Source organism: Molothrus ater, chromosome 13 (assembly GCF_012460135.2).
Source record: "Molothrus ater isolate BHLD 08-10-18 breed brown headed cowbird chromosome 13, BPBGC_Mater_1.1, whole genome shotgun sequence".
NCBI classification, from domain to species: Eukaryota; Metazoa; Chordata; class Aves; order Passeriformes; family Icteridae; genus Molothrus; species Molothrus ater.
The window spans coordinates 8702014-8755924 of record NC_050490.2 but is presented as its reverse complement, the minus strand read 5'-3'; the positions used below and the strand labels follow the sequence as shown (position 1 = coordinate 8755924).

At 43.0% G+C, this 53911-nt stretch overlaps 1 protein-coding gene across 2 annotated transcripts; it reads right to left on the bottom strand.

Moving 5' to 3' along the window:
* Positions 1-13871: 13871 nt before the first annotated feature.
* On the bottom strand, positions 13872-48565 carry LOC118690627 (tropomodulin-2). Of its 2 annotated transcripts, none has more exons than XM_036389462.2 (10): positions 48502-48565; positions 38570-38773; positions 36156-36312; positions 25120-25242; positions 24004-24090; positions 21211-21341; positions 20505-20612; positions 20084-20227; positions 19634-19778; positions 13872-17600 (listed from the first exon to the last, which is right to left on the bottom strand). In XM_036389462.2, exons 2-10 carry the CDS (start codon positions 38693-38695, stop codon positions 17566-17568), a joined length of 1056 nt encoding a protein of 351 aa, XP_036245355.1. In that variant the 5' UTR covers positions 38696-38773; positions 48502-48565; the 3' UTR covers positions 13872-17565. The 2 variants fall into 2 exon arrangements, with proteins under 2 accessions (XP_036245355.1, XP_036245354.1); XM_036389461.2 differs by having other exon boundaries at positions 38570-38776; positions 48502-48560.
* Between the last annotated feature and the right edge of the window lie 5346 nt (positions 48566-53911).

Here is a 53911-nt window from a genome sequence, read left to right as displayed (position 1 = left end):
AGGAGACATTGGCAATGCACCTTTTATCTCCTGAGCTGCCCCAGAGATTTGCTGGGGGAATTGCCTTATGTTACTAATCTGTTGCTGTCTGTGCAAACCCTGCTGCAGGATGATGGCAACACATCATGCTCGTTTTGGAAGGGGAGGAGGGCAAAAATAGTGCTGAAAACATGGAGTTAAGTGTATGTGAATAACAGTGAACCTTCTGAGCCATTCCATTATCATTGGACCTCATGATGGGATATTTGATTTCAGTTTCTGGAGTGAAATGAATGTCAAATTGCCCATTAGCCATTGCCGAATGCTTCCAAGTTCCAACATGTTTTTAATTGAGCTTCTGTGTGTTTCTATTCACATGGCCTGAGCTGTCCATGCTAACTGCTGCTTCCCATAAGCCTCCTCTGTTCACATGCACCTACAACACAGGTACAGCTGGATATGCAGGATCCTCACCCTGATCCCACTCTGCCATGACTGCTGAGCCTGCTGGTGCCCAGTGAGCAACAGCATCTTCCTTTTTCCTGCTGAATTCAGGTTCAGTGCAATTAACCCTACTTTAGCCTCTTTTGACTAAAAAACAACAAACGCACTAAATCTGGACGTAATGTGGATATTAATGGCAGCTTCACTGATGTGCTGTGAGTCACTTCTGAAATCACCTGCATTTATTGAGTGCAGAGCATGCCTCAGCTTACAGCACCCCAGGCCTGAAGGTGGTGACCCTTGTGACACTCCTCTGAGAGCAGCCTGTCCTTGTGTGAAAGGAAGCTGCTCTGGAATAAGAAGGCAAAACAATTACATGAGTGCATATGAAGCTGTGTAGCAAGTTTCTATTCCAAGAGCTCTCTTTGCCTTCCAGCCAAAGTTTGCCAGTGTTTATTTTCTTTCTGTTGGTATATTTTATTTGACCTAATTGGCCTCTTAGCCCATGTTGTCATTCAGTATCCAAAACTGGAGTATGTTTTTGGCCTGACTATTTTTAGCTGGTGTAAGTGGAGCACTAAACCAGCAGCATTCATGCCTGTTTTTTACAGGCTTCTGGCCCTAGAAGTGCCATGGCATTATTGGAAGTGAAAAGGTGATGATGGTCCAAGTGGGTCATTGTTTTGTATGCTGACTGTACTGGGTGCTGCTCCTTAGCTTTTAAATCACTATTGTAAAAGAACCTGTACCTTTCTCAGGTCTGGTCAAAAGAGAGTTGGCTGCTCTGAGTGAAAGCTTTTTCCCTTTCTTGTATAAAATATTTCTGTTGGAGAAGGGTGGGAGACTTGGGTGTGGGTGCATCCGTTTTTCCTTTAGGTAGCTAAGCCATATGTAAACTAACGTGCCTGTACAGTCTCTGCTCAGATTTATCTGGTATTGACCTTATATTCCTTCACTGCTTGCACTTCAGTTCTCTGCTTCAGTTCTCTCTACCTCCCTGTTTAAATAGCTTGGAGATCAGCCCGCAAACAAAATCCTCGTGGTGAGCTAACACAGTCCGGCAGTTTGGTGTCCTTCCTTTTTGTTCCCGTGTCTTTTTTATTTTACTGAAATGCTGCCCTCGAGTGGCGAGCAGCTGATTCATCCCAGCGGGAGATCGAGCTGTTCTGCCTGGCCGGTGCCCTGGTGCCCCTTTGGAGGGGGTAAATGTTCCTGTGGCCCCGAGCAGCAGGGGCTGCAGAGCCAGCATCCAGCAGGAGCAGCTGCTCAGCCTGTTCTGTGCAGGAACTGGTTGGAAGTTTCCAAGCAATGCTATGGCACAGCAGCTGGAACTCCATGACTCCAACAGCATCCTCAGCTTTTACAAGCAGATGGAAAACTCTAATTCTGAAAGAGGTATAATGTTTTGATTTGTTTATCTGATCACAAGCCCTCTAAATTTAATTTTTATTATTATTTCTTGCAACCTGTTGTACTGTTTCTTTACATGAGTTCAAGGTTTTAACATAGAAACTGTTTGTAGAAGAGTATTTTTCTGTGACAGGGTAAAGATCTCTGGGCTTGTCCAAGCAGTACCTCCACTGTGCTCTCTGGGTCATGTAGCAAAGGGCCTGTGTGAAGGTCCTGAATGAGCTCAGAGCACCCCAACAGTATATTAAGTTGGAATACAACATCAGGAGTTAATAAAAGGACAAAGGTGGTTTGTGGTAAAGCAATTTGAGGTGTTACTGCTTTGAGCTTTATTCTGTGTCTCTGTGCCAGAAGCTGCAGCCTTTGCAGCATAAGGACCCTGGCTCCTCAGCCAGTAAGTCATGGCTCAGTGTGCTGCTTTTACTCGATGGTTGTTGTTCTGGGCCACTGAAAACTGTGTCAGCATGTGACTTGTTTTACCTGCAGGGTAAAAAGCAAAAAGGGGGAAGGGTTTTTATGTGAAAGGAGGGGTGTCTTTTGGGAAGACTTTGTTCTTAGCATTCCCAGGGTATTTGAGGAGCACTCCATGTTTCTGTGCTTCACTGAAGACCAATTGTCCACAGGGATATACAATCCTACCTGTATGTAATTAGCTCATCTGGCAAGTACCTAAGTGTGTCCTATTGGGAATATTCTCATGTTCTCATCTTTTCATAAGGACAGAAGAGAGTGCTTTTCCTAGCTACTGTAAACTTCAGTCATCCTGCACAATATGCAAATACCATCATTTCTTCCTGCATTAACACACTTAACTAGGGATAGGCTTGTTTGTTCAAGTATCACTATGGCTTGTGAACTCAGATAAAGTGAGATAATTTCAGATGCAGAGTCCCTTCTAGGGAGTCTTTCAGGACTGGTTATTTTGGTGCTTGCTGCAATGACCAACTAATTCTTGCTCACCACCCTCTGGGTGATTGTTCTTGGCAATAGTTCTACCCATGTGTGTATGAATATATGGCTTGTATGACTATATGAAGGCTTCTGAGAGGCTCTGTGTGAAATATCTCTGTCAGTTAAATAATTTCCTTGATGATTTGGCTCAGCTAAATGCTTCTTGTACTTAAAAGCTCTCTCAGAAGTTATTTACATCTCTATTTCTAGTTGCTGAGAGCTCTTTAATTAAGGTGCTGATGCTAGGCATAAAATGTGTTTTTTTCAAATGGTTTATTAGCACCTGGCCTTTTTTTACCCAGCACTTCTGAAATTCCATGAAAACACAGTGAAGTATGGGAAGCCTTTCTGGGGCATTATTACCACAGGGAAGAATAAAGAAAGGAAATGCCCAGACTACTCCAATAGAAACCAGGTGTACATATTAGTTCATGCTCTGAATTTTCAAAGATGAGTTTCAGACTTGCAAGGTGATGTTACAGGCAGCTGATTCTGGAGTGGAAGTCAGTCACTTGGAGTGCTGAAGCAGTGGTTATGTCTGATATCAAACCAGGGATGGTGAGATGCTGATGTCAGTGCCTAGGCTGTATGTGTGTAGAGGTCTGGACAGTGTTGGTTCCTGGTAGTTACTTTTCTCTGCAGTTGTAAAGGAAGGTATTAACAGGCCAGAGCTGCAGCAGGAGGAGGCAGACTCCCTTTCAGCTAGGCTGTACTGGTTACATTATATTTCACATTTGTTTCTAATAGACATTAATACATTTTGATACATTTAATCCCTTCAGGTGAAGCCTGAATTGAATAGGGGCCCATGGATTTATTTGCTTGCTGCTTACATCAAATCCTCTTTACTTCCCTTGAATTTCTTGTCTTGTGTCCTTAAAAACATAACGGAATAAATTTAAGCAAGGAAAATGGAGAATATCAGTAAAATAGGAATGTTTGCTCCCTGCAATTTAGTGCAGAAAAGCATTTTTTTTCTTTCTTTTTTTGGCTGAAATACTCCATATACTTTTGGCTTTAGTTTCCAAGCTCAGTCCAACATCCATTTGTTAGTGTGCAGTGAATCTCTGTATGATACTAACTAGACATGGCAGCTCTTTTTTAAAATAGACCATTCCAATCTGTCGCTTTATTCTTTGGCACCAGGATTTTCACTTTCCTGAGATGAACTCCCCTGCTGGCCATCAGCCTGATGGCGTGGAAGGATTGCAGAACAAACTGCTGCCATCAGCTAATTCACCTGAACAGAGCTGTGTGTGAGACCTACCTTGTCCTGTGAGAGTCCTGTCAGTGGTGGCAGCTGAACAAATATTTTCAAGGTGGCAAGTGAGCCAATTACCTGAAAGAGCCCCAAGAGTTTATGCAAATACCTGTGCTGTTCTTAGTCACACAAATTTGCTGGAACTTGCCTCACATCTCCTTTCCTGTTAAGCAGTTCTTTCAAGGTGCTCTGAATCATTTCCTACCTCCAATGCATGTGAAGAGCCTGAAAAGGTCCCCTCAGTTTCTCAGGATCAATCTTCTGCTGCTTCCTGGTGAGAATCCCAAGGAGGTTTTTCATTAAGAAGCAATCAGGGAATTAATTAGCATTTAGTTTCAAGATTGACTTTGTTGTAAAGTCATATAAAACCCTGTAGCATGTTTGTTTGTTGTACTGGGTACAGCTGCCAAGATGCATTTTTCCATCACAAAATGCAGTGTGATCACTAACATGGCACCACTAAGTGATGCCTTTGTTTATTACACATTGCTCAGCACCTTGCTTCTAGAGAAGCATGGCACATTAAAAAAGGGGGGAAGAGGTGAAGGAGACAAAAAAAAGGGGTAAAGGAATCCCATCAGAAGAAAAATATATCAAGAGCTGTGTCTTGACCTTTTATGTACAAAACCTGAAGCTCACTCACCTGCACAGCTCCATAGCTGGGATCAGAAGCTCAAGGACTTCAGGCACATGTCAGGAATAGAGTCAGAGCAGCCCTCTGGAGCCAAGGTCTCTCTAAAGCTGTGCCTCTCCAATGACTTTGTAAAGAAAAAAACCAATTATTATTATCAAGATTTGGGCCTCATTGTGCATGTATCCCTAGGAATTAGGATGACACTGTGGGATGGGTGTTCAGACCCTTTTGTTGCCTCTGTCCCCTTCAGCATAATGTGAGGTAATGTGAAGCTGCAAAAAGAGCTGGCTGGACTTCTTTCCTCCTCACCCCACTTCCATGTGTTTAGTGGTACAGATTAAGCTTGGCAGGCTGACCAGCAGTATTTAATGCATGAATTGAGGAACAAGAAGTACTGAATATATTACTCTCTTAAGCAATGTGACATAGTTGCCATCTGCTTTCATTGCTTACTGGTTTAATTGTCTGTCAGGATAAGAGGTTAATTTTCCTTCATTAAAAGTAGCATTTCATACTATCAGTGTATTTCTGCTCACTGAGGCAATGCCTTAGCTTGAAATGTAAAGTACAAAATGCAAAAAAAGAAATAACTTCTTTGGAGTAGAATATTATAGATTGATTGCTCTTTTGCTTGATAGAGATGTCTGTTTGTGTCCAAGTTAGTGCTGAGAAAAAACAAGGGAAGTCTGCTAAAACAGTGTTTCTTACAGAAAGATATAACTGTGGGCATGAAGTGGCTCTGAGGGCATAATTTCTGGGAAGTTGCAGGCTTTTCACATATCAAGTGCAGTCACTCATCACAGTGAATATTTGTACAAATGGCTGGAGCAGCAGGGGAACTCTCATAGTAAACAATTATCTGCCTCCTAGGGCAATAATGAATGCCTGAAATTAGCAGGATCATGTTCAGCAGTAGTTTTGAGATGCTGGCTCTGAAGAAGATACTAAAATTGGAATCTTATCTCACAGTTTTGAGTTTGAAAAAGAACTAGTTTTTTTTTGTTTTAATTGGCACCTTGAATGATAAGGTTGTGTGAACTACACTTCAGCTAGCTTGGATATGCAAAGATTCCTCAGCCTATTTTACAGGAACAAATTAAGTGTTTAATCATCCTGTGAAATGAGATTATTATTTTAGTGTAGCCATAACTAAAAAGAAAAATGTTTATCACTGAGATTGGATTATGCAGTGACCTTTTAAATCTATGGTTGTTTGCAGCTATTAGACTTGTTTCAAAGTAGGAGTCAGAGAGCAGTTTTAGTTGTGGACCTTTTGGGAATAGTTGCAATGTTTCTGTCCAAAAAATAACTACTTTTTCCCCCCAAAAAAGCTAATTTCTAGTTACTGGTTTTTTAATTCTTTGTATAATCCAAACCATGAACATAAATGATGTTCTCCACTGCCTTGATGTCCTGAAAAAACAGCAGTTTTCAGCTTTTGTTTAAAAACGCATAAACTTCCTTTTCTTCCTTCTTGATAAAAAGGATTTGGTGAGGTTTTTTTTGGTATTTACATTAAACCTGAAAGTGGAAACAAGAAAGTCAAGTTCTTTGGGCAGATCTTTCTCCCCAGTAGGACTGCAGCTGCTTATGAGTTGTAGTTCAGGGGCTGTGCTGGTAGTGGTCACCCAGAAGGAATTTCTGTGAGGGAAACACTTGCAAACAAGGAGGGGTTTCTGTGGAGAGGGGAGGAGTCCTTGCTCTGCTGCAGAGACTGAGTGGGGTCTCTGGGCACCCATCCTGCCTGGGCTGGTCCAGTCTGGCTTCCAGAGGCACCTTGGCTCGAGGTCCCTGGAGAGAGCAGAATACAGGGAGTTAAATGCAGCTGGGCTGCTAGGTGCAGTGGAACCAGGTGTGTGTTTGTAGTTTTGAACTCTAAAATAGAAATAATAATCCTGCTGGTTTAGTTTCTAATCTTTTGCAATAGTAACTATGCATTTGCTAGATATGTGATCCCTGCATGGCATACTGGGGCCTCCCACTCAGCTGAGGCTGCTGAGCTCTGTAATATACAAATAGCTGTTACAATGGGTCCTTAGTGCTGCTTTTGTAGCTTTTAATTGACCCAAGTGATTATCTAAGCTACAGAGTGAGAGCCCCACATCAGCTGTTCCAGTGCAGGGCTTAGACTCATCTTCTTAAAAGCCTTTTTATGAATCATAACTCTCTCTGTCCTTGAATAACTTAAAATCTAGCAACACTGAAAATCTGAACAGCCCAAACCTCTTAATGATGCTTGGTTTTGACGCACGTCTGAAGAGGCAGGTACCATTACTCATCCTCACTTGGAGTGTATCCCAAGGTCCCTTTTGTAACATCCTGTAGTCCTGTGACCAGCTCCTGACCTGCTTCTGTAAACAGGCAGGCTCTGTTGTTGAATGTTAAATCTAGCACACAAGTAACTTGGGTAGAATATGTACTCAGAGATGACATTTCAAAGGTGAAACCTGCGAGGATTAACTCAGAAGTGAATTTATTTTTCAAAAACTGATTACACTAAAACCTATTTCCAGTGGACAACATCATGGTAATTTAGTATCATCCTGGTAATTTAGTCCCTTTCCTAGCTGCAATCACTAATTGGGAATTCTCTTAGCAAATGTTTTTGCTTGTAAGGATTTCTCCTCATCATCCCTATTGCCAGCATATCATCTGTGTACAAAATCTACCTTAGCTTCACTGACAGTCTGTAAAGTTCCATTTTAGGGTATCAGCTATTACATCAGTATATCCATGTTGGTCTTTTGTGTTGTCTGTATTCTCAGGCTCTCTAGTCCTCATAACCCAGATCTTGGCAGAGCAGCAGCATTTTCATACAGAGATTTCAGCCTTCCCTGCATGTGGGTTTGTTTTGGGGGATTACATCTGGTTTGGGGATGAGGTTGCTGTTATTTCAGCTGTGCCATTACACAGAGCAGTGTAGATGCTCCTGAATGGCAATTTCTGTTCCACACTGGGTTTCAGGAGACTCAGGCCAGTCTGTGGCCACAAACAGTATCAGTTTATGCCTATTTTCCTATTTCATCCCCTAAGAAGAGCATGAACCCTGATTAGTCTGTGGTGTGACACTTAAACCTTTCAAGTCAGTCTGAAATATGTTCAAATTAAAACCATTATTCTCCTCCCAGACTGCATGTGTAAATGGGATTAGGTCAAAACAACAAAAGCTCCATGTTCTTTATTACAACTGGACTGGTCACTTTGAAATGCAGGTTTGCTCCTCCCTGTGTCCTCCTGGGAGCAATCCCTGTAAATAGGTTAGCATCAAACCCCTCTGTGTCTCAGGTAGGAAGTGCAGGGCAAGAAACTGTCTCCTAATTGGAGAGAGCATTTTGTAGTCATGTTTCTTCTCTGTATTTAAACAGGTTTTTGTCTAGAGCTTATTAAAGAGAAAATTATGTTCTAGAGAAAAAAGTGTGTCCTGCTTCTTCCTGAGTCAGAATAACCCCTCAGCTCTTTAAACCTCTCATCCTCAGGAATTTCTTCTCATTAGTGCAGTACTTTTCCCTTATAAGGCAATTTCATTAGGAACCCTGAACCCTGGGTGTCTTCTGAGAGAGTTAATGGCATCTGAGGAGTGGGGTGGGAAGCATTTCAAAGGTGTCAATGCTAAAATTGACCAGCATGCATATTAGCCTTCCTATTGTCTTTTACTTTGAACCTTTTTTCCTGAATGATTGCTATTATAGACTTTCACCTAATACTGAAACAGTGGAAAAACCTCAACATTTCCACCTGTGTTTTCAGGTTTGAACTGATTTCTAGCCTATGGACTTTGGATTCCTAAAGGTCGCTGGCTTCCATCTACCAGAATACATAAATCTATTTGTTCTAGGTCTCAGTCATCCCCTTGTGAGGAGAAGGGACAAACCTTGGCCTCTTCCTCCCATGACCAGCATGAGGACATGCTTGGGAGCTTCTAATTCCAAGTGTATGTTTTGCTTCCTTGCCCTGATGCTGAAGGGGCTGTTAAGGCTGGCAGGTGCTGGCAGTGGATCCCAGTTCTTCTGGTGCTGAGCACAGGAGGCTCCAGGCAGGTCCAGCTGGTGTCCCTGGCCTTGCTACTGCCCTGCCTTGAGGCAGCCAGAGCTGTGCCCAGCCCTGATTCACCAAGGAGATCAGGGCTTTCTCCCGTGTGCTGTTTGGCCCAGCTGTGGTCTCTGCTGACTGTTTGGGGTGTTCCAGTGGCTTGCCTAGGGATTGCAGTAAATATTACATGTGGGAGAAAGGAGGGAGTGAGACTCAAGCCATTAATTAAAGGCTGCCTAGTCTGGGCAGGCCAGTGCTTCAAGCACAGTTGCCATGGCATCACTGCCCCTGGATGCTGCAGCCTGAGTCATGCTCCCCCTGCTCTGCTGGGGTGCCTGGCTGTCCCTGTGCAGAGAGGGTGACACCAAGGCTTTGGTGGCTCACACATCAGAGGGCAAGAAGCATTACTGCACCCCCAATGAGCTCCACTGGAAAACAAATGCATGGCCAGCAGATAAATCTCTGCTGACGGACCAGTGCACCTGTAGGAACTCCTACAACCAATATCAAGGGCACATCTAGTGTTTACATTTTGTTGGGTGAATGAGGGAAAAAAGCACTGAATGTATCTGTACCTCAGTTTCCTCCTCTGTAGTGTGTGAAGGATATGTGCAGTAGTCTTTGTTTGAGTACTCTTAAAGTTTACACCAAAAGTGCTTGGCAAAATGCAGCAAACTATGATTTATTAATGATTTGAAGATGGTCCAGAAACTGAAATGTCACCTGTACCAGTTACAGGGCAAGTGCCATTGATAGCCACCCCTTCTACGTACCCTTGTGGTATCTAAAATTTTTCTTTAATTCAGGGCAGCTTTATCCAGGGGAAAGGAGATTCAAAAGGTCATCCAGAGGGCTGATCAGTTTGGCATGGGTTTAAACATTTTCAAGTAAATTAGCCTGCTGAGATTTCTTTGTCAGGTTCCAAGCAGAGCAAATGTTTGGGCTCAATCTGAACATCCGGAAAAGGATGCAGAATGTTGGTGCCAATGCTTTTTTAGTATCTCTGGCAGGTCTTGTGTGCCAAACTGCTCATGGTAAATTCGATCACCAACTCTGAGCTGATTCTCTCCACCCATCTGAGCTGATGGAGACATCAGGCTTTTCACTTCCTCTGTAGCAGGTGGCTTTTACCTTTAGCACATGAAAATCTCTTCATATGTCACACCTAATTCATTCCTGCCTTTGCATCACTTACTCTCTGGAGCACAGTTCTTGTGTCAACATTTTTCTTTTATTCTATATGATGCAAGTATTTGGCCTGATTAAATTATAGGCTGGGTACTGGCACACAATTTAGGGATATCAGGGCTGGACTTGGTGGCCCCAATAGTCCCTCTCATGGAAAAATGAGACCAAATGGAATCATTACAAAGCACCAAGTAATTTCAAAGCAGCAGGCACTGACAGCAACTCCCAGACAAAGCTGTGACCTGTGCCAGTAGGTGATTTAAGTATCCACCTGGCCTCATCTGACACTGCTGTGAGTGGCACAGCTGCAATGACTGTGCACCAGTGTGCACAAATAATAAGCAAAACCTTGTTCAAGTCTCCTCCTGAACACCCAGATCTCCTTGGATATTCTTGCAGTGATTCATTCTGACTCCAAGCTATCCAGACAGCCCAGTGGGTCCTTCCCAGGAGCAGCCTGAGGTGCCTCAGCCAGTGTGTCTGGGGCCTGCTGCCCTTCCAGCACTGGCTGTGTGCAGGCTGGAGCCTCTGCTGACTTCTCAGCATGCAGGATCACGCTGCTTCTCCTTGGAAACAGTGCTTTGCATTGTGCAAATACTAAAAGTAACTTGTTGTGACTTGTTCATTTAATTATGGAGTCAGTTTGAAAGCTTCAGAAGAGTGAAGGGAAATAATATTTTAATTGGATTTTCTCATTGGTACGGAAATAGAATAGGAAATATCTAGAAGATATTAAGTACAGCTGTCTCATTTTAATGAAAAATGTATATGAAATGAAAACAATTTCATTTTTATGTAAATGTCATCACATATCTTTGTTTAAACCTTCAGTCTTTCTCATCATGGAAATGATCTTTCAAGCCCCATAAATCTGCAGAGCTGGAAGGGACCCCAGCTCTTGGCAGGTGGCATAACCACTCCTGTTCCTGCTGGCTGGCTTTCTCACAGCTGCTGAGCACTTCTGCCTGCTCATGACAATCAAACTTCCATTTCCCTTCTGTCAGGCACTCTAGACTTTTCCACAAATGCATATGATCAGTAGATCAGATCATGAGATCTGCAAAAAAAGGAGGGCAACTTAAATGTGAGGTAATCAGGCCCAGGTCCAGTAAAAGTGCTCTTGACTTTATTCCAGGCTCAGAAGAGATGCCAAAAACTTCCCTGTGGTGCATTTTATGTCACAGTAGTTCACCTGGATCAACCAGCACATTTGGAATGTGAAGGTAGAGAGAGCTTAACTGGAGCTTTCATCAGCAGCCACAGAGCAATTGGTTCTGCAGAACAAAATTTTAAGGAGATTCTTTTGAGGGCTTATTCTTATTTTCAAGTGAGTTAACATTAATGACACTTTTTTTGCCTTTTTATTGTTTTTTCCCCTCAAGCAGTCTAAAAGCATGCAGGAAAAATACAGGGGTGCAATAGAGTGACTGTCTGGCATTGCCCACCAGCCAAAGGGCGTGGGGAGCCTCCACAGCAGCTCCTGCCAATGTCTCTGTTTTTCCTGCTCCTGAATGCAGCATCCCCTGAGCTGTTATAACACACAACCACATTAGATCTCTGAGCAATCTGCTTCATGTGGGTGAACAGCAGTGTGTGCAGGGTGCCAGCATTGCTGAGTACAAACTAACCCTGAATGCCAATGTCCTGGTTCACCAGACACTGGGCACAGTGACCTCCTTCTCCACCATCATCATCTGAAAGCTTTTAAAGCCTTTTGGATGAATGATGAGTATACAGCATTTTCATGGACAAGTGGAAGAATTAATGCAAGATTCTCAGGCCTGGGGAGTTCTTTAGTGTTCACCAACAGATTGAGATCTAAGCAGATTTTAGGTGACCTGCGTCTGTGGTGACAGCTGAGAAATAATTCTGTAACTAGGAAATGTTGCTTCCAGATTCTCTTCAATTTATTATCAATGCAGTCATTATCAGAAAAGATTGACTGTGAAACAATAATGCAATTGCTTTATCTGACTGCCTTGTTTTCTCCTCCCCTGCTCACTGAATGAGTCCACCTAATGTCAGACTCAATAAAGTCAGACAGTGCTATAAGCAACAAACAGACCCTCATTAAGGGAGGCCCCTTGTGCTGCTTTTGTTTGTGTTCATCTGCTTTATGGGAATAGACAGGAAAAACATTAATATTTAAAGCACTTTGCTGTGGCTGGGAACCAGCTGAACACAATTTCACTGGTGTTTTGCCCCTGTGCCACCTCCTCCAGAAGGAAGCCTCAAAGCCCACTGACCACTCTGCTCCATTCAGACAGAAGTACACTTGCTCTGGCTGCAACAGATTGCTGGGTTTAATGTGCAAATGCTGTCCTCTAGTAAAATATCCAAAATGTTGACTTGAGAACTGCTTGGTTCCTGTCCAACAGCCCCATCCCCAGCAGGGCACTTGCCCTGTGGTGTCTGTCTGTGCTCTCCTTGCACTGCATTTGGGTGCCAGTGTGCTGCAGCTTTGGCAGCAGCTTGTGCTGGGCAGGGAACACAGAGCTCCTGGCTGTGCCCAGAGAAACACACCAGCCCACAGAGCAGAGCTCCTGCAGCAGGGCTCAAGATTTAGTCAGCTTGACCCCATTCTTTGATATTGCATTAAAACTCCCTAGAGTCTCTGTTTCATTCGAAATTGAGATTTTACTTTTGGGTAGATGCGGTAAAAGAACACCAGCAAGGGGGACTCTCTGCATGGCGACAGCAGGGGTGGATGGGCAGTGGGAAATGCAGCTTCCTGCAGTTCAGGAAGATGAACTGTCACTCCATATCATATTCATGGGGAAAATGGCCTGGCATTCCTTGTAGAATATGAAGCACTGGGGTTTGCACTGTTGTTGCTCAGGCTTGGGAGAGGACTGAACTGATTGGAATAGGAAAGATAGAAAGATGCTTGTTCAGAGACTAAGAATAGTATCAATCCTCTCTTTGTAAAGTCATTATTTTTCAACAGTATATGAAACTTCCATTCTGAAAAAGGTGAGTGCCAGGGGAGAAGCTGATTCCTAAAATAAAGGTGCAGAGGGATAAGGAGGGATACAGTATCTGTGTTCTTTGGTATATACTGCATTTATATTGGAAATCCCAAGGGAATTGAACACAACCCCTGTAATGAAAGGATGCAGGACCAAAACTGGTCTTTTGGTAAAAGCTATGAATTATGCAGAAATAAAACTCTGAGAGATAGGAAATGGAGTGCATGATCTCATGAGCTTCTGTGCAGCTGTATTCTCTGATTCCCTTTTGACTGAGGATCTGGGAATTGTGCTGCATCGTTCCCATAAGCACTCTTCTGATTTAGGCTCTGCAAATCCCAGCAGAACCACATACTGGGACACAGATACCTCCTCTTCTTTCAGTGTGAGATTTCTTCATTTTCTTGAAGGGTCTCATCCACTTATTTACATTGAGATGAAAAGAATAAAGATACTGTGAGATTTCACAGTTAAAATACTGACATAAGTAAAGGTGGTCTTGCAATAGGTAGAGAAGATGTTTTGTTTCTCTGTGGGTTAACTGTGAAGTTCTCTGGGATTGTGAAGAGCAAATTGTCTGTGGGGAAATGACATTTCCTTTTCAATTGTCCTTATGCACCGTGCAGTTATGTGTGATTTGGCAGTTCTTTTGTCATGCAGCACAGGTTCTAATGGCCACGTTAACTGTGTCATTAACTCAGTTCAGGCCTTTGGGCAGTCTGCAAGGCACTTGAGCCCCTTGAACCTTAGAACTGGGGATAATGTGAAAGAAATTGGTGTGTCTTGGTGTCAAATTCTAATGAGGTGCCACATGGAAATTGCTGAGACACTGTGGAGAACAGAGGGCAGGAAATACCACCAGTCTCTCCACCTGAGAAGAGAAGGGGAAATCCAGGAGAGTGAAAGCTGCAAGAGCTACAGAGGAGAAAGCAGTTTAATCTGATGTCAGAGCACCAATGGGGACTCAATTCAATTCACAAACCCATGAAAAATTGCAAAATCCAAATCCTTTGTGAAGGTTTATTTAGAAAAACCACAATGCTGGGGAGTCACTGTTACATAGCATGGTAATTCTCTTCCTCTTGAGCAATATGCACCACACCGTGCGCATGCAATTACTTTTGTTCCAGAGCTAACACTGTCATTTATACATGTACACATACGGTCCTCAGTGCACACTACACTTCACAGGGATGGTAGGACACACACAAAGTTGAGCTTTTCCATGAAAAATCTGTATAAAAAATACAAACCAAACTGAAGCAGTCAACACGAGAAGCAATGTGCAAAAATAGACAGTTACTCCTGAATGTTTGCTTAAGAAAAAGGGAGTCTTCTGTCCTTGTTCCCCATTCAGCATTGACAATGCCAGATGTCTGAAAGTAGGATATGAAATAACTGGTCACATCCTGCCCCCCCTTCATGTTAGTTGCAGAGATTTCTAACCAGATAAATAATCCTGTATTAGTATGAAAGTCTGCCTCCAAGCATCACCACTGTGTGCTGTTGTTGCATCCAACAGATCTTTATATTGTTGGAATGTCTGACCTGGGACACTCAAGGCTGGTGACAACCTAGGCCTTGTGTGGAGCACACAGAAGAGGCAGAACCAAGACATCTCTGGTCACTGAGCCCCCTGGCAAGGGCTGGCAGCAGCTGCCTGCAGAGAACAGCCAGGGCTTGGGAGCTCTGCTCGCCCTGCTGGAAGGAGCCTGGCTCCCAGGTCCTGGCAATGGGGTGCACAGCTCTGCTGGCTCGTGGTGGGGCTGGTGTGGGAGATGATCCCCCCAGGGTGAGGCTCCTCCTTGCAGAGGAACCGTGGCTGTGCAAGGGGCAGATGAAGGGGGGGAGAGCCACAGAGCCTTCCCCAGCCAGGTCCCTCAGTCCATGGTGCAAACTGGGGCTGCAGAACACCCCTGGCTGTGTAAGGACATGTGTGGCTCTGAGCAAAGCTGTACAGATGCTGCAGACACCATGGAGCAGTCACACCAACCCATCCTTGTGAAACTGCTGCATGCAAACACCAACACTGTCAATGGCAGCTAAGACTAGAAATGGATTGCACTTGTTTCCCTTGAACACAGACACGTACCACTAATAAAGAAAAAATAACCATTAAAAAAATCTTCAAACAGTTGATTGATAATTGGGATTCCCTTGGTTGGATTAAAGGAAAAGAAGAAATTAGGGGCAGAGTGATTCCTATCACTGAAGGTTAGCAGTAACATAATCTTTAGGTGTTGTGGATGAGGGTTCTTCCCACCCATGAAACTTCATGGTGCAAAGCCCAGTATTTCCCTTGTAATCCAAATGGTTTTTAAGGATTCTCTTTGAGCCCATGCAGAGTTAGGACTGTATTACAGAACTTGTAATTTTTTTTTAGATGGGAGATCAAAGTTTTTCACAGCAAATCCTGCATGGATCCAGGGAAAACCTTAGCAAGACTCCCCTGTTTGTTTTGTTTTTTACTTGCAAAGCAAAGGTTTCAGTTTATTCTGAGGAAGGGAAGAAGTGGAAATTGTAGAGACTGGGAGGGAAGTAAATTGTAGAGACTGGGAGGGAAGTAAATTGTAGAGACTTCTCAGGGAAGTAAACTGTGGCTGCTGCACTTTACATCCCAGCTCAGCAGACCACTTTAGCCAAGTATTTTAAGTGGGATTTCAGTGAGTGTTATTCCCTTTGGACCCCACTACAAAGACCAGTATCCAACAGGAGGAGCATTGCCTTGGACCTTCTCATTTCCTTTACAAAGGCACAGAGGGAGGGTTCATCCTGTTGGCTCACACCTCAGCAAGGTGAAAACAACACTCAGGGAACTGTGCCAAGCACCCCCAGGTCTCTGATCCCAGGGCCCCCAGCAGTCCCTGTTGGCTCAGGAGCATCCTGCAGTGACTGTGGTGCCCAGCCCTGTCTCAGAGAGGCCACTGTGCCCCAGCTGTGGCTGCAGGAGCATTTCTGCAGCTTCCTGAAAGCTTGGGGTGTGTGACACACCTGACCTGAGCATCCCTGGGCTCTCACAGCATGCACCTCTGGCGGTCAGTCAGCTGTTGGCAGTGATACAACTGTGGTAGAGAGTAGTTTTAGATGGTGAAATACACAAAATGAAACATCAGACTGCATTCTTACTGAAATTCTGATGCTGTTGAGCATTGGGGTTAGCTGCTGCTTCGTGAGTGCTTCCCACTGGGTTAAGATAATGTCCAGCATGTCAGTTAAGGCCATGATTTAGCAAAGCATTTGTGCATGTGCTTAAATCTGCCCTTATTCAGATAAGCACTTGTAGGGGGATAGAACATAAGGAAATAAAGATAGTGTAGAAAGTAATCTCACCCCTAAGGAGTTGTAGCTGGGCCAATTATCAAAGATTAGGAGCAGGCCTGACTCTAACAGGCCACAGCTGTAAGCAATGAGGAGAAGATGCTATAAAAGAGTGGGGTGGCTGGGTGAAAAGGGAACTGGAGTCTGTTGGGTGCTTTTTGAAGAAGAAAGAGTCGGTGCTCTGAGGAGCTGCCCATGAGAAACACCAAGAAGGTGTGGAACTTTTGTGATAAGGAGACAACAGCGTGGAACCCCTGTAATAAGATGACAACAAGCACTGGCACGAATACTCACGTGCCTTGTGATACAGGGACAAACCTCAACTGCAGCATATGAATGTCAGTCATGTGGCTCTCCAAACTACCCCTTTAATGTCTTTCCCTGGTAGCACAGTGGCTCTCCTGGATTAAGCATTTAATTAATCTTCATCTAAAAGGTCCTGAGAACAGTCCTATAATGCTAACAAATGTACATAAATACAGAACTAAAAAAAGTCAAACTCATGGCTCAAAGCAAAACAAATATTGCTCAGAATACTTGTTTAGATTAAGATCACTAGCTGTAAACTGTGCATTCTAGTAGCAAACAAAAACTTGTTGGCCTAGGAAAAAAATCTAAAAGTTCAACATGATTGGCAGCACTAATATTATTTTACAGTGTGAAGTAAGAATAAAAAACATCAGTGTAACATTGCAAAATGATCCAGGTAACCTAAGCTCATGTAAACAAGTACGCTTTGACAACGTTTGCACGTCCAGGCGTGACCCTGCACTGGGAGCTGGGCAGGTGGAGACCCAGCAAGGGGGACAGGAGCTGTTCCAGGGTGCTCCCAGCTGCCCAGATCCCTGCAGGAGAGAGGCTCAGGGGTGTGAACCTGCAAACCTGTACTGGCATCACTAGCTCTACTCCTGGGAGCAGCCCATTGCAGGATTCAGTTCAGCAGGACTATACACATAGGTGAGGATTATTCACAAACATAAGGCATTGCAGAACTTGGCCCTAAAATTTCTATTTTCAGCAGAGAATCCCTTATCCATATACAAGGTGATATTTTTATATATCAAAAAGTGTCTAAAATAAAGGTCAGAGTCACTATATGTTATGCTCAGTAACACAGTTAAGATGCTGCATATTGGCTTCAGATACTGCAAACCATTTTCTTCATTAAAATCAAACCAACTATGAACCTTTCTCATAAGAATTAAATTAACCACAAAAATTAAAAGTGAGCAGGCTCTGTTTTCAAGGTTAAAAGGAGACATGAACAGAAATCAGCAACTCCCATTGCAATAGTTTTCCAGTGCCTTCCCCTCTGAGCAGTGAGCACTCTGGGACTGCAGTGGTGGATTCTCCAGTGCTGCCTGGTGTCCTGGGTGCTGTGGCTACTGGCGCTCCCCTTCCACCCGCTTCTTCCGCACTGTGGGGGACAAGGAGAGTCAGCTCTGCCTTCCTGAGAGCACCAGACAGCCCTCCCAGGGCATGCAACCAGCACAGAAGGGAGGAGCTTCTGGGAAATGCTCAGAAGAATGACTGTAATCAATATGTACCATATACCATCATGCTCAATGAAATGATTGTACCTAAACTGCGTTTTCTGTATCGCCGACTGTAGAATTTCACCAAGTGTTCACATCAATATGTTTTCCACAAAAATCTCACTCTGAGTTAAAGGTTTTAGATGATTAAAAAATCACCAGTTCCTGCACTTCCTTTCAGTGATTCCATTTAGATTTTATTACAGTTTTATTGTTCTTTTAAATGACACACTGTTCCAGCTAAATTGATATTGGTCTGCTCTAGTCTGCAGTGCTCTGGATTATTTAAGCTTTAGGCATCAAAAATTAATGACTTCTGTAATTGCACAGTGTATACTGTAGGTAAGCAATAGTCATATTCTTTTAGAAAATAATTTGAAGTACTCTGAATTACCAATATCTGTTAATATTGGCAAAAATATATTGGACCTTCAATTACCTGTTTAAACTTCACATGCTCTGACTGCATTTGATAATCAGTTAATTAACTCTGTTTTTTCACTGGAAACCACATAGGTTGAAGTTGCCATTTAGCAAAACAGAGTGGTAAACCTTGTGTTTTGGGCAGGATTATTTTGACAAGCAGTGTGAATTTTTACAGCACTTAAGATATATTATACCTGGTACAGAGCAGGTTTAATTGGGCAGCATTTGCTACTCCACATTCTAATAAAATGCATTGAGTCTTTTCTGACCTGGCCAGATAAGATTTGTGAGGTTCTCCTGTTTGTGTGATACAAAATTTAGTGTTATGTCAGTGTTATGTCCTGTTTCTGATATTGAATGGCTGAAGCACAGAACAAAGCAGCAGAACTTGATGGATGAATGTTTTTCACCACAAAAAGTCAATAACAACAATATATTACTAAGCATCTCATTACTAAGTGGAGGTTTTTTTCATCATGCCTTTTTGGCAAACAGATTGCATTATTCCAAAGCCTGCAGTGTAGCATCAGTCATTTGTGTCTGCTTTCAGTGTTCTGTTCATTTATTTTATTGAATTCCTTTAGGAATTCTGTCCTACAAAATCTTGAACAAAACCAAACAACACAAACACAGGAAAATTAAGATTAGGACATAAGTCTAATGACAAGTGTTGAAATAATGGGAAAATGGTTTTTTCTCTCTTTGTAGATGGGATATTTCAAATACCCTTCTGGGACACTGACAGGAAAAATAGTATATAGTTGGAATGTTTAGATATTGCTAAAAATTAAAATTTCAAACCCCTAAAAGTATATATGAAAGAAAAAAGCTTTTAGCTCAACTTTTATCTTAGTGCCCACAGAGAGAAACCCAAGCTGCAACCCACAAAGTCATCATGGTTTGATACCCCAGTATGAAGCAGAACTGATTAAAAATACAAAGTTTAATTTCTTTTTTTCCCCTTCCCACTCTAAAGTTCTTCTGCCCTGTCATCTCCTGTGTATTCTGTGTACTGAGGGCAGAGCATGTCACACTCAGGTGACTCTTGCAGGGTTTTATTGTCTTTGCCTGCCCTTGGTCACAAAAGCAGGAGGGTCTGGTTTGCTCCCTTGGCTGGGCAGGCCTGGTCCATCATGGGCTGGACAACAAAGTCAGGACTTCTGTGTCCTCTGAGAAGACAGGATGGGTTTGACTCCTCATTTACTGGCCAGAACAGCTGATAGAGCGGTGAGAAATTTAGGACACTCCATAAAAAAGGCTGAAATAACTCCCCTTCCCAGAAGGAGCAGGAGAAAAATGGTGGCTCCTAATCCCAGTAAGATCTTTGCTGGTCTCTGCTCTAGAGCCTGAGGAGCTTTGCCTCTCCCCTCACACAGAGCAGTGTTTTGCTGTAGTCAAAATTCCATCTGAATGAACAGACAGGGAGAGCTGTGCCTGGGAAGGTCAGGGCTGGGCTCACACAAAGAAATGATGAGTAAATGCAGCTTACCCAGATCGTTGTTTTTAGTGATAGCTGCTGCTACCCTGGTTCTTGGACCTTGTTTTGTGAACTGGTATCCAAACTTGAGAATCCTGGAGTTCTCCTCCAGCATCTTGGCAATCTCCATCTCCACAGCTGTCCCAAGCTGCTGCCTCTGTTGGGGATGTAGTGAAGTGTCCCCAAAAGAAAAGGAAACATTTGCTTTCAGATGAGAGAGAAGTAAGAGGTTGCATTTAAGTACTGGGCTGCAAACTACAAAGAGAGTCCCATCCCTGGAGATTTTGCCTGGGTTTTCAGTAGTTTTATGGAGAAGTTTTCCACCCTCTGGTGGAAAACTGACTGGGGACATGACTGAGCCACAGAGGCTGCCTTGACTCTGCCAGAGTGCCCTGGTAGAACCCTCTGGGAATCCACATAAAAGAGAAACAAAAGTGAGCTTCTCCAATGGGCTCTCTTTACCTGGTTGTCAATTTTAATCTCTGTTAGGGATTCATTCTTTTTCAGTGCATCAATCAGTGCCAAAATCCCTGTCCCAGTGATGAAGTTGGATTCTACATTCAGACTCTTCAGTGTTTTGTTCACTTTCAACATATCTGCAAATGCCTGAAGGGCCAAAAAGAGGGAACATGAGATAACATCTTGAAAGTTTGAAAGTTTCAGGGAATAGCAGGGAATCTGCAAAACAGAGCTTAGTACCAACAAGAAATAAAGCATAAATATGCTTAGAAGAATGGAGAGGTAGATCAGAAGAGATTATATTTCTACTTTTCATAGCCATAGGGAATTCCTGCAAGGGAAAATAAAGAATGTATCCTAAAGCAGACATGGACCTACTTAAAATTTGTTGGTTTTTTTTTCCCCCAGTAATGTTAAAACTTACAATAGCTACGGGGTCATTGCTTCGAGTAGCTGCAAGACTGAATGTCTTCACATGTGTGTTGGTTTCCAGAGCTTTTGCAAATTCTTTCAGTGTTGGAATAGGAATATTCTAGGGTAAAAAGACAAATCCAGTGATTAGGAAGCCAATCACATTGCTGATTTTAATGATTATGAAACTGATTGATGAACAAGCACAGTCTATGCAAAGGAAACACCCCTGCTGGTTTTAGGAGTGTGTCAGAGTGGGCACAGTGGTCCCCAGAGGCTGGAGGTGCCTGAGATGCCAGCACTGCCCAGAACTGGGTCAGGCCAAGGCCAGCACGTGACCCTCTCTGAGCCACTTTCTGTTCCTCTGCCAGTTGTTCAGTCTCCAATGCCAGCTCCTCCTCCTCCTCCTCCTGCCTGTGTGGGCTGATTGAATTTGGCCAGTGATGATTACACAGTACCCATGAGAGATCTTCCTTCACAATCTGCTGAGAAAGGCAGCCAAAGGGAGTCACCCCTGGGGCATTTAATCAGCATTTAATTCAGGATCAGGAACTGATGACCTTGGAGCCTCTACAACAGTCCTTTCCCCACCCCTTCCCTGAGTGCCCTGCTTTTTCTGAACAGCAAAGAGAGACAAAATTTGAGGATAAAAGGCACAGGCTTTAGAAGTATTTGAATAAATCCTCCTATGATGGCATGGACAAAACCACAGTATCTACCTTTATGTTGTTGAGATTAACTTCTGTGAGACTGGGATCATTTGCTTTTATCCTTTGTAAACTTGCTTCCACATTGGTAGGATTAGGTGGCTCCTCAAAGATGGGCTTGACCTTTTCACCTTTCACCACATCTGCAACACAAAATCTCATGAAATATCAGCCTAGGAACAGGCACCATCCCTCTGGCTGTTCCATTCCTGTTTAGGTTTGTACTGCAGCAATCCAGAAGGGGTTATGAGAGCCACAAAACCTGCAAGTAGGATTATTATCCCCATTTTATCCCTGCCAGGCCCTCTGCACCCCCTGTGCACCCAGAGCTGTCACTGGAGGCTGAGGTCAGGCAGGCTGGGCAGCATTGTCAAGGGCAAACTCCTCCTTTATATAAAATCCCTGTACAATTAATTGGAGCCAAAGCAGCTTTGAAGAGTATTGTTTGGGATGTGATATACTGCAAGGGCTGCTTTGTACTTTGTCTAATATCTGTAAAGAAAAGTGTGCTCAGAACTTGCCCAATGTATTAGAGAGAAAATGCCCTTGCACCTATGAATAGGCTGTGCTACATAAAGCAACAAGAGCAGGAGGCCCCTCAGTTTCCTCCTCTCAGCTGATAGTATCAGCCTTACTTTAAATTCAATTAGCTCTTGTAAAATTGCAACATCTGCACTTTAAAAATAATAAAACTATTAAAGCATGAAAAGTAAGTCTGTCTGCCAGCACCAAGATTTATGAAATCTTTGAGCAGTCATGTTCCAAAGAACTATGGTATTTAGTGCTGGAAGCTATGAGCTATAAATATTCTCAGAGATGCATAAAAATCATAGCTTAGAACACAATTAGTACTTCTAATTCCCATGCATATAGTTGTGGAGATTAATTTATGAACCCTGCCTGCCACTAGAATGTTGCTGACCACAAGTATGTTTGAATCCTTTTATTTTATGCTGCAGACAGGGAGAGGTCTTGGAGCTTTGTGTTCAAGTCTCAGTGTAGTACACATTGCTGTTCATTGCAATGGGTAAAGGTTCATGCCATATCATGGGCCAAAAGAAAACCACATCTTATTCAGAACTCATAGTAGAGATGGTCATAGAGAAATCTTGAGCTGGTTTTCATTCTGCTCTCTTTGATATCAAACCTTTTTTTTACTAATTACCTGAGAGACTTCACATATCCCTGATAACATTTCAGCCTTTCTAGGCAGCTGGGAATTGAAAACTACATTTAGAGAATTCACCTTGGATGTAAGGATAGAAAGTAAACAAAAAAAGCAAAGCAGTTTTTGCACTTGTGGCAGCACCCTGCCAGACTGGGAGCAGGGGAGACACAAGCACTCTGTCCTCAGGTTAGACATCACAGTGTACTCAGGCTAGAGTCAGGAGGAACTTTCATTTTCTACTTCTTGTTGCTTTCCATGAGTTTTTTTATTGTTTCTTTAATCATGGTGCTGTTTTACCACATTGATGAGCAAATTTTTACTGAAGCATTTCACTTGGCTAAGGAAAGGTATTGCTTTTGGACCAAAGAATACAGTGATATGATGGTGATTTTCTGGTTCATAGGTCTGTGATTGGAGCATAGTTTAGCTGACTCACATAGCTGACTTTTTGACTTAGTACAACAAAAATATTCTGAAATCTAGGAGGATTAGTAATGCATGCAGTTGCCTGTTATGAGATAGATGGCAGCTCACACAGGGCCCCACTGGGAAGGCCTGCAGAGCAGCTTTATCCTGAGAAAAATGAAGTGACATGGTGTCCTGTCTGCTTCCCCACCTCCCCTTTAGCAATGGAAGATGGAAAGGAAAGCCCTTGGTACAGATAGCTGCTGTTCTCATGGCCTGAGAAGAAGAAAACATTTTTTAGTATTGTTTCCCTAGGAAAGGGCATTCCACAGTTTTGTCTTAAAAGTAAAGTTTAGCCCACTAGATATCCAGGGCCTGGAGGTGACAAGCTCTGGATCAAGGCTTGGCAGCTCTCAAGAAAAGCTTGGAATTCAGATGCTCCATTTCTCCCTCCATCCAGCCTCCTGTGGGCTGCTGAGCTAAGATCAGATTCACCAAAGGTCTGTTTATTCAGTGGAAACATTTCTGGATTTGTTTTTAGTAACTGCAGCTGTTTCTCTTGGGGGATTTCCAGAATGATTCCGTTTCCTGTGTCCCTAGGGAGCCACAGAACAGGCACTCTGCACCACTGCCACAGGAGCCAGGTGCAGGTGGGAGATCAGAGGGAGTGGCTGGGGCAGGAGCACATCCAGGCAGGCTTTGCCTCCCTGTGAATGCAGCTCGAGGTGACTCTGGTCACAGATGTGACCCTGACAGGGATTCTGCCACATTTGAGCCCTTGTGGTTCAAATAATCACATTACTTGTGGTCACAAGTAATTTTTCAGGTGTGTAAATGTAGGTACCTGGGGTGAGATGGCCTGGCCTGAACTGCAGCCAATTCTTAGCTACAGCTCACTCTCTTTTCTGCCTGCTGCCTAAACTGAAATGGAATGGAAATTTATATGTCTTGGCCTCTTAAATACTCCCACTCTTTCAAGCACCTCTGCAGAGCCAGATACTGCTCTCTAGGAAAACAAATTTCCTTAGGAATCATCTGTTTGTGCACTACTGTTGTTATTATAATGAGTTTTAAGATCGTATTTACTTTTAAAAGTCACCTTTCATGATGAGTTAGATCAATCAGAGTTAGGTCCAGTGACATTACACTAAATTAGACCAACAGAGCCCACCTACAGCTGTAAAAGTTCCTAAAGATGACATGCAGCCCACAAGAGAAATCTGCTTGCTTACTTCTCACGATTCCTTTTCCATCTTTACCACGGGCTCCTGCTTCATCAAATTTTGGGTTGTTGACCATGTTGTGCACTCCAAGAACAGCTGAAATGTGTAAACACCAGCAAGAGGATACAATGTTAATGACAGGAACACAGACTGCAGGAAAGTGTCTGCTATAAATTGTAGTTTAGTTCCCCAAACAAAACCCCCTTCATAAAATGCTAACTGTGTGCGTCATGCCTGCTTGTAGAGAGAGTCTTTCAGGCTCCAAATTCTGGAGATACAGACACTTCCAATATAGATTTTTGAACAATTGAGTCAATGTAGGATGCATATCCCAGAAGTGCCAGCTGGAAGGAACCACTGTGGGTCATCTTGTCCAGCCTCTCCCTCAGGCAGGAGTGCTGCCAGCTCTAATGAGGTCAGCCATGGCTTTGTCTGCTGGACTCTGAAAACACCCAGAGATGGAAATCCCACAACCTCCTTGGGGAAATTGTTTCAATGCTACACTCCTAATCACTTTCCTTCCCTAATATACAACCTGAACTTCTTATTAATCATGTTCTGTTGTTTGGTGCACCTGAGAATCTCACTTAATGCACTGCCATTCCCACTAGGGTTTCCAATGGAAGCACATCGATATTGCCATTCTTGGAAAATAATCAGAAGTGGTGAAGATACCCAGGTCTGATCACCTGGCAACCAATTTTCTCATTCAAAGGGTTAGATTCCAAATTTCCTCATGGATTCAGGACCTTTATCCACTGTAACAAGTTCATCTGACCATTTGGGACATCAGAGTTGAGAGGAGGTGGCTGCAGTATGCTAAAACAACGTGGATACAGTGGGATGAGTCAGTGCCAGCACCCCAGCCTGCAGTGCACTGTCCACCCTTCCCCTCCCCAAATCACATGAGCTGCTTCATCTCCCCCCCTGGCCTGACACATCAGCTTTAAGCAGAGAAGTCTGAAATGCAGCAGCTGTTGAGTCACACTCCAGCCATCCTGGGACACGTGTGACCCATCAGAGCAGCACCAGGGCCTGAGGGGCCACCATGAGACACTCCTGGTGGCAGGTCTGGCCAGAGCAGAGCTGCACATGTGGGAGGATCACATCTGTATGTTTTCTAACCTGCAAGGTCATAGAGCTCAGTGTCAGAAGCACTGGCCAGGGCCTCTTCTAGCTCTGGATCCAGGGTCACCTTCTCTTCCGTGCGCGTTTCTACAGGCTTCTCTTTAGGGATAAATATTTTGCCTAAGATAAAGGAAAAAAGCCAGAGTGAGTAATGAATTATTGGAACAACTTCTTTGCCTGCTGGCAGCAGAGGAATAGGTCTGTGACAGTGGAACTGCTTGGAAATACTATCACATGCATGTTTTTCTCTTTCTTACTTGATGTTATCCTCCACACCAGGATCTTAATAAGTCTAAAAATAAAAGGTGCAGATTACTGCTCTGTGTTGGTGATTATTATTTTAGGAATTTGCTCTCAGGAGGAGTCCCAGCTGGGATTTTTCTGAAGGTCCTGTGTCCTTAAATAGGCAGAATCAGGTCTACACAAAAAGCTTGCAGAAATTTTCATCCTTATATTTAAATGAGGCACTAGGAGCAGTTAAACCATTCCACTGCAAAAATCTTTCAGTTCATGAACTTCCATACATGATCCTGAAAGCTCAGCAAACGTGTTCTCTTCCAGTAACTCAATTCAATTCCCAGCCCCTCCAGAGTATCTTCCCTCTGTGTCTCCTGATGATCATTCACATAAATAGCCTTACCCTGATCATTTGTGCAGGCCTGAAAGGTCTGAACTGAGCCACATGTTGCCCAAGAAAGACTCCTGGCATATTTGTTACTCTCTGTATCCTGCTGAAACCTTTGGGTTAGCAGATATGTGTTTCCATGCAATATTCCCCCAAGACTGAGGTCATTGGCCTGTCTGCTGAAATGAGGAAAATGCAGGATAAATCCAGGAACAGCACAAGTTCCACTACTCCTTCAGGCTGCTGTGGTGGTTAACCTCAGCACTGTGATGATGTAGCTGCAAATTGGAGTGAGGCCCTTTAAATCAGAGCTAAAGCTGCACTTTAGTCACCAGCACTGCTGGGCTTTTCTCTTTCTTTTCTTCTGCTTTCCTGAGCAGCCCCCACAGCCAGTGCAGAACTGGATGATCCCAGGATCAGGCAGTGCCATTGCTCCAATAATTGAGGGAATTCCCATGATCAACTGTCCCCTGTGCCACAGTTCCCCTCACCCTGTCCCTAACAACCACTTCTCAGGCAGGCTTTAATTAATCCTGTTGTAATGATGATCTTTGGTGCAGGCAGCTTTGGCCCACTGTCAGCTTTAAGTTTTCATTTTGTGCAGCTTTTACACTCTAGAAATACATTACATCTAGTCCTGTGGCTTTCTGAAATGTTTCTAAAATAGTTTAATTTTAACTCTATTAGTCATCTTGTTACCATTCATAAATGCAATTCTGATGTTTAGTACTGAATTACAGATGTTTGGCCTCTGGTTTTTTCAACACTGTCATCCTTCTGTGACTTCATTTTTCCCCATTATGGTCCAAAGTATCATTTTCATGTAGTAATTTCCAATTCATTTATATCTTTTATACAAGTTTGTCTACAGCCATTTTTATGCTGTCAGCTTTCATGACTCAAGTCACTGAGTAAGCTCAGAAAAAAACTTTAATTGATATTTCTGAAACTCTGGCAAGGTTTATTGATACATGATTCACATTATTTACCTTAGAGATATTTCTACCAAGGCTAAACCACTTCTGAGTAGAAATTGGACAAAGACTTATGCAGAAAGTCAAAGCAGTATCATGGTATGATTTATTTTTCATGTGATACTTTAAGTAAGTAATCTTTTTAGAAAAGGCTTCAAGAAGATAAAAGCCTTTGGTGGGTGAAAGGTAAGAACCATTTTAACTATGACTGCATTAGGTCACAGCAATTAAGGACAGCCATCCCAGCAGCATCAAACAAGAATCAAGTGGAAATCTGGGGTAAGAAACACTGCAAAGATGGGGCAGTCATGCTCTCCAGATTTACCAGCAGCACAGCTGGGCAGACTTCAGACCTTCTCTGTGCTACCTGACCGCAAGTGTTGGATGGCAGCTTCCAGACATCACTGACCAAGACTTAACCTGATGCCAGCTTGACTATGCTGGAGGCTAGAAAACCAAAATCAATCAGAATATTTGAGTAAACAATCAGTATTGAGGAATGCTGCCCAGAAAGGGTTTTCCTTTCAGACCCCTGGTGATTCCATGTGGGTTTCAAGTATTCAGTAGGTAGTTTGAGGTATTGAGGGAATCTTTATCCTGACTGATAACACTGATCTGTAGCAGCATCTCCACCAGGCAGGGAGTGATTCTTCCCAGGCCCAAAACCAAGTCACACTTTTAACAAACACTGATCCAAGTCTGTGCTTTCACACATAACATTGTAAAGGGACACAGGACCTTGAGTTTGGACTAAACCAGGCACAATATGTGGTGTAGTTGGTCTTTAAGGACTTTGGATATGTGAAGGTCAAGTGCCTTGCATAGCAAGAAATCAAGGGGTAATGGAAACCTCTAGAGGCTCATACCTTTTCTGTACAGTTCACATATATAGGAATACAATTTTAAACATTTGTTTCAGGCATATGTAATTCTTGGATACCAGCCTGAATCTCATTAAATGTGTATATGATTCCCAATGATAGTTTCATTTAATGCATTCTCGGGAAATGTTTCAGGAAAAAAAAAATCTATTCTTGGTTCTATGAAATATTTAAAGGGGCAAGGTCATGTCAAAGACAGTAATATATATCTTTAATGTATGTGGGCTTTGCTGGCATCCAGTGGTGTTTAAAAATATTCATTTTACTGCTATCTAGATAAGAACATTCCACTGTGAAGAGATGCTGTAGCACAGCAGATGGAGGTTAGAAAAACTCCTGTATTTAGCATGTTATTAGGAATTTATTACCTGTCCACAAAACCTGTGTGTCTGTTTATAGACAGCTGTCAACCAGTTTTCCTTCATTATTTAAGGATAGAGTTTAAAGATTCAGGAGGTGTCTCCTAGTCCCACATCTGTACATTGTAAATTCATTATCCAGTGCATCATGGAATTCACTGACAAAATAAAATATGGATTGTGGCTTCCTTGATTCAATGGTCCAACTTAAAATTTATTACTTGGAAGAAGCCTTGGAGGAATAGTGACATTTTATTATTATAAAGTGAGATTTATGAAGAAAGGCTGCTGCTCTTGGTCTTCTTTATATTCACACTGTGTTTTAGAAGGTACTTTATTATTACTTTATTCTATGTGGTATAATTAATGTTGGCTGTGTTCTATTTTGCCTCCAGAATATGCTAATGTTCTGTGCTAAGTTTTAATAGTAATAGCTTAACTTTCTACCAATGAAATACACAGTGACAAAAGTTCTGTTTATACATAACTTGAGCTACTTTGTTGTTAACAAGACAAATGTAACCACACTTCTGTATAAGAATAATTTTTTTTTGCTTAACTCAAGTAAAATATAATTTTATTTTTACACAAGCACAGAAACCCAAAGCGTGTGGAATCCCAAGTGCTTTCTTTCAGTGTGAAATTTTAAGTGTGCATCACTGCAATTCTCCCCTTCTTTTGGCCAAACTGGGCCAAAAGTGTCTGGGGTGACCTGGGGGTTGGCTGAGGCAGCTGAGTACAAACCAGGGACTTGCTGAGTGTGAGTGCAGTGAGCAGAGTTTTGTCTTGGCTCAGTTTAACAGCAGACCTACTCCTTTTCACCCACTGCAAAAACAAGACTTCTATTGAGACTGAAATAGGATATGGCTTTCCTCAAAAGAGGCTATGGAAACAAAATCCATTGATAGCCAGAGGGAAGAGGATTCAGAGGAAAGCACTACAGAGAGACACAGAATATGGACCAAGGTAAAAGGAAAGCAAATTCTCTATTAAAAAAAAAAAGAAATTCACTGGGAACAGTCATGGAACCACAGATCTCATTTTGCCACTTGGTTCAGCCAGGTCTCTTTTCCTGCATTGTGCAAATGCCCCCATTAAAGCAATGTCAGAGTAAAGCAAGGAAATGAGACCTCCACCTTCTTATACAGTAATAATTAACTACCATATGCACATCTATGGGAGGATTTTTAAAGGATATTTACTTAATTTTATAATACAAATGCATTTTCTGCCATAATTGTAAAACAATAATGTACTTTCTTTTCCTATATAGTGTAGCTCAGATTATTGTATTTTCAAGAAAAGACCTGGTTACACTTACTACTTCTGACTTCTCAATGAATCACTGAGCACAGTGAGTGCCTGTTTGTTCTCAATTACAGAATGCTACACTGACATTGGGAGTGAAATTCAACAATCCTGGAAATCTGCCTTGCATAAATCACAGGCACCTGATTCACTTTTTTCATTTTACACTATTCTTTTCTGTTGATGCTTTCTTAAACACCTCCCAACAAATATTCTATAAAAATTGAGCTAAATTAGTTCTTACCAAGGATAAATTTGCATTATGAAGAAGAAAACACACCAAGTTCACGTAAGCATGAAGCTGAACGCCGGCAGTAATAAAAATGCAGTATCATAATTGTTGTTGTTCTGTTGCTCTTGGATAGTGTCAGCATATTCTATGCCTTAAAAATTATGACAATGGAATAGGAAGGCTGCAAAGATAAGCATTCCAAAGTTGTTAAATCTATTGTGCATAAACACAAAAAGTGAACTTAAATTGCACCAGTATCCTTGACTTTGATCAGCATGCTGTGATCCTGCCACTGCAGCAATATCCTTCAAAGAGCTCTCCTGGAAAGTATGCTGGCTCAAACAAAAATAAACAAAAGCCAACCTGTACTTTTTTAAACAGAAGGAAGCCCAGAATTTCTTCAGACCCACACATGGATTATCACAAGTTAGGATGCAGCCCTAGGGCACCCTCTGTATTTCCTCCTGGATTCTCACTCCACCAAGTGAGCAGAAAGTTCCATGGCTGATGTGGAATGGTGCTAGAGGAGGAAGAAACTCAAACTGTGCCACTGCACTTCAGGTCCTCCTGGACACCAAAGACCTTTGAAATGTGGGCAGAGCTGAATACCACACTAGTTATGTTCCTTTCTGGCCAGTTTTCTGCCAGCCAACACATTCTTCTCCTCTTTTCCTTCCCTCATTGCTCCCTGTGCCTTCCTCATCCCCTACATCTCCTGGTTCTGAAAATCTTTGAGTCCTGACCCTTCCCACCACCTCCCTTTCTTCTGCCCTCCCTTCCTTACCACTGCTCTTCTCTACAGCTCCTTTCCCCAGAGCTGCCACATCTAATCCTTCATCCTGGAATATTCACACAGCTCCTCAAACCCCCCTTCCACCCCTCTGCCCCAGCCTCTCTGCTGGCTCTTTGCTCTTTTTGCTCCTTTACAGTGCCCTTACAAAGGGAGGGGAGCTCTGTCAGAGCAGGAGGGACTCTCCCTGCCCTTGGTCCTGGTGCGACAGGGGCCCCTCAGATGAGAATTTCAAGAGAGCCCAGCTATGCCAGGTCCCTCTGGGCACTGCTGTGCTGCCATATGAGCTGGAGCAGCACTCACTGCAGAGCAGGAGCTCTGAGCAGCACTCACTGCAGGGGGAATGCTTGGAGAATGCTGCAACAAACTGCATCTACAAGAAAGCACAATATTTTGAGGATGCCAGACTTGAGTATATTTCCCTGGGGATTCCATTTCAAGTCTTCTCTTCAAAGCACAGAGGCACTGCAGGTCATAAAAAAAACAGCTGGAAAAATTTGCTCTAGATGGATAAAACAATGTGTTTTCTCCTAATCTTGTTCTTGGAAGCAGCTAAGTCCTTTTTGCTGACACTTTCCAAAAATCCAACTCGAGGCAGCCTCTCAGCATGGGAAATTTCACTGTGAACTGTGCAAGTTTGGCAAAGTCATGAGTGACTAAAAGAGAGTCTTAGGAAAGCAAGCAGTGAAAGGCACTGGCCATTACTGTCAGCAATGCTTTCAATGCCTTAAGAGACAAACATCAGCTCTAAATTTAAGCCCTAAAGAATAGGAAAAAGGTGGCAAAAATTTAAACAAACCATTTAGACGCTGGGGGTGAAATGACTGCCATGTCAATCCAAGAAAGATACTGTGTCTCTATATTAAACCCTAACTTCTGGAAGCAGTCTGCTGGACATGGTGGAACTGGAACTCATCAGCATGTACTCTAATACTCTGACCTTCTGGAAATGACTGTCCTTATTACTGCTGCTGGGTGTTGATACTCTGCCTGGCACAGCACCACATGTACCACCACGGATGGTGTCTGCCAGAGCAACTGAAAACACAGGTTTGGCCAAAAGTTCTCTGGTACTTTCTTCTCTTTCCCTTTTATCAATCAGCTGAAAATGTTAGTATTTAATCACATACAAGCATGTTCCCCTTCCCTTTCCAGCCACAAATAATAATAGCCCAATCCACTGGAGTTTTTCCATGCCTTTGATGAGAACTGGATGGGATCCAGAATGAAATGGTTTGGCAAGAGCAGAAGACCATGTAGAAAACAGGGACAGTGGTGAAGGGTTGAAACAGCAACCCTTAAAGCAACCTTTCATAGCTAATGACATTTCACAACAGAAGAACTTTTTTTAATTGTGTTTCATTAGTACCATACAGTTCAGAGAAGCTCTGCAAGAAAGCAGAAATGCTGTTCCCAGTTGATGTCTGTGCCACAGCAGGACTCAGCTCCTAGCTGAGGTCAGACTGAGGTACAGACTGCAGAGAAAACAGAGAAAACAGCACTGACTCTGCTCTGCCCCTCGTGTTCCCACCTTTTCTTTAAATTCCTGGGTATTCATGAACTTGAAAATATACTTCACATGAAGTGATGGAAGTCTGATAGCCACCTGTCCCAGCTATATGTGTCAAGTACACTGGGTCAACTGAATTTAAGTACAACCCTAAGTAATTTCCACAAACCATCAGGTTCTATGTAAGGATTTCTAGAACATCTGTCCTGAGTAGGAACAAATCCAAAATACACAAAATAAACACTTACAAATTGCCCATCACCATGGCCCCAGTTATCAGCCCTTAGTCTTCACCCTCACTGCTCATTGCTAACAGACATCTGTGCTGCACAGGAGCTCCAGAGAGCCACCAGATCGTGTCAAACCACACAATGGGGCATTCAAATGAAGTGCCCAGCCCTGACTTGCATTAGGGAGGATGTGGGTAAAGCAGTCTGAAAACATTTCTCAGTGGCCAGCTTTGGGTGTGAGCCTGTGATCATTCCAGCCCTGACTGGGGCAAACGTTGGGTCTCCACTGAAATCTGAGATCCATCCCATACAGGCTTTAATCCTTTTTGTGCAGCAATTAATGAAGTACATCACCAAGCTGAATATGGCAGAGGCCCAAAACCCTAATGCATTCCATACGTTTGATTGGTTTTGCCAAATATCTCCAACGTCTTGAAACCACAATTACAATCAAAAACAAGGCAATTCCCTGCATAATCAACCCCCCCTTGTCTGGGGTTCATATTTAACATTTCCTGTGCTTTAACCATTCTACAAATCCCTGTCAGCTCTGGAATTTGGTTATGCTTGTTTTCTAGGACAATCAAAACCTTATGGTTGCTCAGCATTTAGAGACCAACATAGGCAACTGAGTTTTTGTCCTTCAGCAGCTGCTTGGTATTGCTTCTTGGTCAAGGACTCTCTAATAAAATATTAACAACAACAAAAAAAGGAGTAGATAAAAAATCATCACAATAGATAAAAAATAATAGTAGATAAAAAATAACAGTTGATAAAAAAATCATCATGTACCACAGACTGGTCTGGAAGGAGGATATTTTAAATGCCACCTTCTTTTCAGCTCATCAATGAACTTCCAAGTTTTAGCTTTGTATAGTAACTGTAAGAACTGGTAGAAATGTCACTTTGCATTTAGTAGAAGCATCCCACTTCCTAAACTTGAAAAAATAAATGCTTTCCCAGTGCAGACAAATATCATAGTACAAAACACTGACAAAAGTTCAAACAACACTTGACATACTCTAATCCTACTGACACACAAATATTCTTAGGTCATAAATACTAAATGGCAAATTGGCATCAATTCCTCCCAAATATACACAACTGGATACATTTTAGAGCTGCTTGAGAATTTAATTTTTAACTAGCAGAAATAGCATCAAATTAATTTGGAATTATTTACAGAATGGCTACATTACAGTGCCTTTATAGTGTAAAGAAATAATTTAACAGAAATCTATACAATATAATCATATAAATATTTACCAATCTGTAAATACATCTTAGAGACCATCAACAGGCAGATTATGAGAAATAAGATTTTCCTTGGGAGATAGTCTTCTTTAGAATTCTTCTGAGGACACATTTTAGAAATTTAAATTATTTTCCCTGAACTAATTACTGAGCTTTGGAAGAATACTAATTATTCTCCAATTAAAGCATCTAGCATGTAGTATCAGATTTGAAAATGTCTTTCAGGATTGCTTTGTTTCCTTGCATGGGAAATACCTTCTTATAAGTGTAAACCAAGTAATTTATATTTTAATACAGCCATCCTGTTGTTGGTTGTTTGTTTTTTTTTCAATTGAGAGTGTCAAAATGAGTCACACTGCAGTTACAAGCAGATTCTAAGATCCAGGAATAGCCACACATGGACTTTGTAGAACATCCATCACGTTTTACCAATTAGCAGATAATTAGCAGGTTTATCATACAACCCATGGGAGGATTTCAGTGCATTTGCAGATAGAGATTACAGCTATAAGTTTTATAAGGCTAAGTGCTGCATTGCTGGAAGTTTGCTGCATTGCTGGTGTTTCTGTAGGACACCTCCTGCCAAGCCACAGAGGGGCAGCAGGACTCACACTCCAGTACCAATTCAGGATATGCCAAGCTCAAAATAAACAACTTGTTCTCAAAGTCAGTTCCCTTAAAGCAGCACACAAATGACACTGTGCAGCCCATCAGTTCTTAATTGTCAAGGTACTAGACCTCATCAGATCTCAGATTAATTCAGTTATTTCTAACCAACAAAGAAACAAAGGGTATTTTCATAGCATTTGGCCTCTGACTTCAAAGAAAATGTAGTATAATTCTGTGTGTTTAGATCATAATTGTAAAATGACTGCAGAAATCACAGAACACGTGGTTGTTTTCATTTGACTTAATCTGCTTAAGCTGATACTGAGGATTTTGTCATGAATTTGTGTTGTACAAAGAGGAAATTAAGGGAATAATTCCTGTAGCCTAAAATGCTGTCATTACCTCATAATTGTAATAATTCTTGAAATTGTAATTTTGAAGTAAATGAACACAGTGAATCAAAAGCCAAATTAAGGACAGCTTTAAATGCTAGGAGGGCTGCATTCACTCTGTGCTCTGGGGGAAGTGAAATGTGTGGTTGGTTGTGTTTGCAAAGCAGTGGTATTTCCACACCAGAGACACCAGGAACTAATAAGCAGAACTCATAAGCACTTTAAGGGCATCTGGAAGCAAATGTAGGAATAATGTTGCTTCAGCTTCATCAAAAGAAAACTGAAATGGAATAAACAGCCCAGTGCATACAGTACCACCGTCAGGGACAATGCAGGGACTCACTTTGTACAGATCAAGGGCCAGTCCTATGGGTATGTACCATTCCATACACTGCTGGGGTTTGTGCACTGATGTTTCATGGTTATTTGGAGACCTCAGATATAACTACAGTGAAAACTGCAAAATCTTAACCGTAACTCTGTAAATATCAGTAAGGTGAGACATGACTGAAGGTGTTGGTATAAATACCTGGGGCCCTGCAAGCAGTGACTTGTACTGCTCTGACCCAGCAGTGTGTTTTCAGTGACTGAAAACAATTGGTAATAAATCCATTCCGCAGTAAAGTGCTTTCCTTCCTGCACAGTGTGTGCTTGACCTCTCCTGCTACTGGCAGGACCTCTGTCCTGTCACTGCATGTCAGGGGCTCACCATCAGCCCTGTGAAGAGCAGTGTGTGGGCATTTTGATGGGGCAAAAAGTAGGTTAAAGAACATGCTGCATGGTAAAATGACACACTGATCAGATCGAGCTGAAAAAAGTCTGATTTGTCTGAATGAGACTGAGAACTGAGACTTTCAAAGACTGAGAACACAATGTAATGATAGTAACAACTCCTGGCCTGTGAAATGTTATATAAATAACATTTTACATCTTTGGTCATGGTACATAATGTAAAAAATGCTGCCCTGGAGTTTCTTGAAGTATCTGCTTTCCCTTAAGCAGATCCCATTGAAATAATGGCAAATGCATTACATAGCCAGAAATGGACCCAGACATAGGAAGTTCCTTCGTGAATGAAGGGGTTGCCTGAGGCCAGCATTTTTGTCCATTTTTTATAAACAGGGAAAAGGAGCTAGTGGTACTAAAGGAATATTGTTTGTTTAAATTATGACTGTTCCTGCCCTGAGGTTATCCTACCAGTGTTTAAATTATTAGAATTAGGTTTTCCTGTTTTTCTCCTTTTTTTCCTGTAGCTGTAGGACAAGGGTAGCAGGGAAAGTGTCTGCATGAATAGCATTGCCAGATGTGATAGTAAACAAGTGGAAAAATACTTATTTTTTGTAACTGTATTCCCTGAGCTGTTACGTACAGCAGCTGTAGGCAAGATTCACTCGCAAAGGCATTTATGTGTTTCCTCCTGAATGCCTCCCCCATTCAACACCCCTGCATGGCCTAATGCTTAACAGGGAGCAGTCCCTGTGGGGCTGGTGAGGGCCCCTTTGTGCTTGAGTGCACTCAGAGGCACGGGCTGGCCAGGGAGCTGCTGCCTGAGCCCTTTGCTGCACTGGTGCTCCTGATGCTGTACCCCCCCAACAGGCCATGAGCCCAGCACAGACCATGGAGCTGCCACTGGGACAGACCATGGAGCTGCCACTGGGATGGGCCACTGGGACTGCAGAGCAGTGAGGCAGACACTAGAGCAGCTGAAGCAGCCCTTCCCCTTCTCCTGCAGCAGCCCTAGATGTGACTGCAGCCTCGCCCTGCACTGTCAGAGCCCCCAGCTCTGGTGCCCAGCACACTGCACAGAACAGACAGCAGGGACTCTGTTAGTCTGTCTGCACCCAGTGCCAACACCAGCAGGGCCAGTACCTTTCTTTTCCCCTGTGAAGGGCACGAAGTCCTCTCTGTCCTTGTGCTCCAGGGCTTGCTTCTCCAGGTAGGAGAGCAGGCGCTCTCTGTCGAAGGGGCCCGTGGCAGCTTTGGTGGTCTGGTCCTTCTGCCGGAATCCCGCTGGGAGCAGGGCATTCTGTGAGAGACAGGGCAGGGAAAGGACAGCAGGCAGCTGCACACACTGCTCCAAACCTCATCTCAGTGCTTTGGAAGTGAAACCATGCTTTGCATAATGCTCTTGGGTGACAGCAGTAACACACATTACCTAAATGTAATCATAAAATCCAGCACATCATTCAGGCTTCTTGACTTACTACCCACTTCTCACAGACATATTTTAGGTAAAATCCTTTCATTAGGATTTTTTCTCCTGAGAAGCTGAGAGGCCTCAGAAACGAAATGTAAACAATAATTATTTGCTGCTGTGGAATGCAACAGATGCATCTTTGATTGGTCTCATGTGGTTGTTTTTAATTGATAGCCAATCACAGTCCAACTGTTTCAGACTCTCTGGTTAGTTACAAGATTTTATTATCATTCTTATGATGAAATATTTCCTCTATTCTTTTAGTATAGTTTTAATATATCACCTTCTTTTAATATAATATATATAATAAAATAATAAATCAGCTTTCTGAAACATAGAGTCAAGATTCTCATCTCTTCCCTTGTCCTGGGACCCCTGTGAACACAACCACACCCACTGATATTGGTATTAACCATATTCACAGTCAGAGCACCAAAGAACTAAGTAAGGTGATTATAACCACAGTTTGCAGTCCAGGCAGATAAACCAGGCTATGTTTTCTGTACATTTCCTTTACACTTTTTCCTCGCCATTTTTCTCTCACTGAAAAAAAAAATTCCTTTCATTCTAAAGCAGATGTCTCTGAGACTTCAGAAATGAATGGCATGCACTAAAGAGACTGGAGGATGAGGTAGACTTCAGCTATTCAGAGTATGAGGAAGCAAGCAGATAATTCCCACTTTCAAGATGTAGCTGTGGGATCCTGTGATTTCACCTGCATCCTGTAACATAGGAATATGCACGAGGCCCCCACATTTCAGTCCAGGAATTCCAAGAATACAGGTAGGTGGACCTTGCAGTGCACATGCAGCCATGCCAACGTGTTGAAGGTGCCCCAGAGTACTTCAGAAACATTTCCTCACTGGCCAGAACATGCACAGTAAATCTGATCCATGGCAATACACAGGGAATTGTGAGCACATCAGTGAATTTGAGCCAGCAGTTATTTTACCTGTGCAGGCACAAATGTGCCCAGAGTGCTCCAAATTCACTGCACACATGTAGCATAAATACAAATGCACCATGGACTGATTTACTGTGTTGGTTGGTGTTGCTTTTTTAATGGTTTTCTGTGTCTCCATTTGAGATGCCAGATACTTGAAAATACCAGGAAATGTAGAAGTGGTAGTAGTGTGGGAAGTGGCAACATGGTGGGAGAGAACATTAAAATCCCCCTTAATTTCCAGACAAACTGGTGCTATAGAATTAGAAGCTATTAATCTATTGTGTTTCTCCAAATTCATTTTGCCTCCAGACAGAATATTTTGAATATTTTATCTGCCATTTTACCAGCCAGTTTTCAAGCTCCTAAATCAGTTTGAAGAATTTTGGGTAGGTACAGTAACAATTCCCTGAATGCTTGTGACTGTAACCTCGTTATTGTAGGATCAAGTGGTTCTTAGACCAGAGATCTTTAAATTCTTTGTGAGAATTTCTCAATTATTATATAAATATAATAATTTTATATATATATATGTATAATTGGGGGCTTATTTATATATATATATTTATATATATGTATGTATAAATTGGGGGGATAGATAGATAGATAGATAGATAGATAGATAGATAGATAGACAGACAGATAGATAGATAGATAGATAGATAGATAGATAGATAGATAGATAGATAGATATAATCCCAATTATTCTTATTCTCTGGAAAATGACAGTAGTGTAGCTGAATCCTTGATCATACTCAAACATGTTCTCTTCAGCTAAAAATATATGTGCTGAACGACACAGTCAACAGATTTCAGAAGTTCAAAAGACCTGATCTCCATAAACACAGGTTATGTTTGTTTATTGCTGTGCTCAGAAATAGCAGCCATAAAAAGCTTCTCATTTTGTTGCAGTGTGCCAACATGACTAAAAATTTAGATTGCAGACAAGCTCATGTCTAAATAGACCAAGAGCACAGTGATTTTTACAAAAGTAGCACATCCCAGCAGGAATACAACCAAAATGTCTGTAGCTGAGCTGCTCATCCTTTAGAGCACACTGTCCCTACTGCAACAGAATAGAAATAAAAAATACTGCAGTGTGTGGCATTTCTGACAGGCAGTGCTGCAATTCTCATCACTCACCTCAGGATCAAGGTCATCAAGAACATGCTCTAGCTGCTTCAGTTCATCCTCTGAGAGCTTGCTGAGTATTTCATCCTCGTTGATGTTCTTGTACTTCTCCAGCTCCTTTCGGAAGGGCAGAGACATGGCTCCTGCTGTGCTGCTCTGCTCTGCTGCTCAGGATTCCAACCATCCAGGGGTGCCCAGCTCCTCCAGCCACACTCACTGCTAACAATAAAGCATTGTGAGCATCTCCATTGAGCTGAGAGTCCTGGAAAGCTGAGGGTCACAGTGACACTTATTAAAGAAACAAAGCAGCAGCGTGTCCTGGCACAGCAGAGGGGTGTGGGATGGGAACAGCCAGGACGGGTTCAGTAGCCTGGGGGCAGAGCAAGCAGCAGCTCTGAGACACAGATAAGGAAAGTACTAGCAACTTTTCCTTTTTCATTGAAATATAGCTGCTTTATTTCATTTGCTTGGAAACAGTATCTGTTTGCTCTTTTGGCCAGAAGCAAAGGAAAGTGGTAGAGTCACAGACAACAGTCCAACACTGACAAACAAAAACCAAAATGTTATGCCTTGAGGTATTCTATCTTATCCCAGCTTTGCTGCTGGCTGAAAGCTAACCCACATCATCTTGGCTGACTTTTTGGCACATTCTGGTTACCTAAGCATCTGTCAGGTACACTGGTAGTTACATCAAAACATCAGCATGTTTGGATACAAGTGATAGCATATATAATCAAAATTCTTGGAGTGAGGAGATGCTAGTTATAGCTCAAAATATTATCTGTACTTCAGTCAGTTACATGGGAGACCTGCAGAAGTTCAAAACTTGAAAAAACATGAAAAAAAAAAATGAAGTTAGTATTTCACAAACTCTTTTAGTTTTAAAATTTGAATATGATTCCTTGTTCCCGACTGGGAACAAGAAGATCCCATTTGCATGTCCACAACAGCCATTGTCATATTATCTATCATATGACAATGTGACAAAGGACTCTCTGTCTTTACTTGCTCTTTTTTTTCTTGTCCAGAACAAATTCTAGAACCAGAATCAGCCTGTAAAGGGACAGAGTGAAAGAGAACTAACGTATGATGAGAAGCAGCATTAACTGGGGGCTCCCAGGTGTGCCCAGCTCCCACAGCAGCAGCAGCACTCCCCAAATGACACAGTTAGCTGGGCAGTTTCACAGCTGAGTTTTTGCACTCACAGATTTCAGAGTTATGGTTGATATGGAAACCAGCCAACTGGCACCTACCACTGATTTATGGACCAACCCCAACCCTAATTTCCTCTGGCCAGGTTTTTAGTTGTCATAAGCTGATAAAATCCATGTGGGTTCTGTTGCTTGTCATATGAGCTGGAATCCTGATTTTTGTTTTACTTTTATTCCAAGTCCAAATGAAAATATTTCATTTACTTATGAGTTTCACTATTTAAGTACTAAATATTAAAACATATTTCATTTTTATATTTATCAAAAAGACTAGAAATCAGCAACCTATTGAAAGGGCAGGGAATAATCAGTGGATTTACAAATTTGAAATATCTGGAATTCTGTGACTACTGCAAGGCACATTAAGGCTTGACTGGAAACTTTAATATCCTATTCCAAGAAGAATCAGTATTTTGCCTACACACTTTCTTTTTTTCCTTATTCCTGCTCTGTTTGTGGCTGTTGTTTTCCCAGCATGACATCATCATCAAGCCATTCCAAATGTCAGGATAGAATTCAAGTGTTCTTTAAATTGAGAGTTTGTTTTAGGGAGGTAGTCAGCATCTGATGTTTAACAAAGTTACAGGTGTTGTGAAATTTTCTTATAATACCAAAATTTCATCATATGTGATGAGTGTGGGGGATATTTTGACCAAAACCAGTACAAAGGAGCCAATGTTTTTGTGTACTTAGTGATTAAGAAGAACACTAGTTCAATATGTGTTTAATCCAAGCAATTTTTTATCAAAATTACTTGTTAAATAATGAAAGCGTTTTATTTAAAATTATAATTTGTTAAACTGTAAAACCAAATGGAGCTGCAGTACAACATTCTGCCCTAGGGCATCAGGTGCCTTCTCTAAGTTCCTTTGGATAAACTCATTACAAACATAACATTTCAGCTAAGAGTCATTAACTGAGCTAAAAAATTCTTTGAGGGGATTACAGCTTTTTAAAACTATTTAAGTTAAATGGTTATTAGAGTTTAATCACATCCCTGGAAAAGACAGAAATGTAATCCCAAGGGTAGGGTAATTAAATATTGTAGGAAAAGCAACTTGTAAGAGTCCAGGGCAGTTTCCCTGGCTGAGGGTCAGCAGGACAGCTGGAACCAGGACCTGTCCCTCAGAGGTACAGCCCTGCAGGGTTACAGCCAGGGATTGTGGCACTGGGATCAGCAGGGCCATGGGTCTGAGAGCTTCTGTGAGGTCTGCAAAGCTGAACCCAGGTGAATCAGAGTATGATTGTGTGCACCAGACACCTCCAAAGTCTTTGTGAATTGCCCAAGGGCTCAGCCATAAAGGGGAAATGTGGCAGGAGACACTTTGAACAGGTGAAAACTCTCACTATTTTAAGTAAGAGAAGATGTTTGACCATGTCCAGCAGGGATGCCCCAAAGAAAAATTTAAACCCAGATGTTACAGATGTACCAGCCAAACTTTTCTGATGGCATGAAGTACTGTGTTGAATAACCCCTATTAGATTGATAGTGCATGGAAGAGCCTGAAATCTGAGTGCTTTTCTTGCCTGCACACATTTGCAACAGAAATTCCCTTAATATTTTCCTTTTCACAACAGAATCCTACTCTTTTGTGACTGAACAAAAGCAGAAGACACAGCTTAGGGAATTTCTTTAGAGCACACTAGTCCACAATGCCTGAAAAGCAGTAAAGCTTTTCTGGAGCTTTCACTCTGCTGCACAGGAACACCCATTGCTCACATCCCAGGTTTATGCTCTCTATTGACCTTTCACCAGTCACAGTACCACAAGTCAAGGGTAGGAGATAAATCCAACAATTCAGCACCAGTCAGACTGGGAAGGAAATGCTGAACTCTTGATTCACATACTCTGGAAACTGCTGTCTAATGTGATGATAAGGATCTCCACCTCCCTAATTGGATTTGATACTGTTAATATTGTGTATGTAAACAGAGCCACATGCTGTCTGTGCAGCTCCTTACTGTGGCCTGAGTGTGCACAGCTATTTACTTCTTGCACACTCCATCCATTGGATTTGCTTTGTTATGATCACTGTATGAAAGCTTCCCTTAGTTACAAAAGCAGTTCTAACCCAGAGCTCCCTGCTGCTGTTATTTTGAGCATATAAAAGCAGATCAGGTGTCCCACAGCACAAGGGAGATGTCCAACCTAGAGACAACCCACTCCTGAATGTTACACTGCACTAGGGACACTGAGGGAAGCAGGATGAGGGAGCATGGATAACACTGTGCAGTTTCCCTTCAAACTTGCTGGGAAGAGTGAAAGAGATAAGGAATGAGGGAGCACATATCCCATTTGTTTTTCTCCACTGAGTTTCAGTATGGAGCATCTCAGTTTCCCCTGGGCCTAAGCCCCACTGTTAAACAGCAAAGCCCAGCAGGTGAGTGAGATCTGTGCTTGTTCTGGATGGGGCAGAACTGGAAGAGGATTTCTGCCACCCACGTTCTCCTTTTAAACCCTTGTGGAGCACAGAGGTTTCACAGTGAGCTTCAAAGAACCTCTTGCTGTAGCTGTATTCCTGATTCCTTCTAAAGAAGGAAATACATACGGTGTTATTTGGGGCAGCTTTTCACCCATTCCTGGCAACATCAGCATTCAAAACATGTTTTCAAAGAAAAAAAGGGTGTCATTAGTCAGCCTACATAAAATCATTGTTGCTCAGTGCAGTTAACACCTGCTGTGATATAGCCCCTCTGCACCTTGCCACGTTCATAAGCAATTTTTTGTTATGCTTATGCACTTCTGAAAGGGCTTTCCAGAGGAGCCAAGCTGTGGTTTCTGCTGATACCATAACACTGTTGTAATCTTCTACTGCTGATACAGATGTTTCTTTCAGAGAGTGAATAATTCCTCTGTTGAATTACTGTTGAATGTCACAGGGGTCCCCTTGCATTTGCTTGGATCCCTTAGGAAGTGTTGGAACAACCTGAACTGTAGAATCTCCTATGGACCAGCAGCTACAAATGCACTTCTGGTCACTCCTGCTATCTAAAACACAGACTACACACTTAGAGAAACATCTGTCTTGGGGTCCTGCAGAGAGGAAAAGACTGTGATACAGAGGATGTGAATTTCCAGGTTTGATAAGGTGTATAAGCTAAGAATGAAGCTGCATAACAATGTGCATTATGAAGTATAGAGAGGTGTGATGAATGGGAAATAATCTATTAATAGAGTTCTTTGCATTTTTATTGGGAAAAAAGGGAGGCTTTTTATAATCAGGTTTGAGAAATTGTTCTCATTTTTGCAAATCACAGCAACTGATCTTTAGAAAGGAAATCCTGATGCATGACCTCTTTTAAACTATCTCTGTATCCACAGTGGTGGATATTTGTGTTTTGAAAAAAAGTGGTAAAACTGACCTGTAAATGCAGAAAAAAATCTTCCCTTTCTTTAAATAGATTCATGGAGCTAAACATGAAAATAAAAACCAGGTGGAATTAATCCCAAGTTAAATTGATACTGGACCAAATAAATAGGATTGGGGCCATTATGATTAAGAGCCGTATTTGTGCAACACAAGCAGATGCTCAGTAGGAGGAGGATGATTGTCCCATGCTGTTCAGGCAAGTGAGTGCCCCCACCAGCACACTGAACCCAGTGCCAGACAGGGAACATCAGGAATACTTCATTGTCTGACATATAAATAAGGTTCCTTTTTAATTTTTATACTTAAAAGGCAAGACAAATGCACCAATGTACTTTCTAACCATGAACATATGGGGGATGTATGCTGGGAGGTGATGTTTTGCAGTAGGAGGTTCATGAATCTCAGAAAAGTTAGAAGGAATGCATTAGGGCCAGCACAGAACACAAGTGTGGCAGTAACACAGCATTACAAAATGGGGTTTGTGTGTGCATGATGTGAAGAGTATCAGCTACAGGTCCTGATGCAGATACAGTAGACATGTCAAAGAAATTCACATAGGTACAAAATGGAAAAGAGATCTGTAGAAAAGTATTTCCTCTTCTAGAATCCCCCAACTTTTCTATTTGTTTCCAAAAAAAACCTTCAGAACATAAGGAGTACTGAACTGCTCCAGTCTAGTAACCTTTTCTAAGCCTTTTACATTCATGACATGGCATGATCACTTGGTGGATCAGAGCAAATCACCTGTTTGAGGACTTGCAGAATTGGGTTCATCAGAGTGTGTCTCTGGGGCTGGCAGGGGGGAGAGCTCAGCTGCACTTGGCACTGCCTCAGGGCTGGCTCTGGGACAGTCAGAGTGTGGCCAAACCTCTTCTGTGCCCAGCCCACGGCCATCCTTTGTCATACTGCAGCAAAGAATCCCTCAAAGTCCCTGTGTATTTAAAATGCTGTTTTTCTCCAGAGCTAATGTAGGGTTACTTCAATGCACTATTCCCAGCAACTGGTTCAGTCCTATACAGAGAGCAATGAATAATTAACAATTATGTTGTCCTAATATTAGACTAGTCCTGAAATTTTAGGATAATTATTCAATGATGAAAAACTCCACTTGATAATTGGATGTGGCATTCTGAACCTTGGTAATGTTTATGCTACTCTATAGTTTACATCACAGTTGGCTGCTTAAATGGGGATTGATAACTTCCATGCAAATAAAATGTGAGACATTAATTCATTGTAATGGGACTTCAGTCATGCCCTTTACAAAAAAATAACCACCACGTATATTGCAAAATTATCCATATGAAAGCACTGTTATTTATAGAAGACATAAAGGAATGCACTCCCTTGAGGTAGCATGAGAGGTTTTTCCCTAGTGATTAAAGAAAGATGAAATATTGATGCTTCTCCCACTGAGGCAGAATGTTACATAATGACCAATTTCTGATTGTTTCTAAAATAACATTAGTGGTATTACTCATAACCATTCAAAACATGAAATTGAGTCCTGGAAAGGAAGTATTTCTTTACAATGCCTGATGAATTTATAGCTTGTTTCTGGGTATCACGATATTTTTAGATCATAACCATTAGAATTGTTTCCAGACAAACATATGATGACTAATTATACAGTGACCATATGATGATTTAAGCCTTACTTAGAAAATCCAACCTTTAGATCACTCATTTCCTGCCTCCAAGAAGAGGATGACAGAACAAACCTAAACCCTGCAGACATCGGTGGGATTGTGTGTGGTGGTCTGACATTTCAGTGATGCATCGAGTACAGGCAAACAGCAGAGACCTGTTTGTCTGTCCTGTCTCTTGCAGATGAACACCCCCTCTGTTTCTAGAGGGGTAAAGTTTAGTTACAAACTAATGAAACAATCTTTCTGCTCATTGCAGCTGGTACTTTGTAGCACTACAAGGTTCTTCTGTTTATGGGTCTTAAGTGATGGTTTGAAAATCTGCGCAATGTTAATTAGCTCTTCTAAGATAAAGACGTACCAGTCACTGTCTGAAACTGAGGGCGGTGTGAAGTGCAGGCTGAGAGTCCTGGAGGACAGAGTCTTTTCATACAGGCAAGAGAGACGATGAAGTGGCAGCTCCACCCACAATTTGTCGTCTGTGTGCTCACTGTGACGTGAACAGAACCGCCCTGCTGCTGAGCTGTACTGGGGGGGGGGGGGGGCTGACTGATGGTCCCTTGGATAAGATTGCAAGGAGAAAGAAATGGCCTCATTATATTTTAAGCTCCTTCAATAATGACCAGACTCTGCAGGCTTGCAGCAGACAGGTGCTGATTCACCTGGAACAGGTAAAGATCTGCACCCCCTGGTCAGCACTGCCCCAGAGCTGACATCTCCCCATCTGTGACATGGCAGCCCATGGTTCTGTGGTCCCCAGGGAACATGGATCACACACATTACAGGAACAGCTGGGATGTTTACAAGGAGGTGTCTTCATCCAGTTCAGAGTTCCAGCTTTTGTGTTGGGTAAAGAACTGCAGTCCTTGTAATCAGCATACCCACCGTGAATGCAAAGCAAAGCACACACTGGGGGAGGAAGACCTGCAGCTTTGCACAGAGGCACACCTGGAAAGCCAAAGGCCAGGCTCTGGATCCTCCTTGACTGGTCACATTTACATGGAACCAGCTGCTGTGGAGCCCTAAACACCATCAGCCACACGAGAGCCTCTGCACTGCCCTGTCAGGAGAAAGAAATGCCTTGTGCAAGGCCAAATGGGAAGTCTGTGGCAAGATAAGGAATGGAACCATCTTCCAAGTGTCAAGCATTGTTCAGCTTTTCCTTTGACTATGGGTCCCTTCTTCCATGGACATCCTGTACATTTAAGTGGATCTTTTAAATTAATAACATAGCCCAAGTGAAAACACAGCAGTGAGACCCAAAGGCTGGGTAAGAGCATGTACTATTGACTGCAAAACAGAGATCCTGAATAATGACCACTGCTAGGTACCCTCTAAATAACCCCTCTTTTTGCATCTTTCCTAAGCTGCTTTTTCTCCTTACAATGCACAGAGACAACATAACTACCAACATTTTTTGCATTTTATCTGTAAACCAAAGCCAGAAACCATGCAGGATGTGCACATCCCGACAGCTGAAACAACAAACAGGAGAAGGAATTACCTGGAAATTGACTTTTTATTTTTATGATGAAATACATCAGACCAACCCTGGAAACAACAACAGCAGTGTTTGTTTCCCACATGTTGGAAACATCAATAGGAAAAAAGGACACTGGGTAACATAAACTCCAGCATTGTTCCACCTGTGCTGCCAACAGATAACAAACCAAGTGCTACCTTTTTGTCACCACTGTTCTCAGATTTCCCTGTTTTAGCATAGCAGCTGGACACTCAGTCCCTGCTGCTCTTTGAAAGAAGGATTTAAAAACTAACTTTACAGATTTCTGGGGCACCAAATAACGATGACCAAACCCCTTTGATAAACAGAAGCCACCACTACACTTGTCTGCTGTGGTCAGTAAACAGAACACAGGCATTCACCCCACCATTAACCCACCATGTACAAATACCTGTGGCTACAGGATGCTACCAGGGCCTCTCAGTGCAAAACTCTGCACAGCCACCTCAGCCCCAGTCAAAAGGACACTCAATTACAGGAAGCCATCAAACTAGGAGGTCCAATGCTACCAAACTGGAATAGGAATGCTACCAAAAAAACCCCTAAAACAGGTCAGTAACAGCAGAAATGCATGAACATTGCTTGCCAGAAGTTGTAAAATACTGGAAATAATGTTAATTTGAGGAAGGAAGAAAAGGTATGCAAACAGAGAGCAAAGCACACCACTTTGAACAAAATTATTTAGATTATCAAGATAGGAGAGGCTACTGGCTAAGCTCAGAGATACAACCAAGCTGGATAAATGGGAAAAAAGATGCATTAGGAATTTAGTTTGGTGAAGTCACTAAAATGAATCACATAAGTCTTCATTTTTCTTACCCAGTGGTAAAAATTTAAATATATCCATAGTGGAAAGCAGTTAAGATGTGCACAGTGTAGAGCACCAGCACAAAGGCAGGCAGGCTGTTAGACAGCAAATGAGTGCAGAATATCATGGAAAGGACTGAGATATTGTCAGTATAACTCAGTGAGACACCACCATGCACCCCTGAGTGTGACTTCAGTTTTCTATAAGTGCATCCCTCACAAAGAATTGGAGGATGTGATGCTACAGTACCAGGCCAGCTGATCCCAGGTGTTTCTTACCATTACATGTTCCACTCTCCAAGAGTGAAGGGCAGAACAGAGGAAGTTCAAATTTCTGAGAATAGTCAGTTAAAGTAAAGCTTTCATATGATAAGAAATTGAAAGACAATCTATTTACTACAAATGAGCAACTCAGTAACTTGATGAAGATTTCCTCTACTAAACACTTTGAGAAGCATAGATCTACACAGTGTATCATTCATGGTATAAAAACATAATTACTTCTTCCAATTATTTTAAATTTTATATTTGATATTGATGAATTTCTGTATTTGTCTCATTAGTAATAATGTTAGAATTTTTTTCAGAAGTTTATGTAACTGCTAAGCTCAGGATGCTTATGTTAATCTAACCAGTTGTCATTTACTTTTTGGTGTTTATACTCCTCAGTTATCTTTACATGCTTCTCATTGATTAACTGTGGATTTTTACTCTGGCAGAAGACCTTCCCCTAAGTTTCCATCAAAGCAAATCCCCTTGAACTAGGGCACCCTGATTATTTTTAATTACAAGATGACAGAACAGACAGTATGCAATATCTAATGCCAATGTGCACGTTTTGAGGGTACGCTTTGCTCCTCGGGACCTTGGAAACGTTCTTACATTTTCTAAATCAGCGATCTCTTCCTGAACCGGGCATTGGCTCGTTTGTTCCGACCCGCTGCCCGGCGGCGGAGCAGAACCACCCTCCGCCGGTCCTGCCCTATCCGTGACATACAAAAGGCAGAGATCTCCAAGGAGGGGCAGCTCATCACCATCCACACAAACACCTTCTTTAGGTATTTTATTAAACTGCCCATCTAATTTCTGTCCTCCCACGCGTGACCCGGAGGATGCGAGCGCTCCGCAATAACCAGGCGCGCACTCGCTTGTCACAGCTGCGTTCTCCGCCGAGCCCGGGCGTGGCGGGGCCGAGCCCGCCGTGTCCCGCACGGCTCCCGCGGCGAGGCTGGTTCGGATCGGGGCCGCCCCGCATCCGCGCCCCGCGCCGGGGATGCTCCGCCGGCCCCGCCGCCCCCGCCGCGCCCCGGCAGCGCCCGCTCCGCAGTGCGCGGAGCCCCGCGGGCGATGCTGCCCCGCGTCCCGCCCGGCCCGGCCGCCGCCTTACCCCGCCGCGGGGCCGGGCCTGGCCGCCGCCCGCCGCCTGCGCGCCGCTCCGCGCCCGACCGGCGCCGCCCGCCGCCTGCGCGCCCCTCCGCGCCCCGAGCCCGGCGGCTGCAGGTGGGTGCCCGGCGCGGCGGCTGCGCAGCGCGGCCCCGGCCCTGCCGGGCACGCTGGGACTCGTAGTCCGGCGGCCGCAGCGCCCGCCGCGGGCACCGGCACAGGCAACTGCACCGGCAAGGGCAGCGGCGGCCGCAGCTGCAGCAGCTCCCGCGGCAGCGGCCCTCCCGCCCCCGGCCAGGCCACCCTCCCTTCCCCTGCCCCACTCAGCCCTCCCTGCTTCTGTCCGCCCCAAGCCTGCAGGTGAGGTCCCGCCTAACCCACATGGTCCCTGTCGCCTGTGGCTTGGCACGATGCAGCCCGAGCCTTCCGTCACCCGTGTGCCTCACGACACCAGACTGCGCTGTGCCTTGGGCGCTCTGCCAGCCGCGGCCACCGCCCTGCCCCAGCACAGCCCTGCCCGCACGCCCTGCGTGCGGTACCCGGTCAGCTCCGGGCACACGTGTCGCCAGCTGATCCCGAAGAACGCGGTTTGCTCCCTCTCAACACCTGCTGCAAACTGAGCCAGCCAAACAGGCCCTGCAGCAGAAACCTGCTGGCCCTCACCCCGAACCAAGATGTGTCACCCCAGGGAGCCAGTTTTGGAGTAGAGGGTGCTGGCCTCTGAGACCATTTTGATATTTTTCCTTTCTTCTGTTAATTAGTGTTGACAAGTCAATTTATATTTGTTCTATTATTCTATAGTAAGGTTAACCATCGGTTGAAATTATATGTAATATTATTTGAGTGAACCCCTTTTAATTAAGCATGTCCTTGAATTAATTTATCACGATGCTTTCACTGGGTGCTGTGATTTAGTTGAACAGAGGTCCTTGGTTCTGAGCCCTAAATGATGAGTCACAAGCAGCAGAAAAGCTGTTCCAATGACAGGGATGTCTTTAAGTTTCATTTCACATTGCCAGGAAAAGAAGACATTGCCTTGTTAAGAAGCAGATGCTGCACTAGAGTTGAATTTTCCTATGGAAAAAAAGTACAACTAGGAAATGCCAAACCCTGCCAAACACCTCAGGTGTCTGTAGCAAGACTTAGAGCAGAAAATTCAGGCTAATGAGGGGCCGAAGGGTTGCCATGGGTGTTTTGCCACTGCTGCTAAGGAAAACACCTGTATCCACAATAATGTGCAGAGTGTAGAAAAATCCTCCAAAGCTGCAGTTACCTGCTTGGAACCTCCTTACCTCAAACTTCTCAGAAAATGGGATAGCCAGCCATAAGTTAACAGCTTTTTTGCCAAACATCTAAAATGTTATCAGATCAACAGAAATGGGAATTAATCAGATCCATTTTTTCTGCAGTCTTTCCCTTTCCTTCCCTTCCTTGAAGCAGAAAAAGTGTTTGCATCTGTGGTTTTGTTTGTTCAGTCCCAGAAGCATCAGGAAAGCTGAACCAAATTGCTTTGAAATCTTCTGCTCTGTAACTTGGTGGCTCAGGCTGAAGAGCAATTTGTTGCTTTGGTGGTGGGGTTGAAGCTTCCCTGCAAACGGGTCTCATTCAGCCATGAGACAGAAATGTGGATTTAATTATTGACACGGATCAAAACCTCTTTTGGGATTTAATCTTGGTCTGTAGGATCAGGGCTTGAATGAGTCACTCATAATTATACAAATACTGGGAAAGGGAAATGTATGCTATCTACACGGAGTGAAAGTTAACATTAGGGTGTTTGCTTTTTGATAAACTCATACAAGTTTTTTCACTCAGATTTTCCTGTCACACCTTAAAATGTATTTATTAAGCTGATATGAAGGAAAATGAATCCTCCCATGCTGACTTTCTCATCTGCATGCTTTATATCTGATGACAAATTCACTCCATATCACTTTCTGTTAAAAATGTAACAATCCTCTGCCAGGAGTAGAGTTTGGCTGAAGTCAATATTCTGCTCTTCTTTGGCAGTGGTTTCATGTTTCTTTCTTCCTTATACTTCATGCATGGAATTTGCAATCAAGAAATCAGAAATATGATCAGTTTCTGTTTAAGAAAAGGTGCAGGTCACCTGTATTTACGAGGCATAGCAACAAAACCATAGTAAATAGATTAAATGCAGATGTACTAGATAATCTTTCATTCTTCTCAAACTGCAACATTAGAAGACAAATGTATTCAATACAATTCATGAATCTGAGCTCTATCCCATGTCTGGGCTGCAGGAGATCCCGTTTATGGGCTATGCCTGCTGTGATACATTTACATCAAATGACTGTGGCCACCTGCACTGACCGTATTTCCCATGTGTGGGATTTCCCAGGCTGGCACATCTGAGAGGGTAGGGCAAGGCTCCAAAGCACACCGTTTTTCCCTGGCAGAACCTTTGCATAACATTTTGCCCACCTAGCCTTTTAATTTTATTTTACTTTTATGTATTTCACCTGTTGAAAGAAGTGCAGTGGCAGAGTAAACACCCTAACAGAAAAGGAGATAACTACCCTAGAAAAAAAATTTACTCCACTCTGGGGGATGCCTTTGAGAGCTGGGATCCTGTGGTCCCAAAACAATGCATTTCCTGGCTCAGCCTTTCCTACACCCAGTGACAGTTTGTTTCTAAGGCTCTATGGTGAATGCAGTGTAGATGTTTGGCATTTTTTCAACTCTGTCTAAACTGGGCTTACTGCCAGCAGGTTGTACCAGTAAATCATTAGCCGGGGCACCCAAAAGCAAGTTTTATTTTGCTAAACTATTTGTAGCCAAAATGTGGTTAGTTGTTTCAAAATGTTTGTGGCATTTTTTAAATAAAAAGCCACAGGGGCTGTTGTTTTCATCTGGTTTCCTTATGACACAGCTTGTAAGACTTTGCTTAATTAATTCCTGCTAGAACTGGAGCTTGTCTTCTAGACAACATCTGGACTTGATTACTGTGTGGTGCATGTTTTGATCTCTTCCCTTAAAGACCAGACATTGATCAAATTCAGTGACCTGTAAATAAAACCCCCTGGTTCTATTCCTGATCAGCAAATTTCAGGCCTAGGGTAGAGAAAATAATTTACTCTTGCCCAAATGTAAAATTACTGAATTGGGGAGATACTTCTGAAATGCCCTTGAAAGAAAACCAATATATGTTAGCAGCCTCCATTTGTAAGATCTTGATGGTTCAAGCCTTAAAATGTTGGCCAGCAGCATTTCAACTGGTCAATCCCCAACTATATTTGGATTGGAAATTTTTTAGTTGCATTGATTTGATAGATAATAGGATTTTCTTGGATTGTTTTATAAGGTGAGGTACAGTAAAACATTAAATAACACTATTGTCAAGTCCTCTGTTATTTCATCTGGACTTGCTTCCTGTAAGCCATTCTACATCCTTAGCACAATAAATCCTGAATAAATGCATTTCAATTTAGAGACTGCATTTGCTATGGTAGCAACACTAATAATAAATATCTTATCTGTACCAGTTAATTTGCAGCAGATATCCAACTGAACCACAACTTTCATTCTGCAGGTGTGGAAGGTGAGACACAGCACAGATGGTGTTTGAAGTCTGGGGCCCAGCTGGCAGGCATGCCTCTGGGAACAGGAACAGGCTGAAAGGTGCAAGGGATTGCCACAGGACACAAGATGACCACCACTGAGCCTGGGGCCAGACCCCAGCAGCTCACCATCCTCTGTGCCCCTTGCAGAGCTCTGCATCCCTGCTCTGCCCCAGGCAGCCTGCCCGGCTCGGTTCACACTGCCCTGGAGACAGCCTGGAGCAAAGGCAGCATGACTCTGCTCCATCCTGATGTGGCTCCTCCTCCATCCACCCCAGCTCTGCTGTCTGTTCTGGGATGAGAATGAGGAGATTTTGGCCAAATCCCCACCTTTTTTGCACTGTCCCATTTAAAGTGCTTTGCACCTCAGATAGGAGCAGGATCCAAGAGACACTGTGCTCCTGTCTTTACAGGGTCTGCTAATGGGGAAGACCTTTCTGTTCCACTTCCTTCTCAATGAATGGATCTGCAGGACAGCTCCTTCAGCACTGAATTTCTCTCTTTATCCAAAGAGTCAGAGGCCCAAGGTCAGACAGAGGCCTTCTGGAGCTGACCAGTATACACTGGGCATGTTTCTGTTACCACTTTTTTCTTTCATGCAGTCAGTCTCCAGGGAATTGCATCCTTTGGGATACATCTAAACTGTCTTAATGGTCTACTTGAGAAACAAAGCCCTGTGAGGGGTGGTCCCAGATGCTGGGCAGAGCATGTCAGACGTGTGGGCTCCTGCAGAGGGGGCTGAGAATGCTGCGAGTCTGATGGTCACTGCTTGAGCTCTCTGCAGACATGGCTGGAGTCTGATGGTCAGTGCTTGAGCTCTCTGCAGACATGGCTCAGCAGGTGGGCCCTGGGCTGGCCACAAGGCATCCATCCACAAGAAAAGGGAGAAATTCCCCCCCACACACAGGTAGCTACCCCTGTGGCCTCCCATCAAAGGCTGTGTAAGCTCATGGGACTGTGCTTGTCTTAACCCTTTGCATCTGAACATGAAGTTCTCAAAGTGTTAGGCTTGTGTCTCAAGAGAACCAGGACTGAACCATGTCCCTCTTTGCTGCTACTGGAATATGATTCCTCACAGATCATTTGTTTAATCCGACTCATTAAAAAAAGATATATAGGATAGAGGGTCAGGCATCACTTTTTCTTATCATCTACTTTACTGACAATATCCTTCCTGTCTACATCCCGTGTGAATTCCCTAGGCAGGAAGATATTTCTGTCTCAAGCCTCATACTTTGAACAAATATTCTTTATCAGCACTGTGGAGAGTAAGTATAGTATGTTTTAATCAGTTTAGGATTATGTTGGAGTTTTTTTTTCCTGCTGTGCTCAGCTCAGTGACCAGCAGTGAGGAGCTCCATGCTGCCTCTGCTCTTGCTGTGCATGTGCATTGTTTCAGCACCAGCGGAACTTCCACTGCTGTCCAAGTCTTCTAGTCACATTATAAACCTTTAAAAATTGTATACAGAGTGTTGTTTACTAACATGTGGTGCTTAGTAGGTAGTTGAAACATCCTCAAAATCCTGATGATTAAGCACACACCAGCACATTGGGCACCTTGGTGCTTGGATTCCGCCTGCCCCGTGTAAACAGAAGCGCTGCAGGAGCTCTGGTCCGGAGCTTTCGAGGAGCAGCCGCTGTATTTGCTCCCTTTGCGGGTCAGGGAGTGACAGGGCAAGGGACTCCTCTGCGCGGTGCCCTGCCTGACAGCCCACAGGGGGAAGCTGCATGTTGTGAACAGAGAAGAAACAAAGCGTGGGCAGAGGAGAAGACGAGGAGCCTGAAGGGGCCAAAGGAAGAAAGAAGCTACAAGAGAGATCTGCAAGGCCGCGG

What these genes read in the sequence shown, in the direction of transcription:
- LOC118690627 (XM_036389462.2), bottom strand. Translation starts at nt 38,695, where the DNA reads ATGTCTCTGCCCTTCCGAAAGGAGCTGGAGAAGTACAAGAACATCAAC. An exon ending in TGGAAAAGGAATCGTGAGAA is followed by an intron (nt 21,342 to 24,003) that starts GTAAGCAAGCAG and finishes TTTGTGTTGCAG; the next exon opens with ATGTGGTGAAAGGTGAAAAG. An exon ending in AGATTAAAATTGACAACCAG is followed by an intron (nt 19,779 to 20,083) that starts GTAAAGAGAGCC and finishes CATCCCCAACAG; the next exon opens with AGGCAGCAGCTTGGGACAGC.